Source organism: Saccostrea cucullata, unplaced genomic scaffold, assembly GCF_032062105.1.
Source record: "Saccostrea cucullata isolate Sc308-1 unplaced genomic scaffold, CSIRO_AGI_Scuc_v1 ctg14, whole genome shotgun sequence".
Lineage (NCBI taxonomy): Eukaryota > Metazoa > Mollusca > Bivalvia > Ostreida > Ostreidae > Saccostrea > Saccostrea cuccullata.
Genome location: NW_026941090.1, coordinates 1,242,769 through 1,305,934, shown reverse-complemented (window position 1 = coordinate 1,305,934; position 63,166 = coordinate 1,242,769). Strand labels below are relative to the sequence as shown.

Here is a 63,166-nt window from a genome sequence, read left to right as displayed (position 1 = left end):
TTTAAAGTTATCAAATGTGTGCAACATTTTTGTTTTCCATCAAATGGTCATGAACATGCAGTAAGATGAGCCTTAAGTTTATGAATTAAATTACTTTGAATTCCTTCCCAATATACACCAAAGAATGAAGAAAGCTTAACTGGAGGCAATATGCATAAAATTTTTTATACCAATTCACTGAATAAATTTCGAATAAAGTTAAAAGAAAGTACATTAATGTATCTTTAAAATAAATGTTCCATTTAAGAATGCATTTTTGGGGGTATATTTTTTCATTTATCTTAATGTTTTCTTTTAATTTACTTAAGAATCTAACAAAAAAGAAAAAAAATGAATTCTGTAGGGAGGTCAAGAAATTGTTAGAAACTTTGCATACTGCCTCCTATGTATGTGATTATTTTGTTAAATGAAAATTTCATATCTCCATCTATAAAAGGCACTGAATCATTTTGTTTGAAGAGAAGATTTTACATCACTTGAGTAACTGTATTACACTCTAAAGAAGATAATTGTGCTTTGAAATTAATATAAGTATCTGAAAAAAAAAGTACAAAATACACGTAACCTTTCAAAATAATTAAAACATGTTTACCAATCTTAAGCTCATTTAGGAATACACATCCATACAACGATAAATGCATTACAAAGAATAAACTGATTGCACTTAACTTTCATGCCACAAGAAAATATAAACAACATTTACCCAAACAAGAAAACAAAACAAAATTTGTACAAAATGGAGTTCAAACAACTTTCAATATCAAAGATCTATTAGCTATCACAAAATCTTATCCTCACTGTGCTGAACATGACAATGAGCAACTAAGAACAAAAAATATATAAACAACAAAAAAAATATCGAGCACCAATGACGCCCCCTCAACCCCGAAGTTGTTTCATCCTGTTTTCTTTTAATACTGAAACATACCGGTAAATCCACTTGTATCTTACCCTCCTCACATTAAAACTGGTCTCATTCAAATTCTGATATCAAACAACTTTAAACAAACGTATCAGCCATCTGCTCGTATAAACCAATCACAAGTTCACTTTGATGCTTCCCTGAGCTAAATTTGATCTCTGTATTTTGGGGGGTGTTTTTAAGGGGGCCCAACTCTTCACTCATTTGCAAAAAATGATACTTAAATAACAGAAATGTATATTATTAAAGGTAAAAGTAGCATTTTACTGCATTGTCTTTGAAAGATAAATTTCTTAATAGTCTATAAATAGACAACCTATGGCTACAAAATTATACACATGTAGAATAAATGATACAACGAAGGAGCTGTAATGATATAAGGTAGTATTGATGAGATGATGCCAGTAACTGACAAAGACACAGACAAAGCTCTCAAAGAGCCGACTGATCCTGATTAGCTAGAACCGAGGGAGAAATACGCCCCGAGTCCATAGCGATTTCACAACTGTGATGCCTTATCCTGCCCTTCTTTTGTTTCTGCTTAGCTATGGCACAATCTTCGTGACTTTTACTTTTACTTAGATTGCGATGTTTCTCCATGCTTTGGAATTCCTGCTGTGAGATGAGTGCCGTCGTAGACACCGCTTTACGTGCCGTCTCCGTCCCCTTCAGGACTGGCTTGTCACTTTCCACCTCGGGTAATGAAGCAGCTAGTGCCTTCTCAAAAGCAGAAGAATGATCGTTAAAGGTCTCTGGTGTTTTACCACATATGACTTCTTTAAATATAGGATTATTTATTGGTTCAAACACTGACTCTTCATTTAAATCCATCTCCTCTGAATTCTCATTCAAACTTTGGGAAACGATTTCATCTGTCTGAAAGTTCTGCAGGCTGACCCTATCAGAGAAGTGAACACTTTGTTGTTCTGATCCGCGATCACAGGCCAAGGAACGCTTACAGCGTCGACACTTATGCTTGTGATCATCCATGGAAGAAAGACGCACACTGCACCCTGACACCGGTGAACTTTGACCTGATTGATTGCGAGGCTTTTCGGGGACGTTCCTCTCGGAGTAGTCCTCAGGACTCTGTGTCTGTGAGGAATCTACATCAACCTGCACTTCATAAGGTGATGTCCCTATAGATGTGTTATCCTTGTCCCTAAAATGATTGTTTTAACAATATATCACATAATTGATTGACAAGTAAACTTTATAATATTTAATCCTCTACTTATTTGAAGAGGTTTATTAATTTCAGTAGCCAAAAACGAATGTAATAAATAAATATCCTCATTACATAAGATTGAACTGTTATAAAATAAAGTTACTTTCATCTGTTTTAATACAGATGCTATGCTCAGTTAGATAATCTGTTGCCGAGTCTGAATTTCTGCCTCCATACCTGTATCCAGCAATAGATCCAGCCAGAGCCTTTGTACTGGCATTGTCTCCTATAGACACAGTCCCTGACTTCTCCCCGATGCTGAAGTTAGCTGAACCACTACTAAAGCTGTTTCTCTTCTGTAGATTTGAAGACACATCTGCTTGCACTTCAAGTCTGGAATCAAGACAATAATAAAGAAATTATCATTTATAAAGATATCTGGTCACAATATCAACAGAAGTCACCTTTCACTTCACACCGTGGCTATGAGGGCCATGATGCTAGAACTTACATGTATATATTTTTTGCATTAGTCTCACTAAGCATGTTGCCTCTGTGTTCTAAAGAACATGATTAAAAATTCTTCTGTCAAACCCTCGATTCCATAATGTGTGCTCATTACTGACATAAGTTACTGTTGATTTTTTTTCATAATCAACAGACACTTAGTCAATCTCATGTCTGCTGACAATTCAAATCAGGAAATAAAGAACTCCAGTTGTTCTTAGTTTTATAAAAGAACGAAAATTCTGCATTGCATGACCATGTATTGATTTTTAGGGAGCTGGGTATAATACTCCTTTTTCGTGACAGACTTCAACAAAGCATGTCAGGATTTCTTCCAGGAAAATCATCAGAGCTGGAGCATTACCTTATAAAAGCAATTCTTTTCTTTCATTACTGTTTTACCGAATTTACATATAATGGCTTTAGGCCAAAATAAAAAATAGTCTTGTTTCCTGCTACCCGACCTACCCTATTTTTTTGCACCCGACCCTAAAGTTTTTTTTAGCTTTTAGGGAAAAAATTCAAAATTTTAGGAATTTCATGTTTCAAAAGTGAAAAAAAAAATATATATACTCAAGTTGTATTACATGAAATATATGTTTAAAATATGGACTTAGGCCATATAAAATTGAAATCTTGGTTCTCAGGCCCGCGCGCATCCGTTTTGAGGTAGCTGCATTGCCGATTTTATTGTATTTTTGATAAAATAAAAAGTTGGTATTGCGAAGACCAATCCGGGAAAAAAATTTCCGATCTCATTTGTTTCGTAGTTTAGTATTCAAATATCACTTCCGGTAGCCATTTTACAATGAGATTTTGGCTACTTCGTTTGAAAATACATTCGAGGACATTACCTACAATGTTTACACGCTGTTAAGCAATGGATAAAGCAGAAATTTTCACCAGAAATGGAAAGTATATCTGTGATTAAAAAAATTAGCTTTATATTAAAGAAAATTCGGAAATTAAAATTAAAAAAAATACCTCCCTCATCTACTTTATTGCCAATAAAATGAAAAATAAAATGCCGCCCTCCCGCATCTGTTATGGAGAAAATTGGCCTGAGAACCAGGGAATTAAATTTAGATAGCTTACATGAAATATATGTTTAAAATACATGAAATATGGACTTTCATAAAATTCCACATGAGTTGTGCATCCAAAGACATGGAATTTCATTTTAAAAGATGATATTGACCATAGCTATGACATGTTCAATTTGGTTTTGTAGTAGTTCATATCCAAAAAAATACCGTTGGAAAAAATAAAATAAAATTAAAAAATAAAATAATTTTCCTACCTACCTACCCTATTTTTTTCTGGCTGGTAGCAGGAAACAAGACTATTATTTTTTTTGGCCTTATGCATCATAATGTGTACAATAAATGCCATGTAAACGTTTCCTTCTTCTTTTATTACACTATTATAGGTAATGTTCACCTGTATTCTGACTTTATGATATATATCTCACACATGTAAATAAGACCCGCTGTTCACTATCATATGTAACTTACTTTGACTGGAAAGCACTAATGAGTGAGGCCCCCTCACATATACTGCCATTGAGACTGAGTCCTCCTATGGCCCTGGTACTGGCAGTGTCCCCCTCGTCTCGAATCACCCCTATCCTCTCCATGTGACTACCACTGGCACTCAGACTGCTTGTCATACCCAGCGAGGCATCCCCAATACTCGGCCCGATGCTAGGGTTGGCTACATTATGGCCTGTTCCAACACTCTGATTATCTACAAACAGGAATAAGAAATTTTAACAAAGTTTTCCCCAAAAATCTTTTGCAAACATTGTATTTGAGATGAGGTGTTAAAAACAAACCCATTGCTTTTAAGATTTTGTTTGTTTATTCTTCCATTCAGTGATTATTTATTTTGCTTGTATACTTAAAAAAGAAATGTTTGTATATAGTAATTAAGAATGACCATACTTATTTTCTTAAAACTGACCTAAATGTTGACCGATGGTTCCTGCTGTATCATTTTCCTCATCGAATTCAAACCTGACCCCACCCTTTCCTGAGGTTGTGACCCCACAGCCCCCACTTCTACAGAGGGAGATAGGTACCACACCATACACATAGGCCAGGAGGATAGGAACTCCTATTGCTGTAGCAAATAGAGCATACACGTATCACAATACATACGCCATAGTCAATCAAATGAAAATTTTGTATGTTCCTATTTGTTTACAAGCAAAACATATTGTTATCGATATTTTTTTACCAATTTTGAGATGAAGATGAATCACTTACCTACAGTTAGTCCTGCCACCACCGGGGCTACAATGACTGAAGCAGCCACCCCTCCAGTTATAGCCAGGTTACGCTTATGTTTAGATGTATACACCAACTCATACTTTGAATATATCTAAAAGTACAATGTCATGACAAATGAGCTTCAAAAAAAAGGAAAAAAAGATATTAATGATTTATAGAGGGAAAAAATTGTAGTATCTAACTTCACGTTTCATTTTACTATTTGCATTAATTACAATCAAAACATTTTGGAAATAATTTCTATCAACAGAACAAGCAGGATCAATTTAATTTCAATATTTCCATAACATGTTATTTTACACCCTGACACAGGGGATGACATGTTTGCTTAAGGTATTTATTTCTCACCTTTCTTCCTACCCAGACTGGAATGCCAATGATCATAGCCGGGACAGCGATTCCTGCGATTAGTGTGATCCCCACCGGAGCGCCCACCAGAGTCCCTAGCTGCCACAGAATCTTCTTCTTCCGGCTCCACGGTTTCTTACCCCAGAATGTGCAACCAGAGGGACTGCAATGGGAAAATAATACATGTATATAATTATTAATTAACAACCCAATTGTTCTGATATACATGTATGCAACCAAAAAAAAAAGAAGTACAAAAAAAAAAAGAAAGATGTATGACAATAGTTTCTTGCTAACCAAGTTTAAGAAAGTACACGCACAACTGAAAACCTAGGGTATAATTAAATTAGATGCACTTTCATGACCATCATTATTACAATGTTTTTCTTTCTTATAGATTAACTCAGAGATTATACTCAGTGTAGAGGAAACTGGTGTCAAAAACAATATGTTACATAAAAGAACTGTTCAGAGCTCAAATATTTACTTAAAAGGAAATTGATGTAGATTTATGTACTGAGTAAGAGATTCGAAAACAAGACATAAAATATAAGGTAAGGGAATACTTTGATTATTCCTGACATTTCAGAATGATAGCCGCAGTGATATTGGATGCATATTTCCTTCTCTGGTGGCAAAATAAAAATCAATATGGCAATAACGCAGAAACAAATTGAAAAGAACAGTGTGCCCGACACTGCATTTTATCAAACGTGTCTAAATCAGCCTCAGCTTACAATCCAAAATACCAAAGAGAGCTGGACACATCAACAATTCCAAACAGTCTCTTCAACAAGCCATTTCACAAATGACATGCAACTAACATGTCCCTTTAAGTCATTGGATTGTACATGTATTTCTTCACACAAAACTATCTACTCCAAGTAATACCAATAGATGTGTATTTACAATTAATACCTAAGGTAGTGTAGATCGGATATTTAGAGTTAATACCTAAGGTAGTGTAGGTTGGATATTTCCTTCATACAGAAGTTACTACTCTAACTAATACCAATAGATGTGTATTTACAATTAATACCTAAGGTAGTGTAGATCGGATATTTCCTTCATACAGAGCCAGCAGAACTCGGCACCACAGACCGGGCAGGCCATGTGATTACAGGATCCATCGTTCATCTTCATAATGAACGCCCCACACCGGGGACAGGGCTTGATGTCATCTTCTACGAACAAAACATTCACAGGTTAAAAGACAAGATATGAATAAGATAGGACATTAATAATTTTATATAACAAGGAACAGATTTTAAGCTGAGATCCACCAAATGAAAACATTTTTTCTTCTAAGAAATCTCTTACAAGTTCTTGAAAGAGTCTGCATCTTTAAATTTGACTGAAGTAATCATTAATTCTTTTATCAACATAAAAAAAACATACATGTTTAATTTCAGGAAAAATCAATAAACAGCATTTTGTAGATTTATATGGAATTTCACTTAGTATTTTTCAATAATATACTTTCAAGAGTACAATGCAATTTTTTATTCATAAAAATGTAAAAAAAAAATCTTAGCTTGTAAAAATCTTTAAAAAACATATTTTAAGATATAAAAATACATGTATATCAATGGACAGCATAAAAAGGATTAAACCGTCCCTAGGTCCACACATGCCTTTTAAAAAGGCCCTTCCATTTGTCTTTAATTAAGAGCTGGATAAAACACGAGGGACACGTACTGTTATGTAACTCCATGTCAGGACCATAAGTTGTTGTGGCAGAGCGCATGTTGGGTGACCTTTCTGCCCTGGCCGCATCACATGTCTTGTTTGGGTGCCAGTGTTGTTTACAGTGGTAACAAAAGTGTGTGTCACATTTAATGTATTTTCACATTAATCTTGGGACACCCTGCACAACCTGTGGCAATCACTGCATACCTGTCAACAAAAATAATATTAAATATTCAAATTGTTTCACCTTTTTTTTTATTTAATTCCTAGGAGCAAGAAGAAGCCCAGGGGCCACAGCGCTCACCTGAGAATTCACTAGGAAAAAGCACATATAGATCAAACTAAAGTTTACTGAGGTGATGGTGGGGGGACCAGAACCTCCCTGGGGTTCATGATTTGAACTTCAATCTAATTTAGGATGCATTCCATATAAATATCACTAATCATTTATTTGAATACTTGAAAAGAAGATTTTAAATATATTGGTTTCCCATTATATCCCTATATATAAACTTGGGTCGGCCATTTTGGCCCCACCCTAACACCAGAACCCCTGACCCTGGGACCATAAAATTTACAATTTTGGTTGAGGCACTCTTGCTCATCAGAACTATGCACTTAGTTAGTTTATTTAATACCTAGGAGCAGAGAAGAAGATTTTCAAAGAATTCATGAATTTTCACTATATAATCAATAGAGCCCCCCCTCAACACCAGAACCCTTGACCCTGGGGCCATAAAATTCACAATTTTGGTTGAAGCACTCTTGCTCATCATAACTATGCACTTAGTTAGTTTATTTAATTCCTAGGGTTCAGAGAAGAAGATTTTCAAAGAATTTTGTATATTTCACTATATAATCAACTTGAGCCCCCCATCCTACACACACCAGAACCCTTGACCCTGGGGCCATAAAATTCATAATTTTGGTAAAAGCACTCTTGCTCAACATAACTATACACATGAGTTTTTATTTAATACCCAGTGGTTCTTGAGAAGAAGATTTTTAAAGATTTTTCCTATATATTTACTATATAAAACTATAGAGCCCCGCCCTAACACCCCAACCCTACCCTGGGACCATAAAATTCACAAACTTTGAATTGACACTACCTCATTATAACTATGCACATGAGTTTTAGTTTTTCCTACCCAGTGGTTCAGAGAAGAAGATTTTTTTTAATTCATGTATTTTTCCTATATATTCAATGTAAAACTTGGGTCCCCAACACCAGAATCCTTGACCCTGGGGCCATAAAATTCAACAACTTTGAATTTAGACACTACCTGCTCATCATAATATGTACATGGTTAGTTTATTTAATACCCAGTGGCAGAGAAGATTTTTAAAGAATTTTCATGTATATTCACTATATATAATCAATAGAGCCCCATTTTAACACCAGAACCCTGACCCTGGGGCCATAAATTTCACAGTTTTGGTAAGGCACTCTTGCTCATCATAACTATGTACTTGAGTTGGTTTATTTAATACCCAGTGAGCAGAGAAGAAGATTTTCAAAGAAATAATGCATTATTCACTATATACTTACTTTAGCCCCGTCCTAGCACTAGAACCCCTGACCCCAGGGCCATGAATTTCACAATTTTGGTAGAGGACTCAATGCTGATTACAATCATGCAAACAGTTTGACTGCTTGATGTCCAGGAGTAAAGAAGAAGATTTTTAAAGATTGCATTAATTTTAGTGGTTTTGGCCCCACCCCTCAGGCCCCAGGGGGGCAGGGATCATGAAATTCACAATTTCTGTTCCCCTTTAGCCATAGATGCTTTGTGCCAAATTTGGTTGAAATTGGTGCAGTGGTTGCAGAGAAGAAGCTGAAAATGTTCAAATGTTAACACACGATGGACGACGGACGACGACGGACGAAAACGGATAGCAATAGGTCACCTGAGTTTACTCAGGTGACCTAAAAAATCAATAAACAGCATTTTGTAGATTTACATGGAATTTCACTTAGTATTTTTCAATAATATACTTTCAAGAGTACAATGCAATTTTTTATTCATAAAAATGTAAAAAAAAAAAAAATAATAATAATAATAAAAATCTTAGCTTATAAAAATCTTTTAAAAAATATTTTTTTAAGATATAAAAATACATGTATTCCAATGGACAGCATAAAAAGGATTAGACCGTGGTCTTAGATGCCTGTAGAAGGCCCTTCCATTTGTCTTTAATTAAGAGCTGGATAAAACACGAGGGACACGTACTGTTATGTAACTCCATGTCAGGACCATAAGTTGTTGTGGCAGAGCGCATGTTGGGTGACCTTTCTGCCCTGGCCGCATCACATGTCTTGTTTGGGTGCCAGTGTTGTTTACAGTGGTAACAAAAGTGTGTGTCACATCCTGGCCTCTCACATTTAATCTTGGGACACCCTGCACAACCTGTGGCAATCACTGCATACCTGTCAACAAAAATAATATTAAATATTCAAATTGTTTCATCTTTCATTTTTAGAGGGGATTTCAAGTTTTAAAAGTTGAAAATATCACCAAAGTCATGTGCATTCTTTTGCCTGTGATGTTATATTTGTACATCATAACGTCTTTTTACTAAACCTTTCCCTTTGGCATTTAATGCAGGATCATTAATAAGGATTATACTAGTGACGAACAGAAAAATACAGTAATGACGTGACACAAAACACATGTAGCATAAAAGAGATTTAAACTAAAAATAGATGTTATGAACAACATCAGATTCACTGTAAAAATGGGGAGTGTATTGATCTACATGTTTAACAACTAAGATCTTCAAGTCACACCTGCTACGAAATCACTAAATGTCGACCTTAAATTATTGCGGTCCCTAATCCAGAATTTCTTGTTGCCACAAAAAAAATTCTCTCTCTGCATGGTGAAAACATTTAGTGAATAATACGGTTAAATTATGGAACTAGAGGTACTGTATACAATCATTGACTTTTGATGAGGTCTACTCGTGACTATACAGACCTGGTCAGGTATTGGTTGACCGAGGCCGGAGGCCGAGGTTAACCAATTCCTGACCAGGGTCTACCCGTGATTATACAGACCTGGTCAGGTATTGGTTTCCGAGGCCGGAGGCCGAGGTTAACCAATCCCTGACCAAATCTGTATAGTCACGAGTAGACCAATTCAAAAGTCAATAACGGTTTTATTAAATGATCAGGAATTTTACAACACTTTTGACACTTTCAATCTTGTCTCCATCAAATATAAACACCTATAATATAATTGTCATGACTTATCTAATTAACAACTAGTAGTTAAAAATTGAAAAACAATATTATTAAACAATGAATACTAAACCATTTACTTTCAAAAGCATTTAATCTCCTTGGTACTGGCATCTGACATGTTTACATTCACACCGACACATGCTTTGAAACACGCAATCTGATTGGTCAAAAAACCTGTCAGCAAATCTATGGTTGGTCAAGAGGGAAAACCCGAATAAACCTCAAATGAGGTGAACTCACTCTGTGGTACATCTCTGGAAAAGGCGTCTAGACCAATTAGAGAGCACCAAAATTCCTAATCATTTAATAATGAGCAGGGTTGCCCTACCGTGGACACCCAATGGAAAAGAAATAGAGGCTGGCCAGAGGAAAGCTGGAAAAGTACTGTCCTCAAAGACCTAAACAGTAGGGGTTTGACCATGAGGACAGCACCTTGAGTAGCTGCAGTCCCAGGGAGATTGAAATCCTTTGTAGTGGCCTCGAGCACCGACAGTGAGGAGAAGCAGAGAGGGTTGAGTAAAATTATAATCTAAAAACCATTTTTTACAATGTATGATTTCTGACCTTTAACTTTTGACCTTGAAATCGACATGCCATAAGGAGACTAGGAGCTGTGATATGAACTTTCATTGCCAAAGCTCAAAGACCTATTTATAAAATTGTCCACCAATGAATTTGTTTCATATATGTCTCCAAGAACCCATACCAACCCAAAATTGAAAATATTCCCTGCTTTCAGTAAAACTAAAGAATTGTTTCATATTGTATAAGCCTGTATCTGTATATATGACAATTGTTTCTTTTTTATGATCATGATGATACAAACCAGAAGTCTCTGTCAAGACTGAAGCTCTACTGGTTTGTACTTATAGCAAAGGAAGAGAAAAGTACTTAAGCAGTTGGAAATTGAAACTTTTCAACAGCAATAAATAGAATAATGATCCTTGATTAAGTCTCTTTATATTCTTAGTGCAGTCTACTTGCATGCCACATTTATATTATAATCAGACTAAAATTGTATTTGGAGTAGCATTTTGAAAGAATTTCACCGAAATTTCTATTTTTAATAACCACGGCAACACCGTTCATCGAAATCAAAAACCGATACACAAAATTATGTATCTTATTGTAGTCTACTTGTGTGCCAAGTTATATTGAAATCAGACTAAAACTGTAGAAGGAGTAGCATTTTGAAAGAATTTCACCGAAATTTCTATTTTTAGTAACCACGGCAACACCGTTCATTGAAATCAAAAACCGATATACAGAATTATGTATCTTATTGTAGTCTACTTGTGTGCCAAGTTATACTAAAATCAGACTAAAACTGTAGAAGGAGTAGCATTTTGAAAGAATTTCACAGAAATTTCTATTTTTAGTAACCACGGCAATACCGTTCATCGAAATCAAAAACCGATACACAGAATTATGTATCTTATTGTAGTCTACTTGTGTGCCAAGTTATATTGAAATCAGACTAAATCTGTAGAAGGAGTAGCATTTTGAAAGAATTTCACAGAAATTTCTATTTTTAGTAACCACGGCAACAGCGTTCATTGAAATCAAAAACTGATACAGAGAATTGTGTATCTTCGTGTAGTCTACTTGTGTGCCAAGTTATATTGAAATCAGATTAAAACTGTAGGAGGAGTAGCATTTTGAAAGAATTTAACAGAAATTTCTATTTTTAGTAACCACGGCAACACCGTTCATCAAAATCAAAAACCGATATATAGAATTATGTATCTTAGTGTAGTCTACTTGTGTGCCAAGTTATACTGAAACCAGACCAAAACTGTAGGAGGAGTAGCATTTTGAAAAATTGTTTACAGACAGACAGACGGACAGACAGACAGCTAGACAGACAGACGGACGGACGACGGACGCATTACTATCGCATAAGCTCTTCTGGTCTCTGACCAGTAGAGCTAAAAATGAACTTTTCTCTAGAAAACAAAAATGTCCCATGGCCAAAACATTTAGCAGAACATTATTTTTTTCCTCTAGTAAATGACCTATAATATCATCTGGGATTAACTATTCAAATAATATCCAGGGCTACAAATCTGATTTTTCTATATAAATGAGTATTCACACAGGGATCAGATGAAAGGATACATATAGGAATTGATCCATCAAGCCACTTTGATTTGTGGACATCAGACTGACAATTGATATAGCCAATTTTTATAATCTAAGTGATTGGAATGATAAATAAATGATTTCTTTTTCTGACAAACCATTTAGAGGCCATTATATCTAGTGCTCATGGCATATTTCTTGCATGCACTTTGTTAATAACAAATTTCTTTTTTTTTTTTTTTACATTACATGAAGCGATGAACTCAGCCTTATACACATCAATGACCTCTTGCTACAAATCATATCTCATCACAATGGTTTTAGTCATTCCAGTGTAGAAATTTATTTAAATATGAAATAGTTTAATAAACCTCAGACTACATCAAACAACAGTCAAATTAGTAAATATACAAGACTGGTTCTTACCCACAGTCTGGGGCTGGACACCAGCGAGTGTCGGGATCCGAGACCAGGACTCGCCGGACCATGAAATCCTCATATTTATCCATCAGGCCCTGGTTCGGGAGGATGTTTTGTATGTCGTTAGGGTGGTACTTCTCCGTGCACTCCGGACAGGATATGTTGATCCGACTCTCCGTGATTTCTATTTTTAGATATGTCTGCAGACAGGTGCTACAGGACCGATGGTGGCATGTCATGATTTCTGGGAAATCTTCAACCGGTCGCTCTATCAAACACAGGGGGCACTCCCTCATTCCCGACGCCGAACTCTTCACCGGCACATGCTCAGTCTCCGGTACAGTCTGGTTCATGATGTGAACCGGATGGGCTGGCTCTCTTTCTGAGGAAGCTGGACTTAAGCTCATCTCAGATTTACCAGAGTCCGAGTCTAAACTGATCCTGGACTTGGATTTACCAGTCCTAACTCCAGGATAAAACAGTCGTCTGAGAGAAAACCGACTGAGTCTCCGGCGCTCCGAACCCCGGGAATTACCGGACGAAACCGACATGGCTGACACTGCATGTACTCCTTCTGAATCTCTCTTTTTCATTTCAATGGATATTATTTCCTGTAATAATAATAAACATTATGAAACACAGTGCATAATATCCCATCACATAATTCATATTGAAAGAAATTCTCATTTCCTGTAATTGGTACACCTCTGGCACTTAATGAGAGGCAATCCATGTTCACGTACAATCACTTATAATCTCTAAAATCCCCTCCTTAGAAATGATGTCTGTTAATTAAAAATGGCTAGCATATTACGATGAACAAACTGCTTTAAATTTATCACATGAACATGATGAATGTAATCAAATGGTGAAAACAAATATCACTGCCTCTACACACTTCAATATGCAGAATTTCAACAATTGAAGTAATGGCTTAACCCCTGGTACAATAATTGTAACTTTGTATCCAGTATTCCAGGAACTGAAATAGGCAGCTTAATCATGTTAATGTGAATGTGGTTAAAGTGTTACGCACAACACAAAGGAAAATCCCAAATATACATCTTTATCTTAAACAGGATATTGAGAACGAAAAAGCACTTATACTATAAATTTAGGATAAAAAAAACAACCAAGTCACTGGGACCTGAAATTTTACTTCCTTAAAACCAAGATTCTTTACATTCATTTATCGTACATGTAACAGAAACATAAGGAAAAGTCTTGTTTATTAAAACATCCTTACAACATGTACAAGTATATGAGTTTTCTTTATAAGTGAGTTCTTAGTAACTTCTAACTGGGTTTTTTTTGTTCCAGATGACGTACTTCACCACTTCTGATATGTACATAAGTGTGGATGTTCCCTTAAAAAAATTATTGTGATATATTGCAATGTATGATGGAATTTGACAATAAATATATAACTGTGATATATTCCATCGCTGTCCATTTCTCAAAAAAAGTTTTAGTAGACTGGTTAGATGGTTAGACATGTACACTTCATTCCTTGTTTGGCTATACTCAAATATTAAAATAATTTTTTTCTTAACAATTATCACACTAAAGAAATCTGGTTGGACTAAAACCTATCAAGTAAGTTAACATAATTAGCTCCTTTTCCCATCTGCTAATCCCAGGATAATATTTTAATATTTCCTGCTTTAGGGTACATAAAAACAATTCCACTCAGATGATCACAAACATAATATACACTTATTTTTACTACTTGTTTTTCATATTCACTTCTGTAAAGTTCTGTCTTATTTTTCTGTATTTATCTTCTATTTATAATTAATTTCTTTATTTTGCAATGTATAAATAGAAACACCAGGATGCTTAACTCATGAGACATGTTGTTTCAAAATTGTTACATAAACATGATAAAGTAATAAAAAAAATTTCCAAAGGAATTTCAAACATGTAGTCTAAATTTTAAGCATGTTGTGTATTTGTGAATGAATCTGGAAAATCTTGGCAATTTATTTTCAATATGGAAGCATAAATAGAAAATGTCCATCCTAAACAAACTGGATTGTTAAAAGCTCTACCTCAGCATGACTTGTAATTAGCCATACGCCAAATAAGCTTTCCTATTTCCTAGAAATTATGAATTTCAATTTTTCACTTTGTGGTAAATTTTACTGCATGAAGTTTTTTTATAAAAAAATAAACACTTGTGATGAATAAAATTGATAATTTTGTTCATTTCATTTAGATTTCAAACCTGACCATGTTTGTTTTACATGAATTTTGATCAAGATAAGTCTGTGGAGTTTTTGTGCATTCAAAAATTGAACACATACTGTTCACTTTTTGGGAGAATGGAAGCTAGGGTTTTGCAATTGGGAATGGGTCCCATATTCTTTCCTATACAGGGCAGGGGAAAATCCCTGAGATTTCTTTTTGGTGAAGTATTCAACAGCCTTCCAGTTCCAATATCCCTCTACTGACACATATCCATCATAAACTTTTAAAAGTCTGCAAAGTATGCAAAATATGTTTCATTTGATAAAATGAGAGAAAATTCTCCTTTGTTCTTCTTGGACATTATTTTTCCCAACTGAACCAGTATTGGACCCTTTCCCAATGGATGAAAAAAAAATTGCTGCATCATATTAGCATGAGTTGCTCCATGTTTATTTCTACAAGGGAGTATACACAAAAATGGTATTCAAATCAATTAAGGACATAATTAAAATATTCTTAGATTCTCATCCCCGTATGCCCTGATTTTTTATACCCCACCTCAGTTTTTTCCCCGTTTTTTTTTTTCTTTGTCTGAATTCTGATCGAGATCTTTATTCCACTACCATTCAACTTTCGTTTCAAATCCCGCCAATGTCGGTTTAATTTTACAGCTGAAAAGATGGTAATTGCTATAATACTGTAGAAGTACTTTTTTCCGCGAGGTCATAATTCCGCGGAATCGCCAATGTCGGTTTAATTTTACATTTATATTAAGTACGCTTGCAAATTTCCGAAAAGATGGTAATTGCTATAATATATATTAAACAAGGGTCATTGGTTCTTAAGAAAGCTGATGATGTGTAGTGAGATAAATGGACCTCTGTTATGACTTTTATTCAGGTATAATAGATCAGTCTGCACCGATTGACCAGGTCGATAAAAATTCTGCAAAATGGAAAAAAATATATAAACCTGCCCGCCTTGATTATTTAAAAAAAATTGGATGAGAGTCTGGGAATTTTTTTTATTATGGCCTAATGAATTTCACAACAGGCTCACTAGAAAAACACAGCAAATATAAATATTGTGAATTGTGGCACTATTGTTAACTGAAATATAAAAGGAAATTCTGCTATAGCTTAGATTAATATTTTATCTTCTTATTTGTTTCACAAGAGGCATTGGCACACTATTTTGTCCATGTTCGTTACACTGAAAACTGATTTTACTGATACGTTTATTCTTTAATGTTTTCCACTGGAACATCTTTTAAATGTCCATCTTCCTTACAAGAATCCATTAAAATGATAGTGCATGTAAACATACACTGCACATTGTCTGAATTATCAAAATAGATATTTTTTATAATAAACAGGTTGGGCACACACCGCCAAATGGTCATTTAACCCCCGTTTGATGATCAATCGTCCATATCGGCGTCTTTTTCACCTACCAATGGCGGCCTTTTTTATTCAAATCCAATTTTTAGTAAAATAAAGCAAAAGTGCATTTACTTAGGCACTGGAGAATTTTTATAAAGAATAAAGCCATTGCATACGAAATAAACGAAATAAAAGCGAATTCTTACCCTTCCTCTTATTTTACTTATTGAAAATTAACACTAATGGGTCTCCGTAGTTAATTCAGTCTTTTGACCCAAGTTCGGAAAAAATTGTATTAGATTTTAATTTTATTATTAATTTTAATTGGTTTAGATAATTGATCGGTTGCCCAGATGACAAAAATATGAAGTGATAAACACGATCGATAGGTGCAACTACACGCCAGATGGAGGGAATTTTTCTTTTTAAGTTAAAACACAGAAACGTTACACTTGACGTTTACATAGGTGACGATTTTGTCCAATATTTGAACCACTGCGCAAAAAAGTCAGCGTTGAGATTCTGATTTTTTTTGTTCTGTGAGTTCCCCGTGAGTTGAAATTATGCGCCATTTCACGTCATTCCAGAGAACTGAACAAAACGATTTTTCTCTCCCATTTGGTAGGTAATAGCGAGCGCAGCGAGGCGGCGCAAAGCGCCGCTCATATAGCGAGCTCAATAGACTAACGTGTACGAAGGGAGGAAATTCGGGTTGAAATCTGCACATTGTTCCAAGAAATTTTTATCTCACCGCGTGAAAAAATTCCAAACTCCCAATAATCCTTTGCGGTGCATAGCAACATGGTGGCTAAAACATAGCAACAACTTAGGCCAAAATAAACCAGAAGTCTCTGTCGAGACTGAAGCTCTACTGGTTTGTACTTATAGCAAAGGAAGAGAAAAGTTTTTTAAATAAGATGATTCAAATATTTTTTTTAGTTAACCAATAAAAAGAATAATGATTTCATCAAGTCTCTTTATGTTCTTAGCATAGTCTACTTGCATGCCACATTATATTAAAATCAGACCAAAACTGTAGGAGGAGTAGCTTTTTGAGATTTTTTAACAGAAATTTCTATTTTTAGTTACCATGGCAACACCGTTCATCGAAACAATTCCGATATAAAATTACCATATCTTAGTGTAGTCTACTTGTGTGCCAAGTTATATTGAAATCTGACCTAAACTGTAGGAGGAGTAGCATTTTGAAAGAATTTCACAGAAATTTCAATTTTTAGTAACAAGGCAACACCGTTAATCGAAATCAAAAACCAATACACAAAATTATGTATCTTAGTGTAGTCTACTTGTGTGCCAAGTTATATTGAAATCAGACCAAAACTGTAGGAGGAGTAGCATTTTGAAAGAATAATTCATAGAAATTTCTATTTTTAGCAACAACGACAACACCGTTCTTGTATATAGCAAAAATTGATAAACAGTTTGGTTCAATTAAATAGTGTAGTCATACTTGTGTGCTAATTATATTGAAATCAGGATTCAAAAATGTAGAAGTGTATTTTTCTGTATTAGGCCCTTGAAGATTTGAATTTCACAGAAATTTCTATTTTTAGTAACCACGGCAACACCGTTCATCGAAATCAAAAACCGATAAAGAGAATTATGTATCTTAGTGTAGTCTACTTATGTGCCAAGTTATACTGAAATTAGACCAAAACTGTAGGAGAAGTAGCATTTTGAAAGAATTTCACAGAAATTTCTATTTTTGAATAATACAGTATTTCGGTGCAACACCTGTTTCAAAATCAAAAACCGATACACAGATAACAGGTAATCAACAAGGTGTCAACTGTGCTTGTGTGCCAAGTTATATTGAAATCAGAACCAAAACAGTGTATTTTAGGAGTAGCATTTTGAAAGATTGTTTACAAATACACACGACACTGGATACAAACGGACGAACTGGAGCAGTTACATCGCATAAGCAAACTTTGACAATATACATATAAACCGTTTACAAAAGGTGTTCAAGTTTTGGAATTTTGCATTCCTCATTAAATTATAATCTACTTAATGGAAAAGACACTGCCAAAATCCAACATAAAAAATGTGCCCAAGTGAAAAGATTTTTTAAATAAGATGATTCAAATATTTTTTTTAGTTAACCAAGTTTGATAAAATACAATTTCATCAAAATCAGTTTTTATCAGAACGGCCGACATTGTTCCACTGCGATTTTGAAGCATTTGTTGGAAATAAAATTACGTCCAGATGTGATTACAGGGCATTAGCTCTTCATAAAACAATGACGATTTTATGTACGTATGTTAACTTTGTGTATCACTTCTTCGACATATCTTCACTTTTAAACATATTAAATAATTTTGAATAAAATTGCCTTTTATTTTAAATGATTTGTATTTGTGCTTTTCTTTAAGTTGATAGAGAAGAAAACACTTTTTGAAGTAGTAATAATATATGATTTAATTAAGGTAGTAGATTGATAACAACAAAAAACAAACATGTCTTTGAATTTAAGGTACGTATTTACATGGTAAGGCCCGCCTCATGAGTAGATGAAGGGCCCACCTAGTGAACACATCATTCAATTTCACTGCATTTTATTTGAGTTTTGATCTAATAACCAGTTTATCTATGCCATCATGGAACCATAGGAGTTGTATTAAAACCTGCGACTTAAAATTAGCCTGATAAATATAACTCAGATGGCCTTTCTATGCCTTTATTTAGTTATTGTAAACTTCGTGACTATGAATTTTATATAGATTTTTATCATGTGTAGATTCGATTATATAATCAATTAAATATTGTTAATTAACATTTATTCATTAAAATTTTGACAGCACGAGTAGAATTGCATGACATGTGACCACGAACTTCAATTTACATTTATTGGCATACAACTTTTTACACAATTTACAAATAACCGTGTCCATCTGTAAATTATTTTTGCATGGAGGGCCATTTCCCTTTTTCCGAAAGCCAAAAAAAACTCCAAACTTTAGATCGTGTTGCAGCACACTTTAGCTATAAGCAGGCGGGAACCTCTTCACCATGCACATTCCCCATTTTGTTTACCGCCGAGGTTTTCATGACGTCCCTTTTGAATTTAAAAGTTAAACCTTCAAAAATACGGCTTCTCTATAGCGATTTATCGATGAAATATTTACAATCGATTGTCGCCTTAACTCCTTTAAACGAAAAGGCTCTATCGTAACTCACTATCAAATACCATGGCCCTCAAAAAAGTACATTGATTGTCTACAAGCACTGGAGGCTGATGGAAGGTTTGAAAAAATATACTCGGATGCCAGGTTTTTGCGTATTTGAGAATCTTGTCTTTTTTATTCGAGTTATATAAATGTAGTCTGGTGTAAGATGGTTCACAAGTTCACTTGAATAACAGTTGTGAATTAATTAATCATGGATTTTGCATTAAAACGGCATATGTATGATACTTAGCATTTTGTTTACAAATCGCTTTCTTTTGTACTTTTCCATTTTCAAAGGTAATTTTCCATTTAATTTTATGATATATTTTCAAAGCTGCTGTCAGAAAAATAAAATTGTTTACCTACCTACCGACCCAACTTGAGAATTAAGGGTCGGGTTAGGGGAAACAAAGATATTTTTAATTCCGGCCTTACTTGAAAAAAATTAGAAACAACGATTTAATGCAATATCCATGCCACAAAACTATAGTTTGCGTTCTAAGTCAACAGGACTTTTTATATGACGTCATACTTTCGTCACTTAACGGCTCGGGTATTTCCGATTTTGTCGGAAACTTCCGAAAAGTCCCGACGCCTGAGAAGTGATTCCTTTTTATTCTTTTCTTTTTTTCATGAACTGAGGGTAGGCAGTGCAAGTAAAAGCTGTGAAAAGGTTTTTGACAGTAAATAACTGCGCTCGCCCCAACGGTCACACCGTAAAACATATTAAAGACGCTGATATGGGCGATTGACCACCAAACGGGGTTAAATGACCATTTGGTGGTGTGTGCCCAACCTGATAAAACCTCTCTTTGCATGTAAATACAGATAACAGACCAACTCAGATGCTTACATAAGTTACAATCTTTCTCAGGAATTTAAGTCCATAAATGGAACGAAACGATGTAACTACTAACTTTGTAAGGCCTATAATTCCAAAACATTGAAATACAAAATTACCCTGGAAAAATGTTTTTTTTTTTTATTTATAGCGTCATAAACATTAAAATAATAACCCACTTTTCAAACCAAGAATTTGTGATCAATTAATTATTTTCACATCAAAGTGTTTTTCTAATCATGAAAATCTAAAAATAAACACCGCTCACATATTCAATAAAATCTTACTTACCTAAATCTTAAGATTAAAAAATATATATGTTCTTCTTAACTATATATGTGGGGCTTATTCCTTGTCTTTTGTTGAGATATTCTTTTGAATATCTCCATTTTCTCAAATCTTTTTCGCAACCGTTGATGACAGTTAAAACAAGATGGCTACACCCTGCCGGAAGTGCATATTTAATAATTGTTAAATTTTTCACACAGGTTTTTCAATGAATGAAAGGGAGGAAGTTGGTTTTGTAAATTGATATTAATAAATTATTTATGTGGGAATCTGAAAAACTTAAAAAATAACACGAGAGTCCTAATGCAGAAGAGAACTAGTTTAGCTTTGCTAGTCCCCATAATTTGGCGGATCTAAATTTATTTATGATCCAAGGGGCGTCTCACGAAAATGAATCGATGAGTCTTATTATACTACGTGCTCATCTATTCAAAGTTGAAACGATAAAAACAGCTAGGTAATAGATAAAGATGTTTTAATGACACCATTTGAACAAGAAGTCCTATTGGCTATTTCTGTAATGTCATTGTTTTATGGTGGTGGTGGTGAGGGGATCCAAATTCACCGCAAAGAAAATTTGCAAATAAACTGTTAACTCTGATAAAACTAAAGCAATGATTTTCTCAAATAAGAAAATTGACACAACTCAATATTGTTTTTATTATAATCATTCAATAGCAGTGGCGTAGCTAGCAAAATATTTTCTGTATTCAAAAAGGCAAGGGGTCATGAATATAAATTTTATACATCAGAAAAATACCTTAAAATAGTTTAATTTTTACAATCGTATTTCTACTAAATCTTAATAAAAATTGCCGAGTTTTGATAATACTTATAATTCCCCAATTTCTCTTTTTAAGAAGTTTTCTTGTTATCATGAAATAAGACAATGCATTTTTCAACAGTGAAAATCTTGCATATGTGTGAAGTTCCGAAATCTCAAAACCTTGATTTTGTGAAGATGATATAATTGATATTTTGATTTTTTTTTTCATATTATTGATATTTTCACAATTATTTTTTCCCCATGCAGTGTGAAAATAACAATCAAAATGCACAGTATTACATGAAAGAAAATGTCAGCTTTAATTTGATCAATTTCAAATGATAGTTTTCCAGTTTACTTAACATTCAAAATACACCCTCTTATTAAAATGTATATACATTTTTCCATTGTGTAGAAACTTTAAGATCATATTACTGCAAAACTATTTTTAGATTTACTGACGAAAGAAAATTAGTTATGGACTTGTGCAAGAAAACCTTGGAAAATTTCATATACAATAAATTCAATGTTTTAGTAGTTGCTATAAAATTTATTTCACAAGTAAGATTTTTGTTAATCATTTTTGCAAAATGAATTCTATATAACTGTATATCAACACAAAAACCTGAATATTCTTCAATTGTTACATTTTCGAGATTGTTATGAAATTATAGTACTAGTACAACGCAGTTAACAATGTTTTGGAGATTATTAGGGGAATAAATTCGTAAACAACATACTAGATTGAATTATTATTTACTTTAAATTTGCTTTGAATTGACACAATAAAAAAATTGTCCTTGAAATGCTTAAATCATTTTATAAAACGATATGTACACTGTATATCAAGGATCTGAAATTGAAGCTGAATATATATTCCATTATATTTAGGACGTAGGAATATAAAGAAAAATCTATATATTTTATTGTAACCTGTTTTATATTAGTCTTTTATTGAACTTTCGACATTTTTTTTTTCTTATTTAGCTTTTTATTATTATTTTTTTATTTTTGGTGAAAAATCTGTGTATTCATTTGCGTTTTTGCGTAAAGGGCGCTACGCCACTGAATAGTTCATCTTGAACATGAATATAAATATCTGGGAATTATTTTTACTTATAATGGTAAGCTTAAGTATGCAGCTGAACAATTAGCTGAACGTGCAAGAAAAGCTTTTATGCAATGAAACGCTCTTTACCTTTTCATAATAACTTATCTGTAAAAACTCTTTTAAAATTATATACTTCACTTATTGAACCTATCATTTTGTATGGTTCTGATATGGATTTCAACTTTAATATTAATATAAACAATTGTGATCAATTACCTTTTGAAAAGATACAGCATTTGATATTTAAAGATATTTTGGGTGTACAACTTCAAATTTAGCCATTAAATATGAGCTAGGAACAGTCCCTATTTGTTGCAAAGCTATCATCTCAATGTTTAAATACTATAAGAGACTAAAAAATGTTCAGAATAAAAATGGCACTAGAAATCAAATTCTTATTGCTGCTTCCTTAGAAGATGACAACCTATATAGTAATGGTGTAAAGGATAATTGGCAAAGTCAGATTGATAAATTAAAAAAGAAACTTAACCTTCCATCATTAGATATAACTGATAACACATTCAGCAGCTGCTTGAAGAATTTTTACATAAAAAATGTAAATTTGCAACTTCAGAACATTGAATTCTACAAATGTGGTAAATTATTATTTTTCAGTCAAATTAGAAAGAATTATGAATTACAAGACTACTTAAAATATCCAATAAATAAAGCAATACGTTCTAAATTAACAAAACTGAGAATTTCTGCACATCCATTAGAAATTGAAGTAGGCAGATATTCAAAGCCTTGTATCCCAAAAGAATCGCGTTTTTGTCACTATTGTAAAACTGTTGTAGAAAGTGAAATACATTTCATATATGACTGTCCCTTATATACAGATTTACGAAAAAAGTACTGTCCTTTGAACATCTGTAATTTAAACGATAACATATTGAAAGAAAATCATTGTAAATTATTTTGTAATCCTGACAATGCAGTTCATTCTAGAAGGCTATGTGAATTTTTATATGAATGTTTTGAATTGCGTTCCAAAAATAAAGCGCAATTATAATTTATATATTTAATGCATTTACTAGCTCATCACTGTCCATACTATACTGCTTGCGTAATGATTATGTTTAAACTTCAAGTTGTAATACTCTGCATAGTTGACTTCACTGATCCATACACTTACATGTATGTATGTATTTTATTATTTGTCTTTTATATGTAACATGGTTGTATGCCAACATGTTTGGTGAATCAATAAAGAAATTGAAATTGAAATAAAACTTTAGAATTTGGTAAAAAGATTTGAAAGGGGATTTGGACCCTTAAAGTATCCAGCTGGTCAATCGCAAGCGGCATATATATAATTTTCCTAGCTGGGGGTTGATAACTTGGGGGGGGGGGGGGGGTATATAAAAAGTATTTTTTTAAATGTAGAAACTGTTATACATAGCATTGCCAGACTGTTGTTGTATCTTATACTTTTAAAAAACGTATTAAATACTGTTTGACTTATTTTATATTTTAAGTGGTTCTAACTTTTATCAATTTAGCTTTTCATTACCATGAAAAAATATAAAACATTAAAAAAAAATAATGAATGGCCTAAAATTAATATTCAAAGACTATTTCTTAATCTTCATGATAAAGCAAAGACATAGATTATTTGAAGGGTTTAATATAAAATTCATGAATACCAACTTGGGGTCCATTAGGGCATACAGGTAAAGAGTAAATCTTATCTTTTAAAAAAGGCGAGGTTTCATTCTTAATGTAATCTTTAGAGCATGAAAATACGGATACCTGACTTAGGTAGGGGAATATCATTTTTATTAAAAGAAAAAAATAGATAGGGTAGGGGTATATTTTTTTTATTAAAATAGAAATAAGTAACGTCAGGTGCCTATAGGTGCACGAAACAAAAAGAAATAATTTTTTTTTAATTTTCAAAAATACCTAATCACAACTCTTGTGATATTTGACAACAAATGCAAACAAACTGAAGAAAGCTACGCCACTGAATTTTTATTTATAGACCACAAATAGGACTTCTCCATAAAATATTTCTTGATCCAAGGGAATTTAAATGGCGTCGGGATCGGTATTTCAATATAGGTGGCGCTTGAAAGCTGCCATATATTACGCATGATTTTCATTTTGCCGAAAGAAGAAACTTTGCACCGGGATAAATATCAACAAGTAAACTTAAATCGGGACATTCCGTCCTTTAAGCAGACTTGGTGCAGTAAGAAATAAAGACAGCAAAATGGCTAGTGTCTCGTATCACATTGCAAACCTGCTGGAGAAGGTGAATGAATGTAGATTTCTATATCCTACAAAGTTACATTACTGTGTTTTTATGGAGAGAGAAAGATTTTCACATAACATTTGGGAAATGTGATGCACACGTACAAAATTCTGCACATATCATATATTTTTTTTTCACTGCATTCATCATATATTTCAATAGGGACTATGTACAAGTCCAAATGGGTGGTTTATTGTTTCGAAAATGGGTATGAACCGAGATTCCATTTAGAACTCTAACTTCTGTACAGACCTTTATATTCTTTTAATTCTAACTAAAAAAAAAAAAAAATAGGGCATAAAAAGATAAGATATGGATTTCCTTTCAAATGCAGCTTATTTTCGACATTGAAATATAAACTATTTAATAACAAAGTTCATTCTGAAATTCTGCATACTTCCCGATATATGCTGAAATAATATGCAAAAGCCAACTTCAATGGTATAGTATCTCTAAGGAAAAAATTGTATTATGTAATGATAAGTATTATGGCATGTATATAAAGAAGCTGACATTGTGTATATGGCATAATTATGTTGACATTGCTTATAGCTTATCATTACCTAATAAGCTTTCTAATAATGATTGAGAGAAGAAAAGAATTGATAGCATATCTTAGCATGATTTAGTCCTGTGACTGAAAGTGGTGTACAGAATATATCTTTTTGATTATTTGACATTTGTTACTATATTATTATTTTTTAATCTTTTAGATGACCTCCAATGACAAAGATTTTCGATTCATGGCAACAAATGATTTGATGACAGAGCTTCAGAAGGATTCCATTAAGCTGGATGATGACAGTGAAAGAAAGGTGAAGTGACAAAATAGAGAAAGAATGAAACTAAAATTTAAATTTAAAAATTACCAAACAATAAACTGGATCTTGAAATGATAAAATGCAAGAAGTCTATTGCAAAGGATACTTAGCTTGATATGACAGTAAACAAATGCTATACAATTAAATACAGTTCAAACTAAAGAAAAATAGAATAAATCTGAATTTACAGTAAACTAAACAAGATGCAACTTTTCACATTAATTTTCCTTGTGTAGATGTTTGAGTTTAATCTGTTAAAGAATTCAGCAGGCAATCTGAAAAAAGGTCCATTCTTTAAAAGTTCATAGTTAACAAAAAAATGAAATTTTTGACAATCCAGGTAAAGGGAAAGTAAAAGGAAGAAGAAAAATATTTAGGTCATATGATTATAAAAAATGAAAGCTATTGCTCTGAGTAGCCATTCAAAATAAAAGTATATTGTAGTGTTTGAAGACATGAATCCTTCAGTATCTAAATATTTATTCAGGTTGTTAGAATGTTACTAAAGCTACTGGAGGACAAAAATGGAGAAGTTCAGAACCTGGCTGTAAAATGGTAAATAGACAGAAACTCTCTAATATAGAATATACAGGAAATATTTGACAAATTTCCAATTTATTTTTATTATCATTAGAAGAACATAATAAAATTGAAAAAAATATGCATTCATACATGTACATTATATTCTAGTACAGTTTATTATTGTTCCTTTCTTCAGTCTTGGTCCATTGGTGAACAAAGTAAAGGAGTTTCAGGTGGAGACAATTGTGGACACACTGTGTAGTAACATGATTTCTGACAAAGAACAACTCAGAGACATTTCCAGCATTGGTCAGTACTCTTTGCAGGGTTCAACATTAACTTTTTAGCTCACTTGAGCCGAAGGCTCAAGTGAGCTTTTCTGATCAAAATTTGTCCGTTGTCTGTCGTTTGTCGTTAAACTTTTCACATTTTCATCTTCTCAAGAACCACTGGGCCAATTTCAACCAAACTTGCCACAAAGTATCCTTAGGTGAAGGGGATTTAAGTTTGTTAAAATGAAGGGCCACGCCCGCTTCCAAGGGGAGATAATTATGAATTAGTGAAAAATAAATGACATTTTTAAAAACTCTTCTTCTCAAGAACCACTGGGCCAAGAGAGATGAAACTCATGTGGAATCATCCTCAGGTAGTGTAGATTCAAGTTTGTTCAAATCATGACCCCCGGGGCTAGGGTGGGGCCAAAATGGCCGACCCAAGTTTTACATAGGAATATATAGGAAAAATCTATAAAAATCTTCTTCTCAAGAACCTCTGGACCAAGAGAGATGAAACTCAAGTGGAATCATCCTCAGGTAGTGTAGATTCAAGTTTGTTCAAATCATGACCCCCGGGGCTAGGGTGGGGCCAAAATGGCTGAAAGTTTTACATAGGAATATATATGAAAAATCTTTAAAAATCTTCTTCTCAAGAATCACTCAGCCAGGATAGATGGAACTCATGTGGAATCATCCTCAGGTAGTGTAGATTCATGTTTGTTCAAATCATGACCCCCAGGGCTAGGGTGGGGCCAAAATGGCCGACCCAAGTTTTACATAGAAATATATAGGAAAAATCTTTAAAAATCTTCTTCTCAAGAAGCACTGGGCCAGGAAAGACGAAACTCATGTGGAATCATCCTCAAATAGTGTAGATTCAAGTTTGTTCAAATCATGACCCCCGGGGTTAGGGTGGGGCCAAAATGTCCGACCCAAGTTTTACATAGGAATATATAGGAAAAATCTTTAAAAATCCTTTTCTCAAGAAGCACTGGGCCAGGAAAGATGGAACTCATGTGGAATCATACTCAGGTAGTGTAGATTCAAGTTTGTTCAAATCATGACCCCCGGGGCCAGGGTGGGGCCAAAATGGCCAACCCAAATTTTACAAAGGGATATATAGGGAAACCTTTTAAAATCTTCTTTTCAAGTACTTCAAAGCTATGATTAGTGATATTTATATGGAATCATCCTCAGGTAGTGTAGATTCTAGTTTGTTCTAATGATGAATGCCAGGGGGGGGAGGGTGGTGTTAAATTCAAGCCCATTGTGCTCAGGTGAGTGCTGTGGCCCTTGGGCCTCTTGTTAAAGTATACTAGACTAGTGCACTTTCCAAAATTTTTACTAGCCCTGACAATAAGCCATAACATAACTTGCAAATTTACTTCTTGTAACCATAGTTTAATAAAGACATTGAGTCCTACACGTATGTCCAGATCAAATACATGTACATATGGCATTTGATAGACTTATAAGTCATGACCTTTTGGGTTGGGCTTATCTGGACATGGGAAATTATATATAATATTTTCAAAAATATGCCAAAGAACTTTAATAAAATTACATTTTAGATATTAATAAAATATCTAATGAAATTATCTATACCAAGTGGCACAAAAGGAAACTACCTTTTTTGACCAAAACTTGTTTAATAAGCCTATGGCTAAAAGTAGCAACTATGTGGGAAATTTTCCTTTACAAGGTTTTGTTACATTTAGTTTGGAAAGTTGAGAGGGATTTCATTCGTTAGATACACGTGTATTTTTCTTCCGTAGGTTTAAAGACTGTGATAAGTGAGTTACCTCCATCTTCCACTGCTCTGGCGGCCAGCATCTGTAAGAAAATCACAGGACGACTGACCAGTGCCATAGCAAAGGTAAGTTTAACAGGTGCTAAAGGTGTGACAAACTACAGGTCACTGGTAAGTACACTTATAATACAGGTAAGAGATATAATAGGTACATGCACTCAGGTAAGGCTTAATACAGGTTAAGGTGAGGCATGCTCTACAAACTTCAGGGAAGTACATAAAAGGCAAGTCATGCTCCAAGTAAGTACACACTATACTAATGATAAGACATGGTACAGAGATGTGCATACTGACAGGAAGATATTTTTTGGTCCATAAATTATTGATGTTCAGTTTATTTAGGTTTTTCTGTTTCTTTCACCATATATATATATAATAACTTGTCAGATTTATTCCTTTTGTAGCAAGAAGATGTTTCTGTTCAGTTAGAAGCTTTGGATATCCTTGGAGATCTTCTCAGCAGATTTGGAGGTAGTACTAAATGATCATATGTAAATTATGAAGTATTTCTATCATGTTTAAAATTCTTGAAAGGTTTTGAATGTTATAAATAATGACGATGCTATGTAGATTTATACTAAGAGAGAGCATTTACAAGATACTGTATCTTTTCTTTACACAGGCTTGTTGATCAGTTTTCATCCTAGCATCATGCAGTCCTTACTGCCACAATTAGCCAGTCCAAGATTGGCAGTCAGAAAAAGGGCCATTATTGCTATTGGTGAGTCAATGTGTGTCAAACATGACAGTACAGTAAAACTCGTTTAGTACGAACATGGATATTGCAAGTTCAATGATGTACAAATGTAGCTAAGTTATATTGGATCTCCAGCTATATAAATTTAAGGAATTCCTTATACGGATATAACAAATTAAGGATAGAGCAAATTAATTTCATAGGTCCCAGTGTTTGTTAGAACTGAGTTTTACTATAGTTTACATTCCTTCATTCAAATCCGTTTAAAACGCTGCTTTGTACATGAAGTAAACATAGTCATATTTGAATATAAGTATAAGGATTTGTTTTGTACTATTAAAGGTTATTTGGTGATGAGCTGTAATTACACATTATTTAATGAGCTGATTGAGTTTCTCTTGACTGAGCTGATCAAGAACTCTTCGACGTCCACCACTAGGACTTACATACAGTGTGTTGGAGCTATCAGGTGAGACAGGCCTGTAGTTGTAAGCTACTGATGTGGAGTATTGAAAACTTTGTATAAAACTAAAAAATTTGATACCAGGCTCCAGGGCCAGAAAACTTAGATGAGCCCACTTTTGATCTTGGTCTCACTCTTACTCAAGGAGTATATAGTGGAAAAATGAGACTTGAGTTAAAAAGTGAGGTTGTCTTAATTTTATGGCCCTTGAGCCAGTAAATCACTGCAGACTGTAATGATGCATGTTTTAACACAGCTTATGAAGCATGTTAATCACTTAATGTTGACTTTTTTGCTGACAGTCGACAGGCAGGTCATCGTTTTGGGGAGCACTTGGAGAAGATGGTTCCTCCCATTGTAAAGTTTTGTAAGGAGGAGGATGATGAACTAAGGGAATACTGTCTGCAGGCATTTGAGTCATTTGTACGAAGATGTCCTAAAGAAATATCTCCATTTGTTCAGGAGGTAATAATTCAGGCACTGTTTGTATGGTCAGTCTAAACTAAAGCACTTTTTAAAATTTCATGTATTTCAGCAAGTAGATATTGCATTATATGATATGTTTTTATGTACAGATAATCAAGATCTGCTTGAAATATATTTGCCATGACCCAAACTATAACTACGATGATGATGATGATGATGCCATGGAAACAGAAGGCGATGATGAGGACGAAGAGTAATATTTTTATCACTGTTTATTTTTACCCAGAATAATTATTTAATGATTCTTAATGGCTTTGAAAATGAGGATAAACTTCTGTAAAAATTTTATTTTGATATTTTTGATTAATATGGTATAACCTTAATGTTTTGAATTTTTGATGATAATGAAGATGGTTTATAGGGAGGAAGATGAAGAATACAGCGATGATGATGACATGAGTTGGAAGGTCAGGCGAGCGGCTGCCAAATGTCTGGATGCAGTGATAGGAACCCGACACGAGATGTTAATGGAGTTCTACAGGACTGTGTCACCAGCACTTATAGCAAGGTTTAAAGGTCAGCGGAAAAATCATGTGATTTTAAAGGACATTTAGTATAGAAAAAAGCATGTGTGAAGTATTCTGTCAACAGCTACATCATTTGGTATACGTGGATGTATGTGTAGTTTAAAAATTGTGTCAAATAAAATTAAGGCACTTTTTAGCTCACCTGAGCCGAAGGCTCAAGTGAGCTTTTCTGATCACATTTTGTAGTTCTGTCCGTCCGTCTGTAAACTTTTCACATTTTCATCTTCTTCTCAGGAACCAATGGGCCAATATTAACCAAACTTGGTACAAAGCTTCCTTGGGTGAAGGGGAGTTTCAATTGTTAAAATGAAGGGCCAAGTCCCCTTACAAGGGGAGATAATCAAGAAAAGACAAAAATAGGGTGGGGTCACTAAAAAATCTTCTTCTCAAGAACCACTGGGCCAGGAAAGCTGAAACTTATGTGGGAGCATCCTTGGGTAGTGTAAATTTGAAATTGTTAAAATTATGACCCCCAGGGGTAGGGCGGGGCCACAATAGGGAATCCAAGTTTTACATAGAAATATATATAACAAATCTTTAAAAATCTTCTTCTCAAGAACCACTGGGCCAGGAAAGCTGAAACTTATGTGGAGGCATCCTTGGGTAGTGTAGATACTAAATTGTTAAAATCATGACCCCCGGGGGTAGGGCGGGGCCACAATAGGGAATCCAAGTTTTACATAGAAATATATGGAACAAATCTTTAAAAATCTTCTTCTCAAGAACCACTGGGCCTGGAAAGCTGAAACTTATGTGGGAGCATCCTTGGGTAGTGTAGATATTAAATTGTTAAAATCATGACCCCCAGGGGTAGGGCGGGGCCACATTAGGAAATCCAAGTTTTACATAGTAATATATAGAACAAATCTTTAAAAATCTTCTCCTCAAGAACCACTGAGCCAGGAAAGCTGAAACTTATGTGGAAGCATCCTTGATAAGTGTAGATTCTAAAGTTTTAAAATAAAAAAGGGAAGATGGTTGTTGGACATGATAGGTATAGCAAGAGGGGGAATCTGGTAAAGATCTGCATCACCCAAGTTACTCAGGTGAGCGATGTGGCCCATGGGCCTCTTGTTTGTAAATGTTACACTCTGAGTCAGCTTTGCATATAGTTTTGGATTGATTTCAAACTGACAAATTGGAAATAAAAGTTATTGTGATAAGTAACTGGTTGGCAGTGTTTAATGTTTGACAATTTTATCTAGGAATCAATGTTAAAAAAAAGATGCATGTAATATGCTCCTAGAGATGTTATCACGTAATTTATTTCAAGTGTAATGTTAATGTTTGCATATTTTCAGAGAGAGAAGAGAATGTAAAGGCAGACATATTCCATGCCTTTGTGACATTACTGAGACAAACACGACCGTCCATCTCAGCTGACCCTGATGCAATGGAACAGGATGGAGGGTAACATTAGAGCTTGTACTTGTAAAGATTGGGTCATATTAGTCATGGAGATGAGACTTCTACCTTGATAATGATTATTTGATTCAGATCAGTTCAAAAAGGATATCTGTAGTGAAACTATACCTGTCCACAGGAATATTGATAAGTCTTGTATAATGCACTTTAAAGAATTGTTGAAGTACATGTATTATTCATATAATTTTTTGCATATACTTAACTTAATGATCTGTTATCTTTGACAGGCCAGTGTCTATGCTACAGACACAGATACCTGACATCATAAAGGCGATTCACAAACAGCTGAGAGAGAAGAGCGTCAAGACGAGGCAGGGCTGCTTTAGTCTCCTGACGGAACTTGTACTGGTTCTCCCTGGGGCACTAGCCAAACACTTTGATCAACTTGTACCCGGCATAATATACTCACTTGGGTATGGATACATTAGATAATAAAGACAGTATTATGATATATCAAAGATAAACAGGATATATCATTTTGCATAGAAAATGTATACCTTACTTACCAGTGGCAGTCCTGTATGCACTATGAAGAATCTGTTGTCAGATTTGAGTTAATAGTGAAGATTTAAGAGCTGTTTCTGTTTTTCTTTCAGGGACAAGAATTCCAGTTCTAACATGAAGATAGACACCCTTTCTTTCCTAAACACTATTCTGATTCACCACCAACCTTCAGTTTTTCTCCCCCACATAAGAATTCTCGTACCGGTAAGACAGTGTAAACATATAGTGAAGTTTTAAACATTTGTGATCTAAAAGAATCTGTTAGTTTTACACATTGAACAAAACTGAGATTTTCTGAACATCATAGTTTCATTGAACAAAATACTTTGTACAACATTATTCATTTGGTAAAACAAAAACACTTTATTGGACAAGAGAACCAAAGTTTTGTAGATAGAAAATATTCATTTGGGACTAAATATTGTATATTTTATTGTGCACATTTATCAGCAAAATTAAGTCTCTATTAAAACTTTTTTTCTTTAGCCCATTGTCCATGCTGTATCAGATCCATTCTACAAAATCACTTCAGAAGCACTTCTTGTGACACAACAGCTAGTCAAAGTGATCAGACCTCTAGGTAAGGGAGAATATACAGAATGTTATTGTGTCAGTAAAGCCTAGAGAGATAACAAAGGTGTTCATGAGAGTGATAAACAAATTCAATTTTAATATGTATTAAATGTCATTCAGAAGGCTTCCACAAAAAGTCTAACCCTGAAATGGAGAAAATTTTTAATATGCCAATTTTATGATAAAATGACAGAATTTTATGATAAAGGATGGTTTTTCAATTGCCCTATAAGTGGAAATTTTAGGGAGACGCAAATTTAGCGATTTGTCCTTAAAAACTGGTAATTTATTTTTAGCGAGATGTTATTTTAGTGATTTTAAGATTTTATCATTGCAGCATACATTTTTCATAGTTTGAACATAAACTGAATTTTGTGATTACAGAGAACCCTGTCCAGTTTAACCACAAGCCCTTTGTTCCGGAGCTGTACCAGTGTACATTAAAACGACTGAGGGCCGCAGACATAGACCAGGAGGTCAAGGAGAGGGCAATCTCATGCATGTAGGTCACAAGTCAAGGACTTGTATAGGGGAAAACATAGAAAATTCTCGGCAGTCAGAATGCAAAATCTTTAAATGAGAAAGATAATTATATGCATTTTTTTTTTACAGGGGACAAATAATCCGTAATATGGGTGACAGCTTAACTACTGAGCTTAAAGAGTGTCTACCCATCTTCCTTGAGCGATTAAAGAATGAAATAACAAGACTGACAGCAGTTAAAGCTCTCACAATGATAGCAGGGTAAGAAAAGAATTTGGAAATTTGTTTATATTGAGGACTTTTGATTGAACTCTCCTCCTGTGCCGACATAAAGTTCTGTTGCAATATTGAAATTTAAAAGCTAAATGGTAAGTAATAAGATTAAATTTAAAATTTTTGAGTAATAATAAGATTTGCTAGAAACATCTTGTAATTTTCAATAATGTATTCAATAATTTTGAATAATGTTTTGTCTTTTATCTGCTTGCTTTTTACTCTACTTTGATGATATTTCAGATCAATATACCGTAAATCTGGAAATTTTTGTTGTAGATAAATTTTTAGCAAATTTGCGAGTTCATTGCATTCGCAAAAATATTTTTCTTAAAAATAAATTACCAATAAGAAAATGTAAACAAAGCAGTGGTAATTCGCAAAATTTTGAAACGTAAAAATTAATCAACACCGTTTTGACCTGAATTCGCAAAATAAAATCGATGTAAAAATTTCCAGATTTATGGTAGTTACATGTTATTAAATTTAATATAACATTTCTTTTATTGAAAAAAATATATTTCATTATCAGTATTTACCTGATGTACACATATTTTTTTTAAATTGCAGATCACCTTTAAAGATAGATTTAAAACCAATATTGGTAAGTGTTCAATGCATATATTTTTATGCAACTTAATATATAAGAACAGTTACAAGAGCAATTCTGTATTTAAAAAAAATGTTTGTCAAATTTTCTATAGCTAAGAAATTGAATTCAGGTGATTCTTTTAAAAGTTTAACTGTTCTTTTATCTAGGAGGAGGGAATACCAGTGTTAGCGTCTTTCCTTAGAAAGAACCAGAGAGCTCTTAAACTCAGTACCTTGACATGTTTAGATGTTTTGGTCAAATGTTATGGTAGGCCATTTTACATATCATTGATAATCATACATGCCAACTTTTGAAAATTTTCTTGGGGGAGATTGCGCGTAACGACATTTTTAAAAGTTCCTAATTCACGGCATTTTGTCGTGAAATAACTTTTTTTAGGTTGTTTTTTTCTAAATTATCAATCTTCTACCTTAATTATATCATATATTATTACTACTTCAAAAAGTGTTTTCTTCTCTATCAACTTAAATAAAAGCACAAATACAATATCATTTGAACTTTTTAAAAAAACAATTTTATTCAAAATTATTTAATATGTTAATATTTAGATAAATATACCCTCTGTCTTAAAGAACGTGATACACATAGTTAACATATTATTACATGAATAAGGATGTTAAACTTTACAAATAAACTGAACTGTTCATTGTCCCTTGGTAAATTACAAAGTTTATAAGGTACTGTTATACAAAATATTGTTAATTTATTTTTTTCTTATTCAGAGGGAATATTAAGAAGTCATTTTAACTTTTTCAATCAAAGTCTGCAAAAGGCATGCGTGGTCTTTTCCTTTCTTTTTATTTTAATCACTCTGGGCAGTCCTAATGGTTTTTACTTGCAGGCACATTTTTTCCATGTTGGATTTTGGCAGTGTCTTTTCCATGAAGTAGATTATAATTTAGTGAGGAATGCAATATTCCAAAACTTGAACACCTTTTATAACCGGTTTATACGTATAATGTCGAAGTTTGCTGTAAAGTGTGAACTCTCACAAGTTCGTCAGTTTGTATCCAGTGTCGTGTGTATTTCTAAAATTTCCACATCTGGCATAATTGTCTCGGTTAAAATACACTGTTAATGAGGTTCAGGAGCAATTAAAACCTCTGTAATGACTGGTAGCACAGTTGACACCTTGTTGATTACCTGTTATCAGCGGCAATAAACGGATATCCTAGCGATAAACATTGAAACAGCGATGTTTTCTGCACACGGAAATACTGTATTATTCAAAGCGAATCGGAATAAAATCCGGATTTTCGAAATATCGGTAGAAATGGGAGAAAAAAATTAATCGGTAGACAAGCGGTAGACAGGGTTAAAAATCGGTAGACTCCCGAAAAAATCGGGAAAGTTGGCATGTATGGGTAATCTAGACATATCTAGATTTCAAATTTTACGATAATGTTAACTTGTTACTGTATTTGGCGGAATATTATATGCACTTTTTTCTCAAAATAAATTTCTGTGAGAAAGGGGTGCATATTTTACATCACAATGGGCTTTTGATAAGTTTTTCTTTCAGGTGAAACCTGGCTATCATACGTACATACCGTAGTATTATCTAGAGACATATGCAATTTCTTTTGTTTATCGCCATATTTTAAACTTCGAAAGTTATAGCTGGAAAGAGTGCTTGTTAAAAATGCCATTTTCATAACCTTTTGATACTAAAATGACATGAAAAAGCAAGTTAAAAGTAATTTGAGCTGCATATTTATTTACGCCGCCATTACCAATGTTATTTTTAGACGTTCACACATTCCTTTGCCACGTGCAATAATTATATTTGAGTTGCTCTAACAATTGATGGTCAGAGTTTTACATAATTATGAAGGAAAAAAATTTTATTCTCAAAATTAGCAAACCTATGTTAAGTAATATTTATATGAAAGCATCCTCAGGTAGTGTAGATTTAAATTTGTTCAAATCATGACCCCAGGGTTAGGGTGGGTCTACAGTAGGCAATCAGAGTTTAATGTAGGAAAATAAGTGGAAACAGATCTGCTTATGAAGAACAAGAGATAAACATTGTGGACCATTGGCATCTTGTTATAAAACTAATGGTTTATATGCTTGGTGTATTAGACTATTTAGTCTTGTCAGTCAGTGTGTTTGATAGGGGGCTAATGATAACATGAAGATGTTCTCTATGACTTAACACTTTCTTAGACTTAAAATGAACAATCCAGGACTTTTAGATACTTTTGGAGAGCTTTGTAATCTTTGGTTGCTTGGTATAAGTATCGTGCCTCTTGTCTTCACTTGGCATACTCTTATTGTAGAAGAAGAGGATTAAAAGTAAAAGTCAAGATTCATTTGAAATTAATGCACTGTGTTAAAAAAAATATGCTGAAACTTCAGATTTTACTTGGATATACATGTATAGCAAAGTAAAAGTACCATTGTCCAATAAGTGAAACAAGTATTACATGTATGTCAATATCCTCAAAAATTGTAAATTTCATCAGTTTTCATTTGTGTCTATATTCATCATATTTAAGAGATGTATTTTTGAAAAGTTTCATTTTTCAAATATTGTTGTTTTTGTGGAGAAAAAAAATATTTGCAATAAAACTCACCTGGGTAATAAAAAATTCAATAAGATACTTCCAAATAGATGTTTATTGTCTGATCATCAGCTTTATTGGCTTGTTTTTGATTTATTTTAGGGGCTTCTCTGTCAGCCAGTATGATTTATGAAGTGATGAATGAAATGCCACCCCTTATTAATGAGAATGATCTCCATGTTTCTCAGGTGAGAGGTCAAGAAAAGTTTTCTCTTGTTTGTAAAAGTACAGGGATCATTTTCTAAGCCGTTTCAATGTAGAAAAGGTAAAGTTGTTTAAGGTCCAACATCCCATTGTTCTCTCAAATAAAATTTTGCTCTAATGATTAATATTTTACAAATGATTTGTGTTGCAAATTTTGACAAAAATTCCATTTTAACTTACATTTTTTTCAAGGGAATATGTCATGAAACCATTGAGAATTTTCTCCCTTAGGCCATAATAAATAAATTGCTAGATTCTCATCCGAATTTTTTTAATTAAAAATTGAGGCGGGCGGGCGGCTTTTATTTTATATTTTTTATTTTTTTCAATTTTGCACATTTTTTATTGACCTGGTCAATCGGTGTAATTTTATCTACAATACCCGAATAAAAGTCATAGTAAAGGTTCTCTTACTTCACATCATCACCAATCTTTTTCAACCACTTCACATCATCACCAATCTTTTTCAACCAATGACCCTTGTTTAAAATATATACACATGTATTACAGCAATTCCCATCTTTTCATTATGCTGTCAAAATCATTTGTCGACTTATCTTGGATTAGGCCTAAATGTTTTTCATCTTAAAATAGCTACAATAAAAAATATGAATTTAAAGCCGCTTAATCCGAAACAGGCACATATTATCTTTAATACACAATAAAAGTACTTCATTACATAGAAAATATATAAAAATTAAGATTGATTTAATAGTTTATTACGGAAAACATAGAAAAAACAGAAATAAAAAAAATTAGATTATATCTAATTATGAGGCGGGTAAAAGGTATAAAGTATCTTTTAAAAATGGGTTAATTGAATATAATCCATAGTAATTTTTATATTAATTTGCATATTTAAAGAATAAAGGAAAATATTTTTATTTTTTTAAAGGCCTTATTAGAGAATAAATGAACCTTAACTTTGATTTTCTTATCAATTATCTTGGATTAGGCCTAAATGTGTTTCACCACCTTTGTTTTAAGTTTATAGCTACAGATAAAAAATATGAGTTTTATAATAAGTTAATCAAATACATTCTGTTTTACAGCTGACTTTGAACTTGTTGACGTCAATTTCTAAGACCCACAAATCCTGTATGGCCAGTCTGCCCAATGAGATTCTGCCCCAGATTCTCTTACTTATCCAGTCCCCCCTACTTCAGGGAGGGGCCCTCACGGCACTACTGGAGCTGTTCCAAGCACTGGTGGCCACTGGGTTACCCAAACATGGCTTCAGAGATTTCCTACAGGTAAATATTCTTAATATCATGTAACATAGACCATAAAATTTATACTGTACTTATTGTAGGCATATCAAATTTTTTTACTCCCGTATAAGTGGATTTTAAAAAGATTACAAAAGAAGCTATTACAAATAAAGTGCAATTTTTAGGGATATTCAATTTTAGCGATTTTGGCACTCTTTCTAATAATGCCAAAACTAAATCCTTGCTAAAAATTCTGCTTATACGGTATTTCAAAGTGACAGTCAATTAGGTAAAAATCTATTTTGTCTTGCAGCTGTTAATTACACCTATATACAATCCAACATCCACGACAAACATGGGGTTTGCTGTCCATAAACAGGTAAAAAAGGAAAAAAAGTTTTGAAGTATTAAAATGTCCACAATGACAAAGTTTAAAATGTTTACAATGACAACCCGCTAAAGTTTAATCAAAACAATAAGTTTGGAAGATCTTTTGTTAAATTTATACAATGCATTTTAACGAATCATGCATATGCATGAACAAAGATGAAAAAAAATGCGCTTGACCCTTTGATTATGATGTTTTTTTGTAGGCTTTCCACTCTATAGCTAAATGTGTGGCTGCTCTAACTATGAAATGTCCAGGAGAAGTAAATAATGTAGTGACACAATTTGTCAAAGATGTCAAAAATCCTAAATCTACAGACTCCATTAGGTTCTTTGCTCTTCTAGCTCTTGGAGAAATTGGAAAACATATGTAAGTTGTTTGATAAAACACTTTCAACCAAATATTATTCACGACAACCTTTATTCCTTGTGTGTCTGACTGAAAATCCAGATCATCTCTTTTAAAGATAATCAAATTTTCTTTTTTAAAATTTTTTATTTAAGCATGCTAGAATAGTCATGATTTAGAATCATAAACAATACATATAAAAGTAGATGTGTAGTTCACAGTTTGAAGAATAAGTTGTAAGCCCAGTTTGAAATTCTATAGTGTAAGTTTACCTGAAGTTGTATTTGTTTGACAGAGACCTGAGTGGACATGGTGAGATACAGGCTGTGATACTGGAATCTTTCTCTTCACACAATGAAGAAGTTAAGGCCGCTGCATCGTATGCCTTAGGTACGTCAGACACTTCATCTTACATGTATGCACACTGCTGTATTGTATAACTATTGTATTTTATAAATGAAGTGTGAAGCAAGCTTAGAAGGTAATTAGCATTTCATCAATATATATTGGCAATTTTCTCTGCTTTATATAGTGTGGGTTGAAATTTCTATTACAGATCCATTTTGACTAAAAGTACATAATTTCTTCTGCTCTTTATTGCAGTCTTGATATCAAAATAGTATTTCAATGAAAACATTTTTTTATGCACCCGGATCGATAGATCCAGGGTGTATATTGTTTTTTTTTTTATGCGCCCGGATCAATAAAAAAAAATCCAGGGCGTATATTGTTTTTGTCCTGTCTGTTTGTTTATCTGTTTGTCTGTTTATCTGTTTGTCTGTCTGTCTGTTGTCAACTTTAATCTTTGCCATAACTTTTGAACCATGAGAGGCAGAGACACAATATTTGGTATGCATACTCCACTAATAAAGTTCTCTCAAATGACACCAAGGTCAATGACCTTGTGACCTTGACTGTGACCTATATGCTAAAAATAGCCTTTTCGACTTAACACCATAATTTTTGAACCATAGGAGATAGACTTCATATTTAATATGCATACTTTACGAATTGAGTTCTTTCAAGTGAGACCAAGGTCAATAACTTTGTGACCATGACCCTGACCTGTATGCTAAAAATAGCTTTTTCGAACTTTCACCATAACTTTTAAACCATTGGAGATAGAGACTTCATATTTGGTATGCATACTTCACTAATTGTGATCTTTCTAATGACACCAAGGTCATGACCTTGTGACCTTGACTGTGAACTTAATGCTAAAAATAGCTTTTTTGAACCTTTTTGCCACCAGGCACATAGTGTCTCCCAAGCACATCTTGTTTTTTTAAAGTATGGTGTTTTTGGTGTAAGTTGAAATATTTATGGCTAAAAGGAGAATAATGAAATATTATGAAATGCTAGGATTCTAACATCTTTTTTTTTCAATTACAGGAAACGTCAGTGTTGGAAATCTACCAAAATTTTTACCATTTGTTTTAAAAGAAATAGAAAATCAACCAAAGAGGCAATATCTCCTTCTCCACTCCTTGAAAGAGGTATATAATGTAGTGTTACAAGAAACATCTAATAACTGGCACTAATACTACTCCTATCATTACAAGTCAAATTCAGCAGGTCTCATGCATTTCATGGAAAGTCATGAATTTAAAGTGTCAGAAGCTTTTGGTTTATGATTGATATTGTCCAACCTAAATCTCAAATGTAATTAAAAAATCGAGTTGGACATATTAAGGGACGATACTTAAGGAAATTCATTTCCTTAGTCACAGGTTCATAAATCTTGTTATGAAAATGATAGATGTATCAACATACTGATTTATGAAATGTACATATCATTTGATATTTACATCCTCTGAATATTATCTATCTCTTTTATTTCTAATGAAAACTATGGTATTTCTAATAAAAACTATGGCCATTTATCTTTCCTTAACTAAACAGTCAAATAAAGCATTTTATTTTTCAATATAACAAATTTCAGATAATCAGCTGTGAGTCCACCTCAACAGCTGGAGTAGACAATCTCAAGCCCTATGTATCCTCTGTATGGTGAGTAATATATATACAGTATATATATCAGTATAAAACTGAGATTGACTTGTCCAGTTGCAATGGACAAGGACATGGACAATCACACAATCATTGATGTTGAGTCCTGGAAGGATTTGTAATGTACTGTTCACTTCCACAATATGATTTAATATAGAAATGATACATCTTTACTTCAGGTCAATGTTGTTTAATCACTGTGAATGTCCGGAGGAGGGTACCAGAAATGTTGTTTCTGAGTGTTTAGGAAAACTGACCTTGATTGACCCAGCTAATCTTCTCACCAACCTTAAGAATCATCTGAGTTCTTCATCAGCTCTGACCAGGAGTACAGTAGTCACAGCGATCAAATTCACCATATCTGATCAGGTCTGTACACTGCCAGCTCCCCAAGGGAAAGGTGTTTTTAAGGCTCATCAACCCTCTGATAAAGAGAGACAACTCTTACTCTGATAAATAACTATTAATCCTTTTTAAAATTGTTAATTTAAAAGGCAAGGTGTTCTGAGAAAGAATGCATTATCAATGTAAATTATACATGTAGATTATATTTCTGTAGGAAATAAATATGATCAACATTTTATTGAAGAGAAACACAAAAATTTGGAGAAAAACATTTCTTAATTTGATGTTAATTTAAATACTGCCTTTAATGCCTTATCCAAAAAATATAGAATTGTTACTTTTGTTAATAGATTACATGTATTTCATCACAGTTTTCCTATTATTTTTTTAGCCACAAGGAATAGACAACTTATTACGTAACTGTATAGGAGATTTTCTCAAGACTTTACAAGACCCAGATTTAAATGTACGACGTGTTGCTTTAGTGACGTTTAATTCTGCGGCTCACAACAAGCCATCACTTATCAGAGATTTGCTGGATAAAGTTCTCCCTCATCTCTACAATGAAACCAAAGTCAGGGTAAGCTTTTGAATTACACTTCATAGACTATTTAAGATGAGTTCCTGGGGTACTGTTTCTTTAAAATGAAATATTTTGTGTTAAGGAAAACTTTTCAGAATTGAATGATTTTTTTTTTAAGTTACATGAAGTAAAACTGTTAGTTTTAGCTTCTTTTTTTTTCAATAATTTGACTTGTTTTTTAGAAAGAGCTGATCCGTGAAGTAGAGATGGGTCCATTTAAACACACACTAGATGATGGACTAGACATCAGAAAGGTGAGGCTTCAGTATTCATTATATACAGCTGTGAGGTGAAAATAATGAGGCACCAGAGAAAAGTGATGGAATGATTAGAAAGGAGAAAGTTGTAAAGTCATGGTGAAGTCCAATCCAGCTCTATATTGAACTCTTAAGTTAATATGAAAAAATACTTTGAAAAATATTCTGATGATCCAATTTTGAAACTTCAAATGCTCTGATATACACTGGATTTACATGCAATTTTGTACACACAATATATAGCTTTATATGAAGTTCATTCTTAATTTTTTTAATTTTGTAGGCTGCTTTTGAGTGTATGTACACACTCCTGGATTCCTGCCTAGACAGATTAGACATTTTTGAGTTTTTGAATCATGTTGAGGATGGTCTAAAGGATCACTATGATATCAAGATGTTAACCTATTTAATGCTGGTCAGACTGGCTCATCTCTGTCCCAGTGCTGTACTACAAAGTAAGTCTAAGATTAATCCTGGCACATTCCTTACATACTGGAAATCATGAACAAAATACATGTGTATTGAGTAATAAAACAGAGTACAAATCTGATGTGAAGTCAAATTCATTAAATCTAGGGTTATAATGGGCATGGTCTGTAAGTGAAAATGTAAAAAAAAAAAACAACAACACGGCAATGCTTAATGGGGGTATACAAATATTTTTATGAAATGTATGGGTTGTCTTTTTGCAATTGTAATGAAGTTTTAAGTTAATTCTGTTAAAAGGAATTGTTTATAATTTATGGGGTTAAAACTTTACTCTATTGTTTCAAATACACTGGTGTATCAAGAAAGCTAAGGAACCCCATGCATTGTGTTATTGTAGGACTAGACAGACTGGTAGAGCCACTTAGAGCCACCTGTACCACTAAAGTGAAGGCACACTCTGTCAAACAGGAATTTGAGAAACAGGACGAATTAAAACGGTCAGCCATGAGAGCTGTAGCTTCACTGCTTGCTATCCCTGACGCAGGTATGGCTGTCACATTGGGATATGTTTTTGAAATTCACATATTTGGAAAAAAAATTTTCCCCATACTTTTCTGTACTTTGTATAGATACTGAGATTCTAATTTTGTTTTTATTCTCTACAGACAAAAGTCCACAGATGAATGAATTCTTATCTCAAATCAAGCAAAGTACGGAGTTGGCGGCCATGTTTGAGAGTATTCAGAAGGACGCCCAGTCGTCGTCTACGGATATAATGATGATGGACACCAGCTGAGTCACACAAACTCTTTATAGACAACCTCTGTCTTGTAATTAGTGGCAAAAACGGAAAACAAGTGCTACAATATGTATATGAAAGTGCTGTACTTTTTCTGGATTTTTAAAAAAAATTTGAATTAAAAAGCTTGAAGAAATCTTACACTCCTGATAAAACTGCAAAATTTTGTTGCTGTATGTTGAATACCCTTTGTTTCTGATTTTTTTTTTTCAAAAGAACTTGAATATTTTGTTGCATCAATGATCTCTGGAAACTAAATCTTGTATTGATGACTTTTTATCATCAAACCTTAGTCTTGACTTCAGATTGTATCAAATGACCTTTTTTATTTAATTAAGATATGCTAAAAGTACAGTATTGTGTAATAGATTAAAATTCTATGTTTTATTGCTTTCTTGTTTTACATGAAGATGTATGAAAGGACTAAAAATTTTGATGTGTGATAAAAGCATTAAAGTTTGATAAAGCATTAAAGTTTGAGGATATCTGAAAATTTTTTAGGTAATTTTTACTGTTATATTTATTAAATAGTTTTTACATTTAAAGCACTATTGGACTTTTCGCATATATTTTTGTATTTCTGCCCTAGAAATTTCTTTTTCATTCAAGTAGATGGAAGTTAATGTAAAAAGTCACCAAATTGTGAAATTTCAAAAAAAGTTCACCATCTAGGTTGGTCTAGGAATTAATTTCTAAGTTTATTTTTTCAAAACCCAATACCTCTAAAATTGCCATATTACGGTATTTAAACCTGCATAATGTATGGAAAAAATATCAATGTTTAGTATGTTTACTTGCTGTCATCAGTTTTTAGATAATAGATAAGAACACCTTTCTAGCGCTCATAGGTAGTGCCCCTTATATTGTTAGGGGCACTAACATGTGAAGACAGGGAGTTGAGGTTTTGTTGTTTTCTGTCATAAAATCAAATTTTACGCTTTGAAATAATATTATATTAAAATTGAATTAAATGTTGAGCTCAATATTTTATCATAAAAGAGCTTCTGTACATTATTCTAGTGTAAAAGTAAGCTGTCAACTGTAAAAGTCAGCGCTATTCGTAAAGGTCCAGCGGTCACCAACTAATCTTTTCAAAGAAGTAAAACCTTTTAAATACTGTAAATCGTTTTAATTCCATGGTGTTAAAATTTCATGATATCTCAATAAGTACCAATTGTGTAGGTTTTAATTTCACGCTGCAAAAAAATAATTCAAAATTTTCTATTAGCATTTAAAACGTTTTTAGCATTCATGATGGGTTTAATTTCGCGGAAAAATGATTAATTGCGAACAGTGAAATTAAAACCATAGTGATTATTTGCCAATCAACAGTACTTGTGAAATCAAGATACAGAAATACTATCGTAATGCATAATCATTTTTTTTTTGGTCAAAACATTGTCACTGGGGCCACAAATAAAGAAGATACGATTGTGAAACGCTGAGACTATGGTAAGACAGCTTTGATAGCAAAGGTTAAAGTTTCTCAAAAGCAATTAAAAATCCAAGATCAAGGGATGAAAAATGTTTTTTCCCCCGAAGAGAGGGCTTGTTTTCAATTAATGTACCCTGTGATCTATGAAAGCCCAATCATTAACCATTAAAAAGTTATTCCCAAAGTTATTTTTATTTGTGGGTCAAACTCTAAGGTCATGGTCAAGTGGAATATTAACTCTTTAACACCAACTGTTTAAAAGTTATTTCCAAGGTTAATTTTCAAAAGTAGGTTATACTCCAAGGTCAAAATTGGTATCCAAAGGAAGGCCTTGTCACATGGAACACACATGAAAAATATGAAAGCTCTAGTATAAATTGTTCAAAAGTTATGTCCAAGGTAAAGGTTTGAAAAAATGGATCAAACTCATATGTTATTTTAATGGAAAGTCTTATAATGAATGAATCAATCAAATTTGAAGCATGAAAGCTCTAGCCCTATGACTATTATAATTTAAATAACCATTCCTTGTGGCAAAGCTTCTCTTTCTACTCTTTACCTTGACATTTAACCCAATTTTGAAAAAAAATCACCCAACTTTAACATTGACAATAACTTCTGAACAGTTGGTACTAGAGCTTTCATGCTATATTTCGTTTCATGTATTTCATCGAAATATTTATAAATCGGGGGCACAAAATATAATCACGAGAGGTTTATGAGAGGTGAGGCGAATGACGAGAAAAAAGTTGCAAGCCTTCATTTTTTATATACTGTATATATTTAAAAACAGTTACAGAGACAAACGAGCTACATCATTGATAACATATAGTGCATAAAAGAGTACAAAAATAGGGAAAAGATGACACAACCCCAGATTTAAAGAAAAGAAAATGGAGAGGGTGTGTGTGTGTGTGTGTGTTCGTACCCCAGGTGTCTGTGGGAACGACAAGACAGACAGACTGATGGACAGGGCAAAAACTATATACCATTAATACAGAGACATGAAAAAGTTTAAAATATAAAATAGGACGAATTCATTAAAAATTTATGAATTTTGATGGTTCTTGATCAAAGCATCCCCAAGTAGAGTAAATCATCATTTTTTTTACCATGTCCCCTTTGTTGTTGTAGGGTTGTGAAAAACATTTTTTAAAAAAATCAACAATATTGACGTATTTACATGTGGATAAAAAAAGTCACAGTGACATATACTCTCTGAATTTCTTTGATATCTATTTATTTTGGGATGTAAAATTTTTGGTTATAGAATACTGTACACATCTACATGAACAAATACGTATCATAGGCGTCGGAACCGTTTTCACAGACACGTTGCAGTGTAGGTAAAAAATGGGGAAAATGGTAGTGTATGGAAAAAAATTCACAAATGAGAGGAAATTCCTCATTTAGATAAGTTTCGGTACGTTTACTATACATTTGAATACCAATTTACACAAAAGTTTGAGTAAATACAATAGCAGATGAAATTACTGCTTATAAATACAAGACAAATCAAAGTTATTTAAGGATATCCGATCATCAGCTAGGAAGGATAACTATTAAAATAGTTATTTTTATTTTAAAAGCCCAAAAATTAAGCTTGAAATTGAAATCTTTTCGTGCAACAATTTTCAGTTAGGTATCTTAATATGATTCAAGATTATTTGAAGTCTTAGAAACGGTCTTATCAAAATTTGACATTTTTAGCCCTTGAAGTACCAAAAGAAATGCATTCTTATAGAAATCTAATATCCTTTAATCTAGTCCTTGATATAAATATTTATTAGTGTGATATGCAAATTTACAGAATTGATCTGTGATGTCATACAACGATAGTAAAAACGTTTTACACTATGTATTTTATAAAAATTGAACTAAACAGAAAAAACTAAAGATCGAATAAGAATTTTTTCCAAATGCCTGGATACCTATATATGTTTTTTATTGTAAAATATATTTGTTGATCAATTTTCGATTACATGTACTTTGATTCGCATTTCCTGAAAATATATTCGAAGAAATACCATGAGTAATTCAGAGACATTTTTTGTGATCATTTCAATTACGCTCCTTATATTCTGGACCCGAGGATCGGAGTACCTTAGGTCATAATTACTGTATCCAGTATAGTGATTATGAAGAAAGCATATTCGGCGATTAAAATTTTAGTGATTTACTACAGACCGCTACAGGCCCCTAGCGTGATCAAGTTGGGACTTTTTAGATTAGGCCATTCCAAGTTTTTTCTCTGTTTAGCGTCCACCCATCTTTCAAAAACCTACCTACCTATTCGCAAAAAACACATAAGTCAAAGCATAAAACACAGACTTTAAAGTCATAAAAATGACGTCCTTCAAATGATTTGATTTAACTAAACTACTTTAATAGAAGAAATATGTATTCTTAAGCAAAAACAAGGGATTTAATGCTTAAAATATATCCAATATAACTTATTGTACAGAATTATTTGGAAAAATGGACAAAATAAAAAAAAAAATTCGACTAAATTAATCAATTTCAGGACTCCTGATGTTGTGTGTATTTTCTTATATGGGGTGTCAAAAACCAAGGCGCACGTGGACGCTAAACATAGAAAAAAACTTGGAATGGCCTTATCTCTCTTGGTGAAATTGGTGTCTAGGCTTGATACAGGATGTGATTGGGAAAAGGGTTTGCTCGCTCGCTCTCTCTCTCTCTCTCATGTCTCTTCAAAATTGAGTTTCACAGCCTCGGTGTGACCGTGTCGTAAGGGTTCTGGTGACAGAGTGGGTCTCTAATAAATATATCAATGGAAAATGGTTTGTATATGTACATGCATTTCTCTGAAAATCTCCGCATTTGGGTTTCTTCTAAATCTGTGTACCGGTATTTCATGGACCCTGGGTCAGGGTTGTTAATATGTTAGTATGATCCCTATTGATAGTGTTGTAAAATGCACAATATATCTTAAAAATCCTTTCTGCTGACAGATATTTAGAAATGAGAATTCAATGCATGGTATTGGCAATTAAGGGACCTTGATGAAAATTGTAAAATTCTTGGCCCCCGTGTCGGGGTCTGGTGTTAGGGTTTGGATCTATACTACCCAGTATTATATTGTTGCTGTAATGATCTTTATTCAATCGCCAGAAAAGGTTGATATCTCCTCAGTTACTTACTTCTTAATTGTCTATTTTTTTTTTCTTATCGCACATATCATTTTGTAAACTGTCGTATTATGTATTTTTTTCCGATGTTAAGATTTTTTTTTGGTTTACGTACATACATACCGGTATTCTGATTACACAATTGAAAAATAACATCATAATAACCACAGCAACGGTAAATATGTTTTTATTGATATTTCATATAATACTTTTTTTTACTTGTATACATTGTGCATTCTAATGAGTCTCGTATTTTAGGCGAACAATAAACTGTAACCTCATGACAAAACTAAGTCTCTGTCATGTCTGAAAGCCCTGAAAGTCGGAACCAGTAGTCAATATTGGCAATGTTCTGGTCTGCAAATGACGAATACGAAGAAATGGACTCCTTCTTGGAATAAGCGTTGACAGCAGGCTTTGGGGATCTTTTCCCGAGGAATGTAAACACACAGCACTCACATCGGCGAGCTGTATGGGCGAGCTGCATACAGGATGTATCAGGGCACTGACACCCAGCAGTCATGTCTCCCTGGAACAGCAGCAAAGCTTAAAAAATAAACAAGACATTAATTATTGAATTAGTATTAATTTACTGCTTAAGACATATACAGCAGCAAAGCTTAAAAAATAAACAAGACATTAATTATTGAATTAGTATTAATTTACTGCTTAAGACATATACAGCAGCAAAGCTTAAAAAATAAACAAGACATTAATTATTGAATTAGTATTAATATATAAGACATATACAGCAGCAAAGCTTAAAAAATAAACAAGACATTAATTATTGAATTAGTATTAATTTACTGCTTAAGACATATACAGCAGCAAAGCTTTAAAAAATAAACAAGACATTAATTATTGAATTAGTATTAATTTTTTTATACAGCAGCAAAGCTTTAAAAAATAAACAAGACATTAATTATTGAATTAGTATTAATTTACTGCTTAAGACGTATACATGTAATCGCATTTCAATATCATGTAATACAAAATATTTACATAATGGCATTGTATGGAGGTTTTTATAGATTACATATATAAAAAATACTATGCCAAAAAAAAATTAATGTAATCGCATTTCAATATCATGTAATACAAAATATTTACATAATGGCATTGTATGGAGGTTTTTATAGATTACATATATAAAAAATACTATGTAAAAAAATTATTAATGACTTCATGGTGAATTACTATATGAGAGAAAGCATTGTGAAATCTAATAATTGTATAAATTTAAAAACAGATGGCTTCTGCCAGTATTTTTTCTTCATATACTTTTTTACGAAGCTCTTCAAAATATGGACAGATTAAAGCAAAACGATATTCATCCTCTACATGAGGTGTTATCACGATTTTATGGCAAAAAACAAAGGGATTAAAAGTATAAGTCAGTCACACGTAACAGTCTATATGTTATTTTTTTGTTATGAAAAATATGATGCATATAGAATCTATAAAAAGTTCACAACATCAATATTTGGAAATTCTGTATGACCTTTGAGATTTGTATGACACTTTTCTTTAAATATTCATAATAATACATAAAAATTACATAATAATTTTGATATAGAGAAAAATATTAAAGTGTGATGGTTCCAAAAGAATCCTAGAAGGCCATATAGGGGCATTCCATAAGAAAGACCCCCCCCCCCCCCCATTTTAAAGGAAAAACTAACATAAAAACATTTTTAAAAATATATTCGTATTTTTTTTCTTAAGGAAGAAAGGTTATAAATCCAGGAAAACTTACGGATTTTTATTTAAAAAATTTACAACAAGAATTTAAGATGGAGGTATTTTTTCCCAAAAGTCTCTGAAATAAGGCAAAAGAGGAATGGAACATTTTTGATTTTGTTTACCCCGGTTCCAATTGAATAAAAAAAAAAACATAAAGAGAATAAACACATTAAAGGTAAGATTCATAGCAAAGTACAATAAGTCTTATCTTATATAACGTAAAATTCTATTTTCTATGTACATGTATAAATATATTTTTTTAAATACAAATTTTAACAATAGTTTGGAGTTGAGAATTTAAAAGTTTGTCAAGGCTCTCCAACCCAGACATCTATGCTCAATAACAGTTAAAAAAGTGACGGTCAACATGTTTTTTAAATTCCCTTTTTAACTAAATAAAACTTGCTTTCTATTCTAGTTCTATACGAAAATTATTGCGGTACAAAATTCTAGGCCTTCTTGGAAAAAAAAAAATCCCGGTAATAACATCCCTTCCTGACACATGGTACCTCATTAAAGAAATAATTCGATTTCAAACTTTACAGTTTTGAATCTATACTTATGTATACTTATTATAATGTAAAACAACTTACCAACAAGCAGGATACTGAAATAAAGTAATCTTTCAAAGTTTTTCACCGTCATTGCAATAGGCACAATAAACGATTGGAGATCTTCACTGGCGGTTTATATATAAGTATCTAAATATCGTACAATTGGATTGACACACCTATGATGTGCAAAATGAGTAAAGTTTGTATTAAGCTCTGGTGTTAAAGAATAAATAGCAGATAACATACACCGCGAGACAGCAAAATACGTACACTGGCGCCATTTCCACCCCACACTTTTGGAAAATGAAGTATTTGTGAAAACCTTGCTATTCTATACTTATGAAAATAGATCTATGTCTAATTTATATTGAGTACATTCAGTAGTACACGGACAAAAATCATTCTTCTTTTTAAGATATTACATCTACTTTTCAAGCGACATGGACGCAGTTTCAAGTGACTTTTTTTGTAACCAATATTAATGTTTACAATTCCTAACTAAGACAATTCTACTGATCAGCAAAAATTTGAACATCAGTTGTTGATTTACGAAGGAGATTCAGAGCTTAAAATTCTTCATTATGTAAACAAGGCTCGTGTCTTGTTTTTGTCTACATATAAAAAAAAATATTTGTAACAAAACAAGATACACCAAATCTCTAGGATCGATCTGTCTAATCGTATTTAGAATTTGAAACTTCTTTATTAAAAAATCTGCTTTGAGCGAACATGTCTAAGTATACTAGTATTTAACCTTTGCATATATAAGTGCCCTGTTTACATAACAAAGATTTGTCTTGTATCTAGACAAATGGAATTCAAATTTTGGATGATTATTAGAAATACCTTAGTGAAATATTACGAAACATTAAAAATATGGAAAAGAAAAATGAAAATTTTAGCTGAAGCTGTGTCCATGTACCTTTAAACAATGTTGAAACATTCAAATGCACACCCCCTATATTTAATTACCAAGTATTTTAAAATAAAGAGTTATAATGATCCTCTTTATATCTATAATTTAAAAACGTAAAATGAGAATTAAGATTTATGAAAAAAACGCATTAAAATCGTTGAATTTTAGAAAATATAATAAAAAAATAAACGGGAAAAACGATTTATCATTAATTCATTTAAAAATTTCGAATATTCTTTCGAATTTTAGTAAAAAGCCTGGTTTAGAATTTAAAAAAGCCAAATTTCCTTTCAGTTGTTCATTAATCACTGTTTATACAACATTAATATGTTTATATAGTTATCAATTATTTATTTACATAAAAATTCCACCTATTCCCACATAAAATGTTAACTTTTCCTACCTGATTTTCAAAAAGTGGGAATAGGTAGAATGAACCTTAGAAAACTATGATAACCAAAGTGTGTTAAAAGCAGTGTCTTATGCAAATTGCTGTCTTTTTGTGAACTCAATGATTAATGTGCTTTCGCAATATGATGTGAAAAATATGCTATTTTGCGACAAAGCAATGTGCAATGTCTTCAAAGGATAGTTTTTACTATACTATAGTTTTTACAGTACTTATAGCAAGAGGACAAATGAAAAAGAAAAGAAATACATAATAACTGTTGATGCTTTTGTATTAATGTACAAAAAAAACCTCTATCTCAGGTGCATTGCTTTCAATTTGTCTTCATTCGAGAACAACTGCAATTTGACAGGACAATTAAGACGAAAATATCAATAGAAAAGCTTGATTATTTTTCTCCTAGAGCAATAAAAGTTGTAATTAAAGCAGTCGTTTTGCACTTTTGCTTCAAGGTATACATTTACTCAGATGACATGAAAATTCCACTGATAAGAACGAAAAACCACCTACTGCACATTGTAACCCATGATCCTTGTGTTAAATTTCAATTTCAAATAAGTAGGCCAATGACTTGAATTCTTTGTTCTATGCTCGTGATCTACATAAAATTTCTTGGTTTATTTTATTGCCAGTGTGTTTAAGTTTCCAAGTCTTAAAATCAACACATGGAACGAGAATTTTAGAAATATTACGGAAACTCAATCAGCAAGACGTCTTTTTTAATTCAAAATATCTTATACATGTTCCTCCTTTTGGACATATATATAGGATCCTGATGTGTATTGGGGGTGTTGTTCTTTGTTGTTTTTGTTGTTTTAAACACTCGTCTTTTATCTACAGATATACAGCATTCAACTTGAATAGATGTCTAATTTCTCTAAGTAAAAATAATCAATTACATTTACTTCACCATATTTTCACTATATGTTGGATCCAATCCGATTTACAGATACTCAAGGCCTTTTAAATATTTTAGATAGTTCCACTAAAGAATGTTTGTTTGTTTGCTTGCTTGCTTTTTGTTTAATATTCCTCTCAAAAATTTTTCACTCATAAGGAGAAGCCACCACTTGAAGGTGGAGGGCTACAAATTCTGACCCATATTCACACAGAAATATTAAGCAGCGAGGGATACTTTTTTGTGGCAGCATCTACTGCGATACGGAATCTCAATTCTACAAGGTCTCAGCCCAAGGAGCGCAACTGGATTCAAACCCGCGACGTTAGAATCAACTCATTATTCCGCAGTCTGAAGGAGGGCTGTTACTTATAATGAGAGTTTGCTCATTAACATAAATATGGTCCGAACATGTTAAGTGCAAAATGCCCCAGTTTTGTCCGCAATTGGATTGAGCTTTGACAAAACCTATATTGAACGTATTGAACGTATTATTCAATAAATATTTAAACAATTTATGTTAAACATATTGTAAAATCATAAGTTAAACATATGGTGGACAATCCATATGTTCAAGGAATGTTCAACATACACTAGCTCAACATATGACACTTAAAACATCTGTCGAGTATACATTGCAATATTACCTATGTAAAGGTCATTGGTCTTTTGCAAAAATATTTTGTTGAAAAACATTCTAATTGTCCACACAAGTTCTCTGAAGGTGATGTTAAAAAGATGAGTGAGTTTCCAATTGATTTCTATGTAGTTCTTCAAACAGTATGTTTGAATTCTCACGGGTACCAATCCCCCCTTCCGTTTATAGCAGACCTGTTTTAGTATTCATATGAAGCAGAATTTATTCAAACACCTCTACATGAGAAGACGAAAACACTTGCTGTGGCTTTCAACTCGACATTTCAATATATCGACGATATATTTTCAATTAACAATAGTTAACATCAATAGGATATCAACACTATCAATGAAAGTCATCATTTCGCAATTATTATGGTCGATACAATGACCCTGTTAGTACATGGAACTCTTTATTGAGTCAAATGCTGAGTGACGTTTTTCATAAGTTTTATTTTAAGGATTCTGTAGAAGAATATGCCAGGCGATGGGCCAGACATGAAAAAGAAAACGTTGACCTTTTGTCAGAATGGATAAAATATATCAGATCCATGTTACAATCACGTATTGAAAGATTTAGTTTAAAATATATTTTATTCATATAAAGAAATGGATTGAACAGCAGGCATAAATGCCTATGATCGTTCTCTCCATAGGTCAAGGTACAATTACAAGTACATGTAAACATTGAAAAATGTATGAAGAGTAGATTATACATTGGAACATATTTGGAATTTATTCAGAGAGAGAGGGAGAGAGAGAGAGAGAGAGAGAGAGAGAGAGAGAGAGAGAGAGAGAGAGAAATGATAAGAAAAAAATATAATTTAACAAATAGATAGGAAAAATAATAATTATATAATAAATAAAATATAATCAACAAAAAGAAAAAAAAAACAAACCAAACCAAAACAAAAACAAAAAAAACAAGAACATATGTTTGAGCAATTGTTGTTGACCCAGAGTAGGAAGAATTCCCTAACAGAGCAATTTATATATAGTAAAATAGTATATTTCCCATAGAATATAATAAACTAAAATTTCAATGAAAACCTCTTAGAGGTTCTTATAAAGGTATGTACATGATCAAAAAATGAAAATTTTTTATCCAGACTTAGTGAGTCTACACCATATAATATGTTTTCTATATTAATTGGTATGTTATTTTCATTCATGTATTTAATCAGTAATTGTCGTTGTAAGGCATATTGTTGACAATGCACGAAGAAATGCAGTGAGTTCTCATTTTGATATCCACAATTTGTACATATTGGTGATTCATTTAAGTGATCTTTAAAAAGATCAGCATTAAGGTTGCTACATTTATTCCTTAACTGGCAGTGTATTATGTTTTCAATTCTATTACCATAATTGTAAAGTTTATATTTATTTTTCTGAATAGGAGTGGTAGAGTTTAATTTATTTTTAAAAGTTTGTAATGTAGGGGAGTTTTTACAATCATCTGATAAATTTTTCCACAAGGATATTGTGGATGGTACAAAGCTGTTGTAGTATGACACTGATTGTGTATAAATTACTTTTTGATGTATTACACCTAATGCCTGTAATTATTCTTGCAGCTTCCACCTGCACACTCTCCAATAATTTAGATTGTTCTTCAGTGCAATTATCCCATACCACATCCCCATATTCTACAACTGGTCGAACAAATGATAGGTATATTTTGATTAAGGAGTCTCTCTTTAATTTATATTTTAGTGTGCGCAGTATGTTTAGTCTTAGGCAAGCTTTTTCATAAATTGTTGCGATATGTTCTGACCAGCCCCCATTAGACTGAAGTGTCAGTCCAAGGTGACAGTGACTTTGATTTTGGGAAATTATATTCATTGTGTTTCCAATCCACTTCTGAAAGATTTTTGTTGAGCGATTTATAGTCAGCCTTTGAGTAGTTTCTAATTACTCTTTTATAAGCAAGTTGTTTAAATGCTTTGAATTTTATATCAACACCTACTGGACTATGTGTGCTGCAGTATTGAAAGATTTGGAAACAATGTGAAAACAATGTATCCTTCTGTATTCAATAGTCCAGAAGAATTAGATAAATTAAATGATCACTACGTACTAGCAGGTAACAGCATTGTCTTCGTTTGTAAGGCTCATTATATAAATTGTATTTTGAAAGAACATGGATTTATTTCTACAAGTGGTAATCCACCTTATACTCATAGCTCCCTTTCTTAGGAAGAAATTCTTCAAAAACATACGTCAGTTTGGAATATCTTTAGTATCTCAAAGAACCAAAATGAATTTGAACTACCATATCTATATTGGATTAGAAACTTCTTAAAATCCTTATAAACAAAGATACTTAGCGGGCTCTAGTAAATGTTCAATTTAACCAAGCTCTTTCCTTCTTCCTCACTAAGATACCCGGTATTATCAGTAGTGAAGGAGAAACGTCAAGAGTACTGTGAAACAATATATTCACAAAGTGATGTAAATCAAATGTGGATACTTAAAAATCCAAGGAAGGTTTGGACAATTTGAAATCACAAGATTTTACCAAAATCAACAGCTAATAAACTTACGACTTTTCTCAATTTAATATTCAACCATTCCCTACGATAAATTAAAGTCCAGGCTTTTGATATCATTGATAGTTGCTTTTTCAATAAAATGGAACTCGTAATTTCACTAACCTTGTCATTGCTCTGTTGCAAAATTATTTTGTTAAAAAACATTCTAATTGTACACACAAGAACTCTGAAATTGACATCAAAAAGTTGCTCGAGTTTCTGATTGACAATGTTTGTGTTGTTTTTGGAGACCAGGTCTTCCAACAATCTATTGGAATTCCCATGGGTACCAATTGCACCCCGTTTTTAGCAGACCTATTTTTTGTATTCATATGAAGCAGAATTTGTCCAAAATCTTGTACGTGAAAAGAAGAAAACTTGCTGTGTTCTTCAACTCGACGACGTATTGTCAATCAACAATGGTTATTTCCATTCTTATGTTGATACGATATATCCCCGTGAGCTTGAAATAAAAGATACCACGGAGTCTGACACATCTGTTTCATATTTAGATATTTAACTTGAAAAAGACATTAAGGGTAATCTAAAAACCACGCTTTATGACAAACGAGATGAGACTTTTCAATTGTGAACTTCCCTTACTTGTGCAGCAATATACCCTCATCACCTACATACGGGGTTTATATCTCTCAACTTATTCGATACGTAAGAGTATGATCTGAGTATAGACAATTTGCTGAAACAAGAATATCAGCAGTCTCGTTAAAGTCATTATTTCGCAAAATCTATGGTCAATACAATGACCTTGTCAGCAAATACAATTCATCATTAAGTCAAAGGCTGAATGACGTTTTCATGCTTATTGTTAGGCCATTATTTAAACACTGAAATGTCGACGGATTTTCCGTTATTTCCCAATCATGACAAGGAGTACATGGCGGTTGTGATCGGTCGGCAGGGAATGCTCACTCCTCCCTGGCATCTGATCCCACCTCTAAATGTTTTGGAGGTCCGTGTTGCTCTGCTTCTATTTTGTGGTTAATGGAATTTTGAAATTGAATATTGTTCGTTATCTCCATGTATTTCATAAGGAAAATATGATTGGCAGTATTAAAACCATTTCCAGGTTAGTTTGGACTTTCAGTAAGGCGTGGTTTGTCGGCGCTACGGAATTAGCGTCTGTCAAATGGCGAATGGATTTTCATTGGTTAAGATATTAATAACATCAGGAACTTAAAATTGTTGTTGACAACGATGAGACAACTTAAGCTCCATCTCTTTGCCGAACGAGAAAACGTTATTGGTTATTCGATACACCAAGTGGCATTTGCCCTAATTTCTATCCCATGTATATTTCGATAGTGAAGGAAAGCTGTGTAAATTTCAGAACCTAATATTATGTAACGTCGAGAATGCCACGCCTCACTGAAAATCCAAATTAACCTGGAAATGGTTCTATTTGATGTGTGTTTAGGTTTCGGAGTGTTAATTTTCAACTTGTAGGCCATTTGGTGGTTGAAAAACGTTTTTCTTCAAAATCCTAAGTCCGGGAACTCCTCAAGTACATTTTCATTGGTCGAATAGTAGCTAAAATGTATTTTGGAATATGACTAGTTGTGTCCTATACGCGTAAGGATGTACAGAAAGGTTAAAAAAGGAAATGAAAAAAAAAATCAGGTATTAAAAAAAAATTCTTCAGTATTGCATTTCTTGCTAGATTCATGTTAATTTATGAATTACTTCTAGTAGTAAACCAGGGACAAGCAAGAGTAAACTAAGAGGCATATACTTACCTTTCTTACATGCAAATACCGTACTCTGAAGACATCAGCAATTCTATTTCAGGATAGGAGTGTCTTCTGTTTAAAAATTGAACAAACATGTATTGAGAATACTCACGTATTCATTAATTCACTTTAATGGCTAGTGTAATATTCATAAAGCTGTTTTGATTTTCAAAAAAAATAAATACCAAAATTTTATTGTAAATTGAAGGAAAAATAAAATATTTTTGTTGTGCAATTTTCTGAGGATTTGGATAAAATTACCGTAACCAAGTTTCTTATACTTAACAAGATGTAGGTATAAATGTTATTTCAGTGAATAATATGTAAACATTGAACCACCTGTATAAGACTAAAATTAACAAATCTATGGTGAACTCTCTCCATATAGGGTATCCGCAATAACATTATAAAATACAAAATGAAAACAAAGACTTTTTCAGAGAGGCCAACAAACAAATGATGCTTACAAAGAACGAATAAAGACTTGTTGATAAATGATTTACAAATGTTTTTCATCAGAATGTCATTATATTATTATGTTTATGTTTTTTATTGATAAATTTCTCAATAATGTAGATCATACAAGTTCATGTCTTAAGTGTCAAAAATGATGAAGCATGTGAAATGAGCAAAGGTCAATGATTTCCATTGCTGTGTTTTACATCTGTTCTAAAATCGATTTGAAGACTGCCTTAAGATCTGACTTACATATAAAACAATCAAAAGATTTGTCACCTACACACAAAACTATCTAGATCTGTTGCCCGTATTGCGCAGTACTTGTGTTTACAGAGTAGACCGTATAAACCGAAGTTTCGTGTTGCAGAATTGGGTATTGCATTTAATTCTACAAAAGTTCCTAAAAATCTAATTAACAGGGTAACAGGTAACATAAAGGCTTTTACTAAGTACCAGCATTTCGGAGATCAAAATAGCACTTAAAAACAAGTAAAATTGATGCAAAGCATCAAATCGACCGCAAGCAAAATTCAGCATTTCAAAAAGTACTTTCACAATTTAATATCAATTCTCTGTAATTATCAAACAATATCAATAATGCTTGGCCACGCTACATTTTCAATTTCTATGAAACTTTTTTGTGTGTACTCACATTGTCACATCATTAATGGTTTTATATTTTTTTATTTCAAAAAATGTCTCGTTGCCATGGTAACGGCACCTATTGTTTCCCCTGTAAATTCTTCCTAAAATTTGACCAAAAAACGTGATTTTGTAGGTTTTTCTGAATAAAAATGAGCTTAAAAGAAACAAGAGAATGGGAAAATCTGCTTTTGTTTCAAAACTACCATTATTCCTCTCTAGTATAACAACATAATTTTTTAATAACTGTAATTCTACATAATGGCTTAACAACGCTTAGCTTTGGGGATTTTGGCATTTTGCCAAATTGAGAAAATTACCATTTTAGACCCCTTTTCAAAGCGATTTTTTAATACTTTGCACACTGATTTGAAATTCAGGAAACAGTGCATTGTATAGATGGTACATAAGTTAGTTTAAACACATTAAAATATTTATGGGACACTTACACATTTTTTTTAAAAAGCTGATGAAAAATTACCCAAAATCTGCAATATTTCCTTATTTCAAGGTACATATGCACATTTCATTAAGTTCATATAGAAAACAAATGTTCCTTTCTACCTGTTTTGATGTCATTTACAGTAAAATTAGTCCATATCTAGGAGAAGTGTCATGTAAAAATATTCACATCCCATTTCCAAGAGCATTAATACATGTAAATATGTTCTTAGATAGGAGAACTGTGAACACCTGCACAAAATGCCCCCCCCCCCCTTTCCGTAAAACTGACAATTTTGAAGTACATGTAGACTAACCAGGCATGTTTCAAGTTTCCTAAAACTATCCCTTTAGATTGAAACTAATATGAAATAAAATTTTCCCTATCCATTCTCTATTACTATGGAAACAGGAATGCAAGATTTGTTACCATGGAGACAGGAATACCAGATTTTTAACCAAAATGGCTGCGTTTAACGTAACAATATTCCCAAAACTACACTTATTTACTCTTTTATAAAACCTGTGTAATGAGTTAAATGTGAATGTGAACTAAATTTTTTGGCATCTTAAATTTGCATCTTTATGATGTTGCAAAAATATAATGCATTTTGTAATGCTATGTCAAATAATTGAAAAACCTTGTGGCTTTTACTTTTTCAAGATTTGGTCAAACTTGAAAAATTCTGAAATGAAACTAAAACAAGCAGGACATTCATAATATTTTACTCATTTCAACTTGTTACTTTGTATAATTATTTACTAAATTCATGGGCAACTGCAAACCACAGATACTTTGAATGAAGTCAAACCCCTTCCCCCCTTCTGATTTTTTCTTTTAAAACTTATGAAACAAATCACATCCTCTTGGGTAAGTTATCTTGGATTTAAACATAAATATCCAACAATGGAAAACTTTAAACATAGTGTTTGGCATATAATTAATAATTAGGTTTGCAATGGATCTTTTGTATTCTGTAAAGTCAGTTGAAACAATGCCCCCCCCCCCCCCCCCATGAGACACTGTCCCCCACAAGTATCATTTTAAGGAAGTTCTTCCTTTCATTTTACTAGGTTCCTGCCAACATCTCATCACACCAACTATATCAATATCCTTTTCTTTTTTTTCACATGTAAATATAAATTCTGAAAACAAGAGAACTTTTCGCTTTTTTTTTATTTTTTATATATTACCGCATATTTGAGTTCATCTCACAATATGCTTCGTTATCAAAGCTCTATCCTTTTAATATATGTCATCATTCACCTCCTTTTTGTGAAAAAAACTAATAAATGAGATAAGCCGGAATTTATTTATCCATCCATACAGTGCCGGTACTTAGTCACTAGGTTTAAGGGTTATCTCCTAAATCGGATACTTCCATCACCCACCTTCCACTTTCATTGACGCATAGAAAGAGTGGGGTCTGTCAGCCTACATCCGCGACTGTACTCGGCACTGCTGGTACCGGACATCCACGACTGTACCTGTTCACTAATAGTCAGAGCAAAAATTTCCGGATTGATACGCCATCAACGCAGAGTATATGTAGTTAATTACAAATTATTTTGAATGAAAAATAGGTAATGTATATATATAGTATATTTCTGATTTTAATCAAAGGCGGATCCAGGGCCGGCGCGCCGGACATGCCCCCCCCCCCCCGTTTTGTTTGAATTTTTTGTATGTAAAACTTATATATATATATATATATATATGTCTTTTATCCTAAAATCAAGGAAAACACCTCTTATTTGTAAAGTTTGTCAGCTTCATGGGGTTCCTCCCCCTGACCCCCACCAGGGCCTTGCTCTAGAACTAATTGGGGCTTCAGTGCAGCGCCCAGATCACTTACCTTTCTACCTTTTATTGCCCCCCCCCCCCCCCCCGGGGGGAACCGCTACGAAATTGCTGAATTCCCCACTGTGAATTAAATATTCTTTAAGAAAGGCTATGATCGCCAAATGATTAGTAATAAATGACTAAGTGAAGAACATAATTTATATCGAGGAAATTAAGTATAAACTTGACTTTACCTATCTATTGTATGGATCGCTGATATCTCTAAAAAGTAACATCTAGGCCACACTTTATATCTAGGACTGTACTTGTACCTGTGATTTTTTAAAAAGCAACTGCGACTGACATGTGCCGTGCAAACACATTTTTTTCAACAACCGAAATTGATTAACAGCATCCACTATTAAAACCCTGCCAGGGATGTGGTCCTTATAATTCACTGATAGTCTTTGACTCTTAAAACTTCATACGGAGATTTTCCAAGTCATACCAATTTCAAATAGATAATAATGTGTTTTTGAGGAGGGTCTGCGTTTTTTAGGGGGGTGGTTCTAAAGTCACATTTACTCTGCAAATTCTAAGGGGTTGGGGGGGGGGGGGCTCCAGATCCGCGCATGTCAAAATATTAATGTTTATAAGATACCGAGACAAACGAGGTCAGCAGTTTTGACTGAAGGATCTTTTTACAGATGTAAAATTATAGTTTTAAATCTGTGATCAGAGATCAATATGAACTAGATATATCATTTGGGGGGAGGGGGGGGGGGGGCTGGGGGCATGATTTGAATATCCTATACGTGCTCAATGCTAATGATGAATCATAAACCACGCAAGTAGTGTCAACTAAAACATATAAAATGATTGATAGAATCTTGTGTAACTTAAATCTTGTATATATGCAGGTAGAATAACGCTCATACATGCGTTTTCAATGTTTTTTAAAATAAGCATCTCAAATGCACCCCGGGAAAAGCCTCCAATGAATTGAAATGAAACTCCTGTCAAAACTATTATTTAGTTATAAATTTACAAAGTACACGATATTTACTAGGCCACAGGTTGCAAAGTTGTAAAGATAAGTTAGAAATAAATTCTTTAAAAAATACATGGACCTACCATTGACCTCTTGCTCGGTCGCTAGGTCGATTACCGGTATGATTGCAGATACCTGAAATATACAGGTATGGTAGCAAAATTATTAAAGTTCATATTAATGGAAATGCGGTGCTTTATAATGACTGTACCTGTGTAGTATACACACTATATTCTACATCCCTGACTGTAACTGTGACTTATACTGAGTAAACAACATCCCTGACTGTACCTGTGCCTTATAAACAACATCTCTGACTGTACCTGTGCCTTATAAACAACATCCCTGACTGTACCTGTGCCTTATAAACAACATCTCTGACTGTACCTGTGACTTATAAACAACATCCCTGACTGTACCTGTGTCTTATAAACAACATCCCTGACTGTACCTGTGTAGTATACACACTTTATACTACATCCCTGACTGTACCTGTGCCTTATAAACAACATCTCTGACTGTACCTGTGACTTATAAACAACATCCTCGACTGTACCTGTGTCTTATAAACAACATCTCTGACTGTACCTGTGTAGTATACACACTTTATACAACATCCCTGACTGTACCTGTCACTTATAAACAACATCCCTGACTGTACCTGTGTAGTATACACACTTTATACTACATCCCTGACTGTACCTGTGCCTTATAAACAACATCTCTGACTGTACCTGTGACTTATAAACAACATCCCTGACTGTACCTGTGTCTTATAAACAACATCTCTGACTGTACCTGTGTAGTATACACACTTTATACAACATCCCTGACTGTACCTGTCACTTATAAACAACATCCCTGACTGTACCTGTGTAGTATACACACTTTATACTACATCTGTGACTGTACCTGTGTAGTATACACACTTTATACTACATCCCTGACTGTACCTGTGCCTTATAAACATCATCCGTGACTGTACCTGTGACTTATAAACAACATCCCTGACTGTACCTGTGTAGTATACACACTTTATACTACATCCCTGACTGTACCTGTGCCTTATAAACAACATCTCTGACTGTACCTGTTACTTATAAACAACATCCCTGACTGTACCTGTGACTTATAAACAACATCCCTGACTGTACCTGTGTAGTATACACACTTTATACTACATCCCTGACTGTACCTGTGCCTTATAAACAACATCTCTGACTGTACCTGTTACTTATAAACAACATCCCTGACTGTACCTGTGACTTATAAACAACATCCCTGACTGTACCTGTGTAGTATATACACACTTTATACTACATCCCTGACTGTACCTGTCACTTATAAACAACATCCCTGACTGTACCTGTCACTTATGAACAACATCCCTGACTGTACCTGTGTCTTATAAACAACATCCCTGACTGTACCTGTGTCTTATAAACAACATCC

At 33.1% G+C, this 63,166-nt stretch overlaps 3 protein-coding genes across 3 annotated transcripts; 1 reads left to right on the top strand and 2 right to left on the bottom strand.

Moving 5' to 3' along the window:
* Positions 1–6: 6 nt before the first annotated feature.
* Positions 7–20,733, bottom strand: LOC134257105 (E3 ubiquitin-protein ligase RNF19B-like). Its single transcript, XM_062739747.1, has 11 exons — positions 20,573–20,733; positions 12,681–13,285; positions 9,083–9,356; positions 6,935–7,070; positions 6,276–6,420; positions 5,237–5,399; positions 4,865–4,979; positions 4,560–4,718; positions 4,112–4,343; positions 2,328–2,483; positions 7–2,084 (listed from the first exon to the last, which is right to left on the bottom strand). The coding sequence occupies exons 2-11, from the start codon at positions 13,265–13,267 to the stop codon at positions 1,355–1,357; spliced, it is 2,697 nt and encodes an 898-aa protein (XP_062595731.1). The 5' UTR covers positions 13,268–13,285; positions 20,573–20,733; the 3' UTR covers positions 7–1,354.
* A 3,804-nt stretch (positions 20,734–24,537) lies between these two features.
* On the top strand, positions 24,538–43,703 carry LOC134257136 (cullin-associated NEDD8-dissociated protein 1-like). The gene is made up of 32 exons (XM_062739782.1): positions 24,538–24,703; positions 25,417–25,518; positions 26,012–26,079; positions 26,243–26,355; positions 28,097–28,197; positions 28,536–28,602; positions 28,754–28,852; positions 29,171–29,297; positions 29,594–29,756; positions 29,867–29,970; positions 30,139–30,293; positions 31,606–31,714; positions 31,957–32,142; positions 32,326–32,437; positions 32,720–32,813; positions 33,191–33,308; positions 33,419–33,550; positions 34,133–34,166; positions 34,322–34,421; positions 36,845–36,930; positions 37,999–38,199; positions 38,471–38,536; positions 38,751–38,914; positions 39,189–39,283; positions 40,286–40,389; positions 40,836–40,903; positions 41,083–41,272; positions 41,640–41,828; positions 42,014–42,085; positions 42,372–42,543; positions 42,915–43,061; positions 43,183–43,703. The coding sequence occupies exons 1-32, from the start codon at positions 24,662–24,664 to the stop codon at positions 43,311–43,313; spliced, it is 3,711 nt and encodes a 1,236-aa protein (XP_062595766.1). The 5' UTR covers positions 24,538–24,661; the 3' UTR covers positions 43,314–43,703.
* A 4,353-nt stretch (positions 43,704–48,056) lies between these two features.
* On the bottom strand, positions 48,057–50,295 carry LOC134257163 (uncharacterized). The gene is made up of 2 exons (XM_062739808.1): positions 50,237–50,295; positions 48,057–48,446 (listed from the first exon to the last, which is right to left on the bottom strand). Exons 1-2 carry the CDS (start codon positions 50,286–50,288, stop codon positions 48,190–48,192), a joined length of 309 nt encoding a protein of 102 aa, XP_062595792.1. The 5' UTR covers positions 50,289–50,295; the 3' UTR covers positions 48,057–48,189.
* Between the last annotated feature and the right edge of the window lie 12,871 nt (positions 50,296–63,166).

Excerpts from the sequence above, each read along its gene's own strand:
- LOC134257136 (XM_062739782.1), top strand. The coding sequence starts at position 24,662 with ATGGCTAGTGTCTCGTATCACATTGCAAACCTGCTGGAGAAG. Across the intron at positions 28,603-28,753 it reads TCTTCTCAGCAGATTTGGAG|GCTTGTTGATCAGTTTTCAT; the intron begins GTAGTACTAAAT and ends TTCTTTACACAG. Across the intron at positions 40,390-40,835 it reads TTCTCCACTCCTTGAAAGAG|ATAATCAGCTGTGAGTCCAC; the intron begins GTATATAATGTA and ends AACAAATTTCAG.
- LOC134257163 (XM_062739808.1), bottom strand. The coding sequence starts at position 50,288 with ATGACGGTGAAAAACTTTGAAAGATTACTTTATTTCAGTATCCTGCTT. Across the intron at positions 48,447-50,236 it reads TTTCAGTATCCTGCTTGTTG|CTTTGCTGCTGTTCCAGGGA; the intron begins GTAAGTTGTTTT and ends TTATTTTTTAAG.
- LOC134257105 (XM_062739747.1), bottom strand. The coding sequence starts at position 13,267 with ATGAAAAAGAGAGATTCAGAAGGAGTACATGCAGTGTCAGCCATGTCG. Across the intron at positions 9,357-12,680 it reads TGTCCAGCCCCAGACTGTGG|GTATGCAGTGATTGCCACAG; the intron begins GTAAGAACCAGT and ends TTTTGTTGACAG. Across the intron at positions 5,400-6,275 it reads TCCGATCTACACTACCTTAG|TCCCTCTGGTTGCACATTCT; the intron begins GTATTAATTGTA and ends TTCCCATTGCAG.